Source organism: Melospiza melodia, unplaced genomic scaffold, assembly GCF_035770615.1.
Source record: "Melospiza melodia melodia isolate bMelMel2 unplaced genomic scaffold, bMelMel2.pri scaffold_145, whole genome shotgun sequence".
Taxonomy (NCBI): domain Eukaryota; kingdom Metazoa; phylum Chordata; class Aves; order Passeriformes; family Passerellidae; genus Melospiza; species Melospiza melodia.
Genome location: NW_026948511.1, coordinates 200,111 through 272,199, shown reverse-complemented (window position 1 = coordinate 272,199; position 72,089 = coordinate 200,111). Strand labels below are relative to the sequence as shown.

At 52.7% G+C, this 72,089-nt stretch overlaps 1 protein-coding gene and 2 long non-coding RNA genes across 3 annotated transcripts; 2 read left to right on the top strand and 1 right to left on the bottom strand.

Moving 5' to 3' along the window:
* Positions 1–24,015: 24,015 nt before the first annotated feature.
* Positions 24,016–24,621, top strand: LOC134433167 (uncharacterized). The gene is made up of 3 exons (XR_010031504.1): positions 24,016–24,109; positions 24,147–24,229; positions 24,298–24,621. It is a non-coding gene; the product is annotated as an uncharacterized LOC134433167 (long non-coding RNA).
* Positions 24,622–28,989: 4,368 nt separating this feature from the next.
* LOC134433168 (uncharacterized) lies at positions 28,990–37,190 on the top strand. Its single transcript, XR_010031505.1, has 2 exons — positions 28,990–29,051; positions 36,933–37,190. It is a non-coding gene; the product is annotated as an uncharacterized LOC134433168 (long non-coding RNA).
* Positions 37,191–48,325: 11,135 nt separating this feature from the next.
* Positions 48,326–62,170, bottom strand: LOC134433161 (butyrophilin-like protein 9; the record flags this gene model as incomplete). Its single annotated transcript, XM_063182041.1, has 6 exons — positions 61,888–62,170; positions 61,443–61,541; positions 59,761–59,787; positions 52,514–52,534; positions 50,907–50,933; positions 48,326–48,594 (listed from the first exon to the last, which is right to left on the bottom strand). Coding segments are annotated over exons 1-6 (726 nt in total), but the record flags the coding sequence as incomplete, so codon positions are not given.
* Positions 62,171–72,089: the final 9,919 nt, after the last annotated feature.

Below are 72,089 nucleotides of genomic sequence, written 5' to 3'. Positions count from 1 at the left end.
AAGGTGAGGGCATGGGGGGAAATGGGACAGGTGAGGGATGGACAGGTGAGGTGAGGGACAGGTGAGCACCTGGGACAGGTGAGGGACAGGTAAAGGGATGGACAGGTAAAGGGATGGACAGGTGAGTGATGGACAGGTGAGGGGAGGAAAAGGTGAGGGACAGACAGGTGAGCACCTGAGACAGGTGAGAGGGTGACAGGTGAGGGATGGACAGGTGTGGGAGAGGTGAGGGATGGACAGGTGAGGGATGGATGGCCGAGCACCTGCCCTCACCCGCCCTCACCTGCCCTCACCTGTCCCACCTGCCCTCACCTGCCCTCACCCACCCTCACCCGCCCCACCTGTCCGTACCCATCTCACCTGTGCGCTCCGGCTCACCTGCGCACTCGACGGCCGCGTCGCGCTCGTGCCCGCAGGTGCTGCTGCCCCAGGGCGGGGCCGGGCACTGCCCCAGGTGCCGCTCGCTGCCCGCGCAGGTGAGGTCGCTCAGCCACACCTGGCCGGAGCCACGCCCGAAGCGCGCCCCGCCCGGCGCCGAGAGAGCGCGGCCACAGCCCAGCTGGTGACAGACCACCTGCGACAGGTAACACAGGTGACAGTGAGCACACCTGGGGACAGGTAAACACAGGTGAGTGACATCAGATACACCTGGGACAGGTAAATACAGGTGAGTGACATTAGATACACCTGGGGACAGGTAAATACAGGTGAGTGACATTAGATACACCTGGGACAGGTAAATACAGGTGACAGTGAGCACACCTGGGGACAGGTAAATACAGGTGAGTGACATTAGATACACCTGGGACAGGTAAATACAGGTGACAGTGAGCACACCTGGGGACAGGTAAACACAGGTGACAGTGAGCACACCTGCGGACAGGTAAACACAGGTGAGTGACACTGAGCACACCTGGGACAGGTAACACAGGTGAGTGACATCAGATACACCTGGGGACAGGTAACACAGGTGACAGTGAGCACACCTGGGACAGGTAACACAGGTGAGTGACATTAGATACACCTGGGGGCAGGTAACACAGGTGAGTGACAGTGAGCACACCTGGGGACAGGTAACACAGGTGAGTGACACTGAGCACACCTGGGACAGGTAAATACAAGTGACATTAAATACACCTGGGTGACATTAGATACACCTGGGGACAGGTAAATACAGGTGACATTAGATACACCTGGGACAGGTGAACACAGGTGAGTGAGACTGAGCACACCTGGGGACAGGTAAACACAGGTGAGTGACACTGAGCACACCTGGGGACAGGTAAATACAGGTGACAGTGAGCACACCTGGGGACAGGTAAATACAGGTGACAGTGAGCACACCTGCGGACAGGTAAACACAGGTGAGTGACATTAGATACACCTGGGTGACCTTAAACACACCTGGGGGACAGGTAACACACCTGAGTGACCTTAAACACACCTGGGGACAGGTAAACACAGGTGACAGTGAGCACACCTGGGGACAGGTAAACACAGGTGAGTGACCTTAAACACACCTGTGAGACCTAAAATACACCTGTGAGACAGGTAAACACACCTGAGTCACCTTAAGTGCACATGTGTGACCTTAAACACACCTGGGGACAGGTAAACACAGGTGACAGTGAGCACACCTGGGGACAGGTAAACACCTGAGTGACCTCAAATACACCTGGGTAAGTGATACACACACCTGAGTGACATTATAATACACCTGGGAACAGGTAACACACCTGGGTGACCTCAAATACACCTGAGTGACCCCAGGCACACCTGAGCTCTGTCAGGGATACCCCTGAGCTCACCTGGGCATTCTCAGGGCTCACCTGCGCCTGCCCTCACCCTCACCTGTTCCCCCTGCCCTCACCTGTCCCGACCTGTCCCCTCACCCGTGCCACCTGCGCTCACCTGTCCCCTCACCTGTCCCACCTGTCCCCACCTGTGCTCACCTGTGCAACCCCTCAGGACCCACCCACTCGCACCTGAGCTCACCTGAGCCCACCTGTGCTCACCTGTGCCCCCCTTACCCTCACCTGTCTCACCTGTGCTCACCTGTGCCTCTATTTACCCTCACCTGTCTCACCTGTCCCCACCTGTGCTCACCTTTACCCTCACCTGTCCCACCTGTGCTCACCTGTCCCCCCCTTACCCTCACCTGTCGCCACCTGTGCTCACCTGTGCAACCCCTCAGGACCCACCCACCCGCATCTGAGCTCACCTGTCCCACCTGTCCCACCTGTCCCACCTGTCCCACCTGTGCTCACCTGTGCCCCTTTACCCTCACCTGTCCCCACCTGTCCCACCTGTGCTGACCTGTGCTCACCTGTCCCACCACCCTCACCTGTCCCCCCCTTTACCCTCACCTGTCCCACCTGCCCCACCTGTGCTCACCTGTGCCCCTTTACCCTCACCTGTCCCACCTGACCCCTCACCTGTCCCCACCTGTGCCCCTTTACCCTCACCTGTCCCACCTGACCCCTCACCTGTCCCACCTGTGCCCCTTTACCCTCACCTGTCCCCTCACCTGTCCCACCTGTGCCCCTTTACCCTCACCTGTCCCACCTGACCCCTCACCTGTCCCCACCTGTGCCCCTTTACCCTCACCTGTCCCACCTGACCCCTCACCTGTCCCACCTGACCCCTCACCTGTCCCACCTGTGCCCCTTTACCCTCACCTGTCCCCTCCCGTGCTCACCTGGGCGTCGCTCAGGTCCCACCCGCGGTCGCAGACGCTGCCCCAGCGCCCCTCGTGCAGCACCTCCACCCTACCTGCGCACAGGTGAGGCCCGCCCGCCAGCCGCACCGCACCTGAGCCCGGGTCACCTGCGGGACGCGGACAGGTGAGAGCCCGGCTACAGGGGAGGCTCACCTGGGAGCCCGGAGCCAGGTAAGGCTCACCTGAGAGCCCGGAGCCAGGTAAGGCTCACCTGAGAGCCCAGGGCCAGGTAAGGCTCACCTGAGAGCCCGGAGACAGGTGAGGCTCACCTGAGAGCCCAGCAACAGGTGAGGCTCACCTGGGAGCCCATGGACAGGTGAGGCTCACCTGGGAGCCCGGCAACAGGTGAGGCTCACCTGAGAGCCCAGCAACAGGTGAGGCTCACCTGAGAGCCCGGAGACAGGTGAGGCTCACCTGAGAGCCCGGAGACAGGTGAGGCTCACCTGAGAGCCCAGCAACAGGTGAGGCTCACCTGAGAGCCCAGGGACAGGTGAGGCTCACCTGAGAGCCCGGAGACAGGGGAGGCTCACCTGAGAGCCCGTGGACAGGTAAGGCTCACCTGAGAGCCCAGGGACAGGTGAGGCTCACCTGGGAGCCCAGGGACAGGTGAGGCTCACCTGAGAGCCCGGAGACAGGTGAGGCTCACCTGAGAGCCCATGGACAGGTGAGGCTCACCTGAGAGCCCGGAGACAGGTGAGGCTCACCTGAGAGCCCAGGGACAGGTGAGGCTCACCTGAGAGCCCAGCAACAGGTGAGGCTCACCTGGGAGCCCATGGACAGGTGAGGCTCACCTGAGAGCCCATGGACAGGTGAGGCTCACCTGAGAGCCCATGGACAGGTGAGGCTCACCTGAGAGCCCAGGGACAGGGGAGGCTCACCTGAGAGCCCGGAGACAGGTGAGGCTCACCTGAGAGCCCGGAGACAGGTGAGGCTCACCTGAGAGCCCAGGCTCACCTGAGAGCCCGGAGCCAGGTGAGGCTCACCTGAGAGCCCAGGCTCACCTGAGAGCCCGGAGCCAGGTGAGGCTCACCTGGACAGGTGATTCACACCTTATAGGAACCCCCGCCTCACCTGCACACACACCTGCACACACCTGTGCACACCACACCTGTCCATATCACACCTGCACACACCTGTGCACACCACACCTGTCCATATCACACCGGCCCACACCTGCACACACCTGTGCACATCTCAGCTGTCCTTGCTCACCTGCACACACCTGTGCACGTACCTGCACACACCACACCTGTGCACACCACACCTGCCCATGTCTCACCTGCGCACGCTCGCCCGTACCACTCCTGCACGCACCTGTGCACACCTGTGCACACCTGTCTCACCTGTCCATATCACACCTGTGCACACCTGTCTGTATCACACCTGTGCAGATGTCTCTCACCTGTCCCTGCTCACCTGTGCACACCTGTCCGCACTCACCTGCGCAGATCACACCTGCATCCTCCCCGTGGTGGCAGTCGTGCTCCCCCCACGCCCGGTGTCACACCTGTCCCTATCACACCTGTGCACACCTGTCCGTGTCTCACCTGTGCACACCCCCACGCTCGGTGTCACACCTGTCCCTGTTTTACCTGCACACACACCTGTCCCTATCACACCTGTCCGTGTCTCACCTGTTCCTATCACACCTGTCCCTATCACACCTGTCCGTGTCTCACCTGTCCACACTCACCTGCGCAGATCACACCTGCGTCCTCCCCGTGGTGGCAGTTGTGCTCCCCCCACGCCCGGTGCGCACACCTGTCTCACCTGTCCCTATCACACCTGCACACACACCTGTCCATATCACACCTGTGCACACCTGTCCGTGTCTGTCTCACCTGCGCAGATCACACCTGCGTCCTCGCCGTGGTGGCAGTTGTGCTCCCCCCAGGCGCAGTGTCACACCTGTCCCTGTTTTACCTGCACACACCTGCACACACACCTGCACACACACCTGTCCCTATCACACCTGTCCGCACTCACCTGCGCAGATCACACCTGCGTCCTCGCCGTGGTGGCAGTTGTGCTCCCCCCAGGCGCGGTGTCACACCTGTCCCTGTTTTACCTGCACACACCTGTCCATGTCACACCTGCACACACACCTGCACACACACCTGTCCCTATCACACCTGCACACACACCTGTGCACACCTGTCCCTATCACACCTGCACACACCTGTCCGTGTCTGTCTCACCTGCGCAGATCACACCTGCGTCCTCGCCGTGGTGGCAGTTGTGCTCCCCCCAGGTGCAGTGTCACACCTGTCCCTATCCCACCTGCACACACACCTGCACACACACCTGTCCCTATCACACCTGCACACACACCTGCACACACCTGTCCATATCACACCTGCACACACCTGTCCGTGTCTCACCTGTCCGTGTCTGTCTCACCTGCGCAGATCACACCTGCGTCCTCCCCGTGGTGGCAGTTGTGCTCCCCCCACGCCCGGTGCGCGCACCTGTCTCACCTGTCCCTATCACACCTGCACACACACCTGTCCCTGTCACACCTGTGCACACCTGTCCCTATCACACCTGCACACACACCTGTCCATATCACACCTGTCCCTATCACACCTGTGCACACCTGTCCGCACTCACCTGCGCAGACCACACCTGCGTCCTCGCCGTGGTGGCAGTTGTGCTCCCCCCAGGCGCGGTGTCACACCTGTCCCTATCACACCTGCACACACACCTGTCCCTATCACACCTGTCCGCACTCACCTGCGCAGACCACACCTGCGTCCTCGCCGTGGTGGCAGTTGTGCTCCCCCCAGGCCCGGTGTCTCACCTGTCCCTGTTTTACCTGCACACACCTGCACACACCTGTCCGTGTCTCACCTGTCCGTGTCTCACCTGTGCAGATCACACCTGCGTCCTCGCCGTGGTGGCAGTTGTGCTCCCCCCAGGTGCAGTGTCACACCTGTCCCTGTCACACCTGTCCCTATCACACCTGTCCGCACTCACCTGCGCAGACCACACCTGCGTCCTCGCCGTGGTGGCAGTTGTGCTCCCCCCACGCTCGGTGTCACACCTGTCCATATCACACCTGCACACACCTGTCCCTATCACACCTGTGCACACCTGTCCGTGTCTCACCTGTGCACACCCCCACGCTCGGTGTCACACCTGTCCCTGTTTTACCTGCACACACACCTGTCCCTATCACACCTGTCCGTGTCTCACCTGTTCCTATCACACCTGTCCATATCACACCTGTCCATGTCTCACCTGTGCACACCTGTCCGCACTCACCTGCGCAGACCACACCTGCGTCCTCCCTGTGGTAGCAGTTGTGCTCCCCCCACGCTCGGTGTCACACCTGTCCCTGTTTTACCTGCACACACCTGCACACACACCTGCACACACACCTGTCCATATCACACCTGTCCCTATCACACCTGTCCGTGTCTCACCTGTCCGTGTCTGTCTCACCTGCGCAGACCACACCTGCGTCCTCGCCGTGGTGGCAGTCGTGCTCCCCCCAGGTGCAGTGTCACACCTGTCCATATCACACCTGTCCCTATCACACCTGTCCCTATCACACCTGTCCGCACTCACCTGCGCAGACCACACCTGCGTCCTCGCCGTGGTGGCAGTTGTGCTCCCCCCAGGTGCAGCGTCACACCTGTCCCTGTTTTACCTGCACACACACCTGTCCGTGTCTCACCTGCGCAGATCACACCTGCGTCCTCGCCGTGGTGGCAGTTGTGCTCCCCCCAGGCGCAGTGTCACACCTGTCCATATCACACCTGCACACACCTGTCCATGTCACACCTGCACACACACCTGCACACACACCTGTCCGTGTCTCACCTGTCCGCACTCACCTGCGCAGACCACACCTGCGTCCTCGCCGTGGTGGCAGTTGTGCTCCCCCCAGGCGCGGTGCGCGCACCTGAAGAAGTCGCGCTCCTCCCCGGTGCAGGTGACGTCGTCGAGCCAGATGGGCCCCGCCCCGCGGCCGTACCTGGCCGCACCTGGCGCGGCGAGGGCGGGGCCGCAGCCCAGGTGCGCGCACAGCACCCGCGCCTGCCGCAGCCCCCAGGCGTCGTCGCAGACGGTGCCCCACAGGTGCGCCCGCAGCACCTCCACCCGCCCCGCGCACCTGTCGGGCGCACCTGAGAGGCGCACCTGGGGCGGGGCCGGCACCGCCGACACTGCGGGGGGGAGAGAGACAGGGAGGGAAGGAGGGGTTACCTGGGCACAGGTGAGGGGGCGGGGGCACCTGGGGGTTACCTGGGGCAGGTGTGGGGGGCGGGGTTACCTGGGCACTGGTGAGGGGGCGGGGTTACCTGGGGGTTACCTGGACACAGGTGTGGGGCAGGTGTGAGGGGTCAGGGTTACCTGGGGGTGTTACGTGGGGCAGGTGAGGGGGTCAGGGTTACCTGGGCACAGGTAAGGGGGTCAGGGTCACCTGGGGGCACCTGGGCACAGGTGAGAGGGTCAGGGTTACCTGGGGCAGGTGAGGGGGGCGGGGTTACCTGGGCACAGGTGTGAGGGGTCAGGGTTACCTGGGACAGGTGTGGGGCAGGTGAGGGGGTCGGGGTTACCTGGGGGCGTTACCTGGGCACAGGTGAGGGGGTCGGGGTTACCTGGGACAGGTGAGGGGGTTCAGGGTCACCTGGGGGTTACCTGGGCACAGGTGAGGGGTTCAGGGTTACCTGGGGGCGTTACCTGGGACAGGTGTGGGGGGCGGGGTTACCTGGGGGCGTTACCTGGGCACAGGTGTGGGGGGCGGGGTTATCTAGGGAACACCTGGGACAGGTGAGGGACAGGTGAGGGGTCAGGGTTACCTGGGGGCACCTGGGCACAGGTGAGGGGGTCAGGGTCACCTGGGGGCATTACCTGGGCACAGGTGTGAGGGGTCGGGGTTACCTGGGGGTTACCTGGGCACAGGTGAGGGGGGAGGGGTCACCTGGGGACAGGTGTGAGGGGTCGGGGTTACCTGGGGGCGTTACCTGGGCACAGGTGAGGGGGGAGGGGTCACCTGGGGGTGTTACCTGGGACAGGTGTGGGGGTCGGGGTTACCTGGGACAGGTGTGAGGGGTCGGGGTCACCTGGGGACACCTGGGCACAGGTGAGGGGGTCAGGGTTACCTGGGACAGGTGTGGGGGGTCAGGGTTACCTGGGACAGGTGAGGGGGGCGGGGTTACCTGGGCACAGGTGAGGGGGTCGGGGTTACCTGGGGGCACCTGGGGACAGCTGAGGGGCAGGGGCACCTTGGGGTTACCTGGGCACAGGTGAGGGGGGTGGGGTTACCTGGGGGCACCTGGGGACAGCTGAGGGGCAGGGGCACCTTGGGGTTACCTGGGCACAGGTGAGGGGGTCAGGGTTACCTGGGGGCACCTGGGGACAGGTGAGGGGGTCGGGGTCACCTGGGCACAGGTGGGAGGGGGTCGGGGTTATCTAGAGAACACCTGGGACAGGTGAGGGACAGGTGAGGGGTCAGAGTCACCTGGGGGTTACCTGGGATCAGGTGTGGGGGTCAGGGTCACTTGGGGGCGTTACCTGGGCACAGATGAGGGGGTCAGGGTTACCTGGGGACAGGTGTGGGGGTCGGGGTTACCTGGGTGTCACCTGGGGGTTACCTGGGACGGGCGTTGGACAGGTGTGGGGCAGGTGAGGGGGGGTTCAGGGTCACCTGGGGGTCACCTGGGGCAGGTGAGGGGGGGTCAGAGTCACCTGGGACAGGTGAGGGGGTCGGGGTTACCTGGGGGTTACCTGGGGCAGGTGAGGGGATCAGGGTCACCTGGGCACAGGTGAGAGGTTTAGGGTCACCTGGGACAGGTGTGGGGCAGGTGAGGGGGTCGGGGTTACCTGGGACAGGTGAGGGGTCAGGGTTACCTGGGGGTCACCTGGGATAGGTGAGGGGGTCAGGGTTACCTGGGACAAGTGTGGGGGGTCGGGGTTACCTGGGACAGGTGAGGGGGTCGGGGTTACCTGGGGGCACCTGGGGACAGCTGAGGGGCAGGGGCACCTTGGGGTTACCTGGGCACAGGTGAGGGGGTCAGGGTTACCTGGGGGCACCTGGGGACAGGTGAGGGGGTCGGGGTCACCTGGGAGTTACCTGGGACAGGTGAGGGGGTCGGGGTTACCTGGGACAGGTGTGAGGGGTCGGGGTTACCTGGGACAGGTGAGGGGTCAGGGTTACCTGGGACAGGTGAGGGGGTCAGGGTTACCTGGGACAGGTGAGGGGTCAGGGTTACCTGGGGGTCACCTGGGCACAGGTGAGGGGTTTAGGGTTACCTGGGACAGGTGAGGGGGGGTTCAGGGTCACCTGGCACAGGTGTGCGACAGCTCACCTGAGCTCACCCGCCCCTCCCCTTCCCACACCTGTGCACACCTGTGCACACCCGTGCACACCTGCCCCCCCCGCGCCTCACCTGCGCACGCGGCCCCGGCGTCCTCGGCGTGGCTGCACCTGTGCCCGCCCCAGGTGTGCCCGGGGCACTGCGCCAGGTGCTCCTCGCTGCCCGCGCACCTGAGCCCGTCCAGCCACACCGGCCCCGCCCCCTCGCCGAACCACGCCCCGCCCGGCGCCCACAGGGCGGGGCCGCAGCGCACCTGGCGGCAGGTGACGCGCGCGGCCGCCAGGTCCCAGGCGTCGTCGCACACCGAGCCCCACCTGCCCGCGTGGAACACCTCGACGCGCCCCGCGCACCTGTGCGGGCCCCCGGCCAGCCGCACCTGGCCCTCCACGGGCACACCTGGCGGGCACCAACGGGACAGGTGAGGGCACACCTGGGTATCAGGAGCGCACCTGGGCACCTCAGGAGCACACCTGGGCATGCCACAGGCACACCTGGGCACCTCAGGAGCGCACCTGGGTATCAGGAGCGCACCTGGGCACCTCAGGAGCGCACCTGGGCATCAGGAGCACACCTGGGCACCAGGAGCACACCTGGGCATCAGGAGCACACCTGGGCACGTCAGGAGCGCACCTGGGCATGCCACAGGCGCACCTGGGCACCTCAGGAGCGCACCTGGGCACCTCAGGAGCACATCTGGGCATCAGGAGCACACCTGGGCATGCCACAGGCGCACCTGGCAGGCACGAACGGGGCAGGTGAGGGCGCACCTGGGCACCTCAGGAGCACACCTGGGCACCTCAGGAGCGCACCTGGGCATCTCAGGAGCGCACCTGGGCATCAGGAGCGCACCTGGACATGCCACAGGCGCACCTGGGCACCTCAGGAGCGCACCTGGGCATGCCACAGGCGCACCTGGCGGGGACGAACGGGACAGGTGAGGGCTCACCTGGGCACCCCAGGAGCACACCTGGATGCACCAAGGGCTCACCTGAGCACCCAATGGGGACAGGTGAGCTCACCTGGGCACACCAGGGGCACACCTGGATGCACCAAGGGCTCACCCGGGCACCCAATGGGGACAGGTGAGCTCACCTGGGCACACCAGGGGCTCACCTGAGGGTGCCAGGATCTCACCTGTGCGCTCAACAGGGACAGGTGAGCTCACCTGGGCACCCGATGGGGAGAGATGAGCTCACCTGGGCACGCAGTGGGGCTCACCTGGGCACCCACCGGGGACAGGTGAGCTCACCTGGGCATGCCAGGGGCTCACCCGGGTGCCCAATAAGGACAGGTGAGCTCACCTGGAGGCACCGGGAGATCACCTGGGCACCCAATGGGGACAGGTGAGCGCACCTGGGCACCCAATGGAGCTCACCTGGGTGCCAGGGGCTCGCCTGGGCCACAGAACGCGGACAGGTGAGCTCACCTGGGTGTGCCAAGGGCTCACCTGGGCACCAGGAGCTCAGCTGAGGGTGCCACAGGTTCACCTGGGCACACAATGGGGACAGGTGAGCTCACCTGGGCACCCCAGGGACTCACCTGGGCACTACAGGAGCTCACCTGGGCGTGCCAGGGGCTCACCTGGGCACACAATGGGGACAGGTGAGCTCACCTGGGCGCACCAGGGACTCACCTGGGCACTACAGGAGCTCACCTGGGTGTGCCAGGGGCTCACCTGGGCCACGGAACATGGACAGGTGAGCTCACCTGGGCACTCCAAGGGCTCACCTGGGCACCCAGTGGGCACAGGTGAGCTCACCTGGGCACCTGGACACACCTGGGGCTCACCTGGACACGCCAGGGGCTCACCTGAGGGTGCCAGGGGCTCACCTGGGCACCGAGGACTCACCTGAGGGTTCCGGGGTCACACCTGGGGAACGCAGAACGGGGACAGGTGAGCTCACCTGGGCACCCAGTGGGGCTCACCTGGGCACCAGGAGCTCACCTGGGCACCCACTGGGGCTCACCCGGGCACCCGGAGCCCCAGGTGAGCTCACCTGAGGGTGCCACAGGCTCACCTGGGGGCGTCAGGCGCTCACCTGGGGGTGCCGGGGTCACACCTGCGGTCACACCTGGAACACAGAACGGGGACGGGTGAGCTCACCTGGGCACACCTGGGGCTCACCTGGGCACGCCAAGGGCAAACCTGGGCATCCAATGGGGACAGGTGAGCTCACCTGGGCACACCTGGGGCTCACCTGGGCACCCGGGACTCACCTGAGGGTTCCAGGGTCGCACCTGAGGGCGTCACGGCCGCACCTGGGGGCAGACCTGGAACACGGAACACGGACAGGTGAGCTCACCTGGGCACACCTGGGGCTCACCTGGGCACCCAATGGAGCTCACCTGGGCACGCCAAGGGCACACCTGGGCACCCAATGGAGCTCACCTGGGCACACCTGGGCTCACCTGGGCACCCAATGGAGCTCACCTGGGCACACCTGGGCTCACCTGGGCACCCAATGGAGCTCACCTGGGCACACCTGGGGCTCACCTGGGCACCCAATGGAGCTCACCTGGGCATGCCAAGGGCACACCTGGGCACCCAATGGGCACAGGTGAGCTCACCTGGGCACACCTGGGGCACACCTGGGTGTGGAGAGCTGGGAGGTCTCACCTGGCCCCTCCCCCCCCACCTGTCTGACCCCCCCTCACCTGTCTGACACCCCCACCTGGCCCCTCCCCCCCTCACCTGTCTGACCCCTCCCCCCTCACCTGTCTGACCCCCTCTCACCTGTCTGACCCCCCCTCCCCGCCCCTCCCCCCCTCACCTGTCCGACCCCTCCCCCCTCACCTGGCCCCTCCCCCTCCCCGCCCCTCCCCCACTCACCGCAGAGCCCCCACAGGTGCAGGAGCAGCGCCAGGTGAGCGCCCAGGTGAGGGGGGCCCCCAATCCTCATGGCAGCTGAGGGGCACAGGTGGGCACAGGTGGGTCCAGGTGGGTCCAGGTGGGCTCAGGTGAGTCCAGATCAGCTCAGGTGTGTCCAGGTGGGCTCAGGTGGGTCCAGGTGAGCTCAGGTGGGTCCAGGTGGGTTCAGGTGTGTCCAGGTGATTCCAGGTGAGTCCAGGTGGGCTCAGGTGGGTTCAGGTGAGTCCAGGTGAGTCCAGGTGGGTCTAGGCGGGTCCGGGTGGGTCCGGGTGGGCTCAGGTGGGTCCAGGTGGGCTCAGGTGGGTTCAGGTGAATCCAGGTGTGTCCAGGTGGGTCCAGGTGGGTCCAGGTGAGCTCAGGTGGGCTCAGGTGGGTCCAGGTGGGCTCAGGTGGGTTCAGGTGAATCCAGGTGTGTCCAGGTGGGTCCAGGTGGGTCCAGGTGAGCTCAGGTGGGCTCAGGTGAGTCCAGGTGAGCTCAGGTGAGTCCAGGTGTGTCCAGGTGTGTCCAGGTGGGCTCAGGTGGGCTCAGGTGAGTCCGGGTGAGCTCAGGTGGTCACCAGGGAGAGGGGCGGGGTCACCTGGAGGGGGAGGGGCGGGCTCAGGTGAGCTCAGGTGAGGCCTCGGGACAGGCTGAGCTGGGGCACAGGTGAGGGGGGGAGGGCACAGGTGAGTTTAAGATCCCCCCCCCCCAGCTGAACCAGGTGTCTGCTCCCAGGTGTGTCCCCATCCTCAGGGGTGCCCAGGTGACCCCAGAAGTCCCCCCAGGTGTGCCCAGGTGTGCCCCCCCCATGTCTCCACCTGCTGAGCGTTACCTGCCCCCTTCCCCAGGTGTGTCCCCATGTCCCTCCAGGTGAGCGCTGCCTGTCCCCAGGTGCCCCCAGGTGTGTCCCAGGTGCGCCCAGGTGTCCCCATGTCCCCCCAGGTGTTTGTTACCTGTCCCCAGGTGTGCCCAGGTGTGCCCAGGTGTGCCCAGGTGTCCCTTTGTCTGTCCCAGCTGCCCCCAGGTACCCGCAGGAACCCCCCGGGTGCCCCCAGGTGTGCCCAGGTGCCCCCAGGTGAGCGTCACCTGTCCCCAGGTGTGCCCAGGTGCCCCCTGTTCTGACCCAGCTGTCCCCAGGTGCCCCCCCAGGTGTGCCCCCTCCCCAGGTGAGCGTCACCTGTGCCCAGGTGCCCCCAGGTGTGTCCCAGGTGTGCCCCATGTGCCCCCAGGTGTGTCTGTCTGTCCCCAGGTGCCCCCAGGTGTGCCCAGGTGTCCCCAGGTGTCCCTCACCTGTCCCCAGGTGTGCCCAGCTGTCCCCAGGTGTCCCTCACCTGTCCCCAGGTGTGTCTGTCTGTCCCCAGCTGTCCCCAGGTGTCCCTCACCTGTCCCCAGGTGTGTCTGTCTGTCCCCAGGTGTCCCCAGGTGTGTCTGTGTGTCAGGTGTCTGTCCCCAGGTGTTTCTCACCTGTCCCCAGGTGTGTCTGTGTGTCTGTCTGTCCCCAGGTGTGTCAGGTGTCTGTCCCCAGGTGTCCCTCACCTGTCCCCAGGTGTGTCTGTCTGTCCCCCCCAGGTGTCCCTCACCTGTCCCCAGGTGTGTCTGTGTGTCCCCAGGTGTGTCTGTGTGTCTGTCTGTCCCCAGGTGTTTCTCACCTGTCCCCAGGTGTGTCTGTCTGTCCCCCCCAGGTGTGTCTGTGTGTCTGTCCCCAGGTGTTTCTCACCTGTCCCCCCAGGTGTCCCCGTTGTTCCGTTCCCGCAGCGGCTCCGAGCAAACCCCGCCCCTCCCCCCCCGTGACCCCTGAGGTGACCCCGGGGCGGGGCGGGGTCACCCGAGGGGGCGGGGTCAGCCGAGGGGGCGGGGTCACGGGGAAAGGGGTCACGTGGGAAAGGGGGCGGGGTCCGCTGGGGGTCGGGGCGCCATTGGAGAAGGGGCGGGGTCAGCCGGAGGAAGGGGCGGGGTTACGAGGGGGCGGGGCCACCCGGAGGGGCGGGGCGAGGTCAGCTGGGGTGGGCGGAGTTACGGGGGCAGCGGGCAAGGGGGAGGGGCCACGTGGGAAAAGGGGCGGGGTCAGCTGGAGTGAGGGGCGGGGTCACCGTGGGGGGCGGGGTCACATTGTAGAAAGGGCGGGGTCAGCTGGGGGGGAGGGGTTGCATTGAGGGGGCGGGGTCACGTGGGGGGCGGGGTCCCGGTATGGGGGAGGGGTCACATGAAGGGGGCGGGGTCACGGTGGGAAGGGGTCACGTGGGGGGCGGTGTCATGGGGGGAGGGGTCGCCGGGAGGGAAATGGGGGCGGGGTCCCGGTACGGGGGAGGGGCCACCGGAAGGGGGCGGGGTCTCGGGGGGGTGGGGGAGGGGCGGTGCCCGGGCCTCACCTGCGGCCATGGCGGCTCCAGGTGCGCTCACCTGGGGGGGGCTCCTGGGGCTGCTGCACCTGGCCGGTGAGTGACGTCATCGGGGCAAGGGGGTACCCCAAAACTGGGGGGTTTTATCCCAAAATTGGGGGGGGAGTTATCCAAAAATTGGGGGATTTTAGCCCAAAATATTCAGGGATTTTATCCCAAAATTGGGGGGGAGTTATCCAAAAATTGGGGGATTTTAGCCCAAAATTGGGGGGGGAGTTATCCAAAAATTGGGGGATTTTAGCCCAAAATATTCAGGGATTTTATCCCAAAATTCAGGGATTTTATACCAAAATTGGGGGGGAGTGATCCAAAAATTGGGGGATTTTAGCCCAAAATTGGGGGGGGAGTTATCCAAAAATTGGGGGATTTTAGCCCAAAATATTCGGGGATTTTGTCCCAAAATTCAGGAATTTCATACCAAAATTGGGGGGCAGTTATCCAAAAATTGGGGGATTTGAGCCCAAAATATTCGGGGGTTTTGTCCCAAAATTCACCCAAAATTGGGGGGAATTATCCCAAAATTGGGGGGCAGTTATCCCAAAATTGGGGGATTTTAGCCCAAAATATTCAGGGGTTTTGTCCCAAAATTCAGGGATTTCATACCAAAATTGGGGAGCAGTTATCCAAAAACTGGGGGATTTTAGCCCAAAATATTCGAGGATTTTGTCCCAAAATTCAGGGATTTTATACCAAAATTGGGGGGATTTATCCCAAAATTGGGGGGCAGTTATCCAAAAATTGGGGAATTTTAGCCCAAAATATTCGGGGTTTTTGTCCCAAAATTCAGGAATTTTATCCCCAAAAATTCAGGCATTTGAGGCCAAAACTGGGGCATTTAGACCCAAAATTTGGAGCATTTCCACCACAATATCATTGATTTTATTCCAAAAAATTTCAAGATTTTACACCAAAATTCAGGGATTTTATCCCAAAATTCAATGATTTGATCCTAAAACATCCTGGTGTTTTATCCCAAAATTCGGGGGGTTTATACCAAAAATTCGGGGATTTTATCCCAAACTTTCAGGGATTTTATAAAAAAATAATTTCAGGATTTGGGGAGAAAATTCCGGGATTTTATGCCCAAAAAATTCAGATTTTGGGGCAAAAATGCGGAGATTTCATCCCAAAAAATTGGGGGATTTCATCCTCAAATTGGAGGATTTTATGCCCAAAAAATTCAGGAATTTGGGGCCAAAATTTGGGAACTTTCCACCAAAATTTTGGAGATTTTTATCCCCAAAATTTCTGTGATTTGAGGCCAAAATTCAAGGATTTGATCCTAAAACACTCCAGGATCTTATCCCAAAAATTTGAGAGATTTTATCCCAGAAAATTCAGAGATTTTATCCAAAATTGGGGGATTGTATCCCAAAAACAAATCAAGGATTTTGGGCCAAAATTCAGGAATTTTATGAAAAAAAATGGGGATTTTTATCCCAAAACTGGGGGATTTGATCCCAAAAATCCGGAGATTTTATTCCCCCAAAAATTCAGGATTTGGGACCAAAATCCAGGGATTTTATCCCAAAAGAATTCAGGATTTGAGTCCAAAATTCGGAGATTTGAGCCTAAACAATTCTGGGATTTAATCCCGAAATTCCCAAATTGTATCCCCCCAAAATTTGGGGATTTCTCCTCAAAAAAAAAAATCAGGATTCAGGGCCAAACTTCAGGAATTTTATCCCAAAACTGGGAAATTTTACCCCAAAATTCAGGAATTTCATCCACAAAAAAATATCGAGGGATTTTATCCCAAAAATTCCCATTTTTAACCCCAAAATTCAGGACTTTTTTCCCAAAATTCCCATTTTTTCCCTCCCCCCCATTCCCCTCCCCCATTCCCAAATTCCGGGAATTTCCCTTTTCCCGCCCTTTTTTTCCCGGGAATTCCGCCCCGCCCCCGCCCTTGGGCCCCGATCGATTTTTGGGGGCAAATTCCGCGATTTTGGGGCCCCCGCGCGACCTTCGGCCCCTCCCGGATCCCGAATTCCCGAAATCCCGAATTTCCCAGAATTCCCAGAATTCCCAGAATTCCCCTCCTCCTTTCTCCCCTTTTCCCCCAAATTTTCCCGATTTTTTTCCCCAAATTTTCCCAATTTTTCCGCGATTTTTCTCCCCCTTTTCCCCCAATTTCCCAATTTTTCTCCTCATTTTCCCCACATTTCCCCCACGATTTTTCCCCAAAATTTTCCCATTATTTCCCCTTCTTTTACCCAACTTTTCACCAAATTTTCTAATTTTTTTCTTCAAAATTTTCCGGACTTTTCCTGATTTTTCCCCTCCTTTTCCCCAATTTTTTCTCTTTTCCTTCCCCTCTTTTCCCCCAATTTTCCCCCAATTTTTTTCCCAAATTTTATCCGATTTTTCCCAGTTTTTCTCCTCCCTTCCCCCACTTTTCCCCCCCTTTTTCCCTCAATTTTTTTCCCAAACTTTCCCCAATTTTCCCAAATTTCCCCTTCCCTTTTCCCGAATTTTTTTCTCAAATTTTTCACCTCCTTTTTCCCAGATTTTCCCACAATTTTTCCCACAATTTTTTCCCGATTTTTCCCAATTTTTCTCCTCCCTTCCCACTTTCCTCCCAGTTTTTCCCAAATTTTCTCCTCCTTTTCCCCAAATTTTCCCAATTTTCCCCCAGAATTCCGGGCTTTCCTCTCCCCCATTTCCCCCATTTTTTTCCCCATTTTTTCCCAATTTTACCCCAATTTTCCCCCCCTTTTTTCCCCAAATTTTCTCCTGTTTCCCAATTTTTTCCGATTTTCCCAAATTTTCCCAAATTTTCCCAAATTTTCCCCAGTTTCCCCCCAATTTTCCCCATTTTTTTCCACTTTTTCTCAATTACCTCGATTTTTACCAATTTTCCCAATTTTTCCCAAATTTTATTCTCCCTTTCCCCAATTTTCCCCTTTTCCCCTCTTTTTTCCCCATTTTCCTTCCCTTTTTCCATTCCCCCAACCCCCTCACCTGTCCATGCTCACCTGGGCACACCTGGGCACACCTGGGCACACCTGGGCACACCTGAGCACACCTGGGCACACCTGTCCATGCTCACCTGGGCACACCTGGGCACACCTGGGCACACCTGGGCACACCTGGGCACACCTGTCCGTCACCTGAACTCACCTGTCCTGTACCTGACCCTCCCCCAGCTCACCTGAGCTCACCTGTCCTTTCTCTTTCCCACAGGTGTGCTGTGCTCAGGTGAGTCTGAACAGGTGTGCACAGGTGTGCGCAGGTGAGCATGGACAGGTGTGCACAGGTGAGCATGGACAGGTGTGCACAGGTGAGTCTGAACAGGTGTGCACAGGTGAGCATGGACAGGTGTGCACAGGTGAACAGAGGTGTTCACGAACAGGTGAGCACAGGTGTGCACAGGTGAGCACAAGTGAGCATGGACAGGTGTGCTCAGGTGAGTCTGAACAGGTGAGCACAGACAGGTGTGCACGGGTGAGCATGGACAGGTGTGCACAGGTGTGCACGGGTGAGCATGGACAGGTGTGCACAGACAGGTGTGCACGGGTGAGCATGGACAGGTGTGCACAGGTGTGCACAGGTGTGCATGGGCAGGTGAGCACAGGTGAGCACAGACAGGTGTGCGCAGACAGGTGTGCACAGGTGAGCCCAGGTGTGCATGGACAGGTGTGCACAGATATGGAGAGGTGAGCACTGACAGGTGAGCACAAGTGTGCATGGACAGGTGTGCACAGGTGAGCATGGACAGGTGTGTGCACAGGTGAGCACGGACAGGTGTGAACAGGTGAGTCTGAACAGGTGTGCACAGGTGAGCATGGACAGGTGTGCACAGACAGGTGTGCACAGGTGAGCACAGGTGAGCATGGACAGGTGTGCACAGGTGAGCACAGACAGGTGTGCGCAGACAGGTGTGCACAGGTGAGCATGGACAGGTGTGCACAGACAGGGTGTGCACGGGTGAGCATGGACAGGTGTGCACAGGTGTGAACAGGTGTGCATGGACAGGTGAGCACAGGTGAGCACAGACAGGTGTGCGCAGACAGGTGTGCACAGGTGAGCCCAGGTGTGCATGGACAGATGTGCACAGGTGAGTCTGTACTGGTGTGCACAGGTGTGCATGGGCAGGTGTGCGCAGGTGTGCACAGGTGAGTCTGAACAGGTGAGCACAGACAGGTGTGCTCAGGTGAGCATGGACAGGTGAGCACAGGTGAGCACAGGTGAGCACAGACAGGTGTGCACGGGTGAGCATGGACAGGTGAGCACAGGTGAGCACAGGTGAGCACGGACAGGTGTGCACAGGTGTGCACAGGTGTGCTGTGTGCAGGTTGAGTGGGCATGTGAGACATGGACAGGTGTGAGGGTGTGGACAGGTGTGCTCAGGTGTGCATGTACAGGTGTGCTCAGGTGAGTCTGAACAGGCGAGCTCAGGTGAGCACTGATAGGTGTGCTCACGTACGGACAGGTGTGCACAGGTGAGCCAGGTAAGCACAGGTGAGCACAGGTGAGCATGGACAGGTGAGCACAGGTGAGCACAGGTGAGTCTGAACAGGTGTGCACAGGTGTGCATGGACAGGTGTGCTCAGGTGAGTCTGAACAGGCGAGCTCAGGTGAGCACTGATAGGTGTGCTCACGTACGGACAGGTGTGCACAGGTGAGCCCAGGTGTGCACAGGTGAGCCCAGGTGTGCACAGGTGAGCCCAGGTTAGCACAGGTGAGCACAGGTGAGCATGGACAGGTGAGCACAGGTGAGCACAGGTGAGTCCAGGTGAGCATGGAAAGTGTGCCCAGGTGTGCACAGGTGTGCCCAGGGTGCACAGGTGTGCACAGTTGAGTCCAGGTGAGTCCAGGTGTGCACAGGTGAGCATGGCCAGGTGTGTGCAGGTGAGACGTGGGCAGGTGTGAGCAGGGACAGGTATGACGGTGTGCTCAGGTGCGTGTGCGCACGGACAGGTGTGTGCAGGTGAGCACAGACAGGTGTGAGCAGGTGTCACTATGACAGGTGTGTGCTGGTATGGCCAGGTGTGCCCAGGTGTGCTCAGGGGTATCCAGGTGTGCTCAGGTGTGCTCAGGTGTGTGTCCAGGTGTGCTCAGGGGTATCCAGGTGTGCTCAGGTGTGCTCAGGTGTGACCAGGTGTGTCCAGGTGTGCACAGGTGTGCACAGGTGTGCTCAGGGGTGTGTCCAAGGTGTGTCCAGGTGTGCACAGGTGTGCACAGGGTGTGCTCAGGGGTGTGTCCAGGTGTGCCCAGGTGTGCTCAGGTGTGTCCAGGTGTGCCCAGGTGTGCCCAGGTGTGTCCAGGTGTGCCCAGGTGTGCCCAGGTGTGCTCACCTGTGCCCCTCCCCTCTTTCCTTGCCCCGCAGGTGCCGATGCCCGCTGCAGGTGCAGCCCCAGGTGCATCCACAGGGAATCTCCAGGTGAGGGCACAGGTGAGGGCACAGGTAACACCACAGGTGAGGGCACAGGTGAGGGCACAGGTGAGGGCACAGGTAACACCACAGGTGAGGGCACAGGTGAGGGTACAGAGGATCCCCAGGTGAATCCCCAGGTGTGTCCCCAGGTGTGTCCCAGGTGTGTCTGAAGGTGTGTCCCTGGTGTGTCCCCAGGTGAATCCCCAGGTGAGTCCCCAGGTGGATCCCCAGGTGTGTCCCCAGGTGGATCCCCAGGTGAGTCCCCAGGTGTGTGCCCAGGTGTGTCCCCAGGGTGTGTCCCCAGGTGTGTCCCCAGGTGAATCCCAGGTGTGTCCCAGGTGTGTCCCCAGGTGAATCCCCAGGTGTGTCCCCAGGTGGATGCCCAGGTGAATCCCCAGGTGTACCCAGGTGTGTCCCCAGGTGTGCCCCCATTGTCCCCAGGTGAATCCCCAGGTGTGTCCCCAGGTGAATCCCCAGGTGTGTCCCCAGGTGTGTCCCCAGTGGATCCCCAGGTGTCCCCAGGTGTCCCCAGGTGTGTCCCCAGGTGAATCCCCAGGTGTGTCCCCAGGTGTGTCCCCAGGTGTGTCCCCATTGTCCCAGGTGTCCCCAGGTGTGTCCCCAGGTGAATCCCCAGGTGTCCCCAGGTGTGTCCCCAGGTGAATCCCAGGTGTGTCCCAGGTGGATGCCCAGGTGTGTCCCCAGGTGAGTCCCCAGGTGTGTCCCCAGGTGTCCCCAGGTGTGTCCCCAGGTGGATGCCCAGGTACAGAGCCCGGTTACAGCCCAGGTGTGCCGCAGGTGCACCCCACGGGGAACGCCCAGGTGGAGCTGCAGGTGGAGCCTCAGGTGGACGGCTGGGATCGGTTGAAGGTAAGGCCCCAGGTGTGCCCAGGTGTGCCAGGTGTGCCCACAGGTTCTCCCAGTGCCCCCAGGTGTGCCCTTGATCCCAGGTGTCTCTACCTGCCCCCAGGTGTGCCCAGGTGTGCCTGTGGCTGTCCCCAGGTGTCCCCAGGTGTGTCCCAGGTGTCCCCAGGTGTGACCCCAGGTGTGTCCCCATCCCCAGGTGTGACCCCAGGTGTGCCCAGGTGTGTCCCCAGGTGTATCCCCATCCCCAGGTGTGACCCCAGGTGTCCCCATCCCCAGGTGTGTCCGAAATGTCCCCGGGTGTGTCCCCAGGTGTGTCCCCATCCCCAGGTGTGACCCCAGGTGTGCCCAGGTGTGTCCCCAGGTGTCCCCAGGTGTGTCCCCAGGTGTGTCCCAGGTGTCCCCAGGTGTGTCTGAAGGTGTGTCTCCAGGTGTGTCCCCAGGTCTGCCCAGGTGTGTCCCCAGGTGTGTCCCCATTGTCCCCAGGTGTGTCCCATGTCCCCAGGTGTCCCCAGGTGTGTCTGAAGGTGTGAGCCCAGGTGTGTCCCAGGTGTGTCCCAGGTGTCCCCCATGTCCCCAGGTGTGTCCCCCATGTCCCCAGGTGTGTCCCCATTGTCCCCAGGTGTGTCCCCAGGTGTGTCCCCAGGTGTCCCCATTGTCCCCAGGTGTGTCTGAAGGTGTGAGCCCAGGTGTGTCCCAGGTGTGTCCCAGGTGTCCCCATTGTCCCCAGGTGTGTCCCAGGTGTGTCCCCAGGTGTGTCCCCAGGTGTGTCCCAGGTGTGTCCCAGGTGTCCCCCATGTCCCCAGGTGTGTCCCCAATGTCCCCATTGTCCCCAGGTGTGCCCAGGTGTGTCCCAGGTGTGAGCCCAGGTGTCCCCGCAGGTGCGGTTGGTGAACGGCTCCTCCAGGTGCGTGGGCCGGGTGGAGGTGCTGCACAGGAACAGGTGGGGCTCGGTCTGCGACGACACCTGGGACATGGCGGACGCACAGGTGAGAACCTGGGGACAGACACACCTGGGACACACCTGGGACACACCTGGGGACACACCTGGGGCACACCTGGGGACATGGGGACACACCTGGGACACCTGGGATGGGCGTGGGTACCTGGGACTCACCTGGGGACACACCTGGGGATGGGGACACACCTTGGGTCACCTGGGGACACCTGTGACACACCTGGGCACACCTGAGACAGACCTGGGGCACACCTGGGCACACCTGAGACAGACCTGGGGCACACCTGGGACACACCTGGGACACACCTGAGACACACCTGGGCACACCTGGGGACACACCTGGGCACACCTGTGACACACCTGGTGGTGGGGACACACCTGGACACACCTGTGACACACCTGGTGGTGGGGACACACCTGGACACACCTGTGACACTCACCTGGGGACGCGTCTGGCGGTGGGGGCACACCTGGGCACACCTGGGGCTCACCTGGGGATATCCACAGACACACCTGGACACACCTGGAATACACCTGTGACACACCTGGGCACACCTGTGACACCCACCTGGACACACCTGGACACACACCTGGGCACACCTGGGCACACCTGGGCACACCTGGGCTACGCTTGGGGACACCTGGGGACACCTGTGACACACCTGGGGATACGTGGGCTCACCTGGGCTCACCAGGGGCCCTGGGCACACCTGTGACACACCTGGGGACGCGTCTGGCGGTGGGGGCACACCTGGGCACACCTGGAACACACCTGTGACACACCTGGTGACACCTGGGCACACCGGTGACACACCTGGACACACCTGGGGCTGCCTGGATCACACCTGGCCACACCTGTGACACACCTGGGCTCACCTGGGGCCCTGGGCACACCTGTGACACACCTGGGGACGCGTCTGGGCACACCTGGGCACACCTGTGACACACCTGTGACACACCTGGGCACACCTGTGACGCACCTGGACACACCTGGGGACACCTGAGGCACACCTGGTGGTGGGGACACACCCGGGCACACCTGGGGATACCCACAGACACACCTGGGCACACCTGGGGACAATGGGGACACACCTGGGCACACCTGTGACACACCTGGGCTCACCTGGGGACACACCTGGGGACGCGTCTGGCGCTGGGGACACACCTGGGCACACCTGAGACACACCTGTGACACACCTGGGCACACCTGGGGCTGCCTGGATCACACCTGGGGACAATGGGGACACACCTGGGCACACCTGGGCTCACCTGGGGCACACCTGTGGCACACCTGGGCACAGCTGGGGCTGCCTGGATCACACCTGGCCACACCTGTGACACACCTGGGCACACCTGGGGACACCTGGGGACAATGGGGACACACCTGGGCACACCTGGGGCTGCCTGGATCACACCTGTGACACACCTGGGTACACCTGGGCACACCTGGGCACACCTGGGGACAATGGGGACACACCTGGGCTCACCTGGGGACCTGGGCACACCTGTGACACTCACCTGTGACACACCTGGGCACACCTGGGGCTCACCTGGACACACCTGGGCTCACCTGGCGCTCACCCGTCCCCTCCCCCCACAGGTGATCTGCCGCTCCCTGGGCTGCGGCTCCGCCCTGGCCGCCCCCGGCCACGCCCACTTCGGGCAGGGGGCGGGGCCGATCTGGCTGGACGGGACGCACTGCTCAGGTGAGGAGCTCACCTTGGCCAGGTGCCGCCTGCACACCTGGGGACAGCACGACTGCGGGCACGGCGAGGACGCCGGCGCCGTGTGCTCAGGTGAGCGAGAGCCCGGACAGGTGAGGGGCAGGTGAGGGACAGGTGAGGGATGGACAGGTGAGGGACAGGTGAGGGACAGGTGAGGGGCAGGTGAGGGATGGACAGGTGAGCACCTGGACAGGTGAGGGACAGGTGAGAATGGGGGACAGGTGAGGGACAGGTGAGGGATGGACAGGTGAGGGACAGGTGAGGGACAGGTGAGGGGACAGGTGAGGGGACAGGTGAGGGACAGGTGAGGGGACAGGTGAGAGACAGGTGAGGGACAGGTGAGGGATGGACAGGTGAGCACCTGGACAGGTGAGGGACAGGTGAGGGACAGGTGAGGGATGGGCAGGTGAGCACCTGGACAGGTGAGCGATGGACAGGTGAGGGACAGGTGAGGGACAGGTGAGAATGGGGGACAGGTGAGGGACAGGTGAGGGACAGGTGAGGGACAGGTGAGGGGACAGCTCAGGTGAGCACCTGGACAGGTGAGAGACAGGTGAGGGACCGGTGAGGGACAGGTGAGGGGCAGGTGAGCACCTGGACAGGTGAGGGGACAGGTGAGGGACAGGTGTGCTCAGATGAGCACCTGGACAGGTGAGGGACAGCTCAGGTGAGGGACAGGTGAGGGACAGGTGAGAATGGGGGACAGGTGAGCACTGGGGACAGGTGAGGGACAGCTCAGGTGAGGGACAGGTGAGGAGAGGTGAGGGGGGGACAGGTGAGGGGCAGGTGGGCTCAGGTGAGCGAGCACCTGGACAGGTGAGGGACAGCTCAGGTGAGGGACAGGTGAGGGGACAGCTCAGGTGAGCACCTGGACAGGTGAGGGACAGGTGAGACAGGTGAGGGGACAGGTGAGCACCTGGACAGGTGAGACAGATGGGGACAGGTGAGCACCTGGACAGGTGAAGGGCAGGTGAGGGGCAGGTGAGACAGGTGGGCTCAGGTGAGCATCTGGACAGGTGAGGGACAGGTGTGCTCAGGTGGGGCTGGTGGGGCTCAGGTGAGGCTCAGGTGAGCACCTGGACAGGTGAGGGCAGGTGAGAGACAGGTGAGACAGGTGAGACAGGTGGGGACAGGTGAGCACCAGGACAGGTGAGGAAAGGTGGGGATCAGGTGAGGAACAGGTGAGGGACAGGTGAGAATGGGGGACAGGTGAGCTCAGGTGAGCACAGGTGGGACAGGTGAGAACAAGGGGGACAGGTGAAGGACAGGTGGGACAGGTGAGCACAGGTGAACAATGGGGGATAGGTGGGACAGGTGAGGGGACAGCTCAGGTGGGCTCAGGTGAGCACCTGGACAGGTGGGGGCAGGTGGGGACAGGTGGGGACAGGTGAGGACAGGTGAGCACCAGGACAGGTGAGGAAAGGTGGGGATCAGGTGAGGGACAGGTGAGAATGGGGGACAGGTGAGGTGGGAGGGACAGGTGAGCACCAGGACAGGTGAGCTCAGGTGGGACAGGTGAGCACAAGGGGGGCAGGTGAAGGACAGGTGGGACAGGTGAGGGGACAGCTCAGGTGGGCTCAGGTGAGCACCTGGACAGGTGAGGGGACAGGTGGGACAGGGACAGGTGAGGCTCAGGTGAGCACAGGTGAGGGACAGGTGAGACAAAAGTGAGCTCAGGTGGGCTCAGGTGAGGCTCAGGTGAGGGGACAGGTGTGCTCAGGTGGGGCTGGTGGAGCTCAGGTGAGGCTCAGGTGGGACAGGTGCGCTCAGGTGGGACAAATGTGAGCTCAGGTGGGCTCAGGTGAGGGGACAGGTGGGCTCAGGTGGGGCTGGTGGGGCTCAGGTGAGGCTCAGGTGGGACAGGTGCGCTCAGGTGGGGCTGGTGGGGCTCAGGTGAGCTCGGATCGGCGCAGGTGAGAACAGGGGGAAAGCCGCGGCGGTTGGTGGGACAGGTGAGCTCAGGTGAGACCCAGGCGGGTTCAGGTGTGCCCAGGTGCCCCCAGGTGAGCTCAGGTGTGCCCAGGTGAGCATTGGAGAACTCGGGTGCGCTCAGGTGGGTTCAGGGGAGCTCAGGTGCACCCAGGTGCGCTCAGGTGGGTTCAGGTGTGCCCAGGTGTGCTCAGATGAGCTCAGGTGCCCCCAGGTGCCCCCCAGGTACCCCCAGGTGCGCTCAGGTGATCTCAGGTGCCCTCAGGTGTGCTCAGATTAGCTCAGGTGGGTTCAGGTGTGCCCAGGTGTGCTCAGGTGCCCCCAGGTGCCCCCCAGGTGTCCCCAGGTACACCCAAATGATCTCAGGTGCCCCCAGGTGCTCTCAGGTGTGCTCAGGTGCCCCCAGGTGCCCCCAGGTGCCCCCAGGTGCCCCCAGGTGAGCTCAGGTGCGCTCACCTGTCCCCACCTGTCCCCGCCCCCCTGACCCCGCGTCCCCTCCCCCCCCGTGCAGGTGCGGATCCCCCCCAGGTGCGGCTGCGGGGCGGGGCCGGGCCCTGCTCGGGGCAGGTGCAGGTGCTGCTGAACCGCACCTGGCTGCAGGTGTGCGGCCTCACCTGGGGGCTGCCCGAGGCGCAGGTGCTGTGCCGGCAGCTGGGCTGCGGCCCCGCCCTCAGCGCACCTGCGGGGCCGCACCTGCCGGAGCCTCACCTGGCCCAGACTCACCTGTCGGAGCCGGGCTCTCACCTGTCGGAGCCGGGCTCTCACCTGTCGGAGCCGCCTCACCTGCTGGAGCTCACCTGCCGGGGCTCGGAGCAGCTGCTGATCGAGTGCCCGAGGCTCCGCCCAGGTACCTGCGGCACAGGTGCGGTGGCCAACGTGGCGTGCGAGGAGCCGCCAGGTGAGGGGGGAAGGAGGGAGGGCGGGGTTACCTGGTCACACCTGTGTCTCTCACCTGTCCTGCACCTGTCCGTGTCTCACCTGTGTCTCTCACCTGTCCCTCACCTGTCCATGTCTCACCTGTCCTTCACCTGTGTCTCACCTGTCCCCTCACCTGTCCATCCCTCACCCGTCTCACCTGTCTCCTCACCTGTCCATCTCTCACCTGTCTGTTGGTCTCACCTGTCCACATCTCATCTGTCGGTCTCACCTGTCCATCCCTCACCTGTCACTCACCTGTCTCACCTGTCTCACCTGTATCTCACCTGTCCATCCCTCACCTGTCGCTCACCTGTGTCTCACCTGTATCTCACCTGTGTCTCACCTGTCTCACCTGTCTCTCACCTGTCTCACCTGTCCATCCCTTGCCCCCCCGTATCTCACCTGTCCCTCACCTGTCTCTCACCTGTCTCACCTGTCTGTGTCTCACCTGTCCATCCCTCACCTGTGTCTCACCTGTCCCTCACCTGTGTCTCACCTGTCTCACCTGTCCGTATCTCACCTGTCCCTCACCTGTGTCTCACCTGTCTCCTCTACTGGTCCCACCCGCCTGTGTCTCACCTGTCTCTCTCTCACCTGTTTGTATCTCACCTCTCCGTCTCTCACCTGTCTCTCACCTGTCTCACCTGTCCCTCACCTGTCTCTCACCTGTCTCACCTGTCTCTCACCTGTCTCACCTGTGTCTCACCTGTCTCTCACCTGTGTCTCACATGTCTCACCTGTCTCTCACCTGTCTCTCACCTGTGTCTCACCTGTGTCTCACCTGTCCATGTCTCACCTGTCTCTCACCTGTGCCTCACCTGTCTCTCTAACCTGTCCATGTCTCACCTTTATCTCACCTGTCCATCTCACCTGCCCTCACCTGTCTCACCTGTATCTCACCCACATCTCACCTGTGTCCCTTCCCTGTCCGCGTCTCACCTGTGTCTCTGTCTCACCTGTCTCACCTACCTGTGTCTCACTCGTCTCTCTCTCAGCCATCCATCCCCCACCTGTCTCACCTGTCTCACCTGCTTGTGTCTCACCTGCCCCTCACCTGTCTCACCTGAATCTCACCCACACCTCACCTGTGTCCCTTACCTGTCTGTGTCTCACCTGTGGCTCTGTCTCACCTGTCCCACCTGTGTCTCACCTGTGTCTCACCTGTCTCACCTGTCCGTGTCTCACCTGTATCTCACCTTCTGTCTCACTCACCTGTCCCTCACCTGTCTCACCTCTCTCTCACCTGTCCCTCACCTGTGACCTCCTGTCCCCACCTGTCCTCACCTGAGTCTCTCCTGTCTCTCACCCGTATCTCACCTGTCCATATCTCACCTGTCCATATCTCACCTGTCTCACCTGTCTCTCACTCACCTGTGCATATCTCACCTGTCTCTCACTCACCTGTCCATATCTCACCTGTCCATATCTCACCCGTATCTCACCTGTCTCTCTCTCTCACCTGTCCATATCTCACCCATATCTCACCTGTCTCTCACTCACCTGTGCATATCTCACCTGTCTCACCTGTCTCACCTGTCTCTCACCTGTCCATGTCCCACCTGTCCCTCACCTGTCTCTCGCTCACCTGTCCATATCTCACCTGTGTCTCACCTGTGTCTCACCTGTCCATATCTCACCCGTCTCTCACCTGTCCCTCACCTGTGTCTCACCTGTCTCCTCTACTGGTCCCACCCGCCTGTGTCTCACCTGTCTCTCTCTCACCTGTTCGTATCTCACCTCTCCGTGTCTCACCTGTCTATCACCTGCGTCTCACCTGTATCTCTCTCTCACCTGTCTCACCTGTATCTCACCTGTCCATCTCTCACCTGTCCATGTCTCACCTGTCTCTCACCTGTGTCTCTCACCTGTCCATCTCTCACCTGTCCATGTCGCACCTGTCTCTCACCTCACCTGTCTATATCTCACCTGTATCTCACCTGTCCCTCACCTGTCCATATCTCACCTGTCTCTCACCTGTGTCTCACCTGTCCCTCACCTGTCTATATCTCACCTGTATCTCACCTGTCCATCTCTCACCTGTCCATGTCTCACCTTTGTCTCACCTGTCTCTCACCTGTGTCTCACCTGTCCCTCACCTGTCCATGTCTCACCTGTCTATATCTCACCTGTGTCTCACCTATCACCTGTCTCTCTCTCACCTGTATCTCACCTGTCCATGTCTCACCTGTATCTCACTTGGCCCTCACCTGTCTATATCTCATCTGTCTCTCACCTGTATCTCACCTGTCTCACCTGTGTCTCACCTGTCTCTCACCTGTGTCTCACCTACATCTCACCTGTCTCTCACCTGTCCCACCTGTGTCTCACCTGTCTCTCTCTCTCTCACCTGTCTCTCACCTGTCCCTCACCTGTCTCTCACCTGTGTCTCACCTCTCACCTGTCCATCCCTCACCTGTCTCTCACCTGTCTCTCTCTCTCTCTCACCTGTGTCTCACCTGTCTCTCACCGGTCCATGTCTCACCTGTCTCTCTCTCTCACCTGTCCATGTCTCACCTGTCCGTGTCTCACCTGTATCTCTCTCTCTCTCACCTGTCTCTCTCCTGTCTCTCACCTGTGTCTCACCTGTCTATATCTCACCTGTGTCTCACCTGTCCATGTCTCACCTGTCCATGTCTCACCTGTCTCTCACTCACCTGTGTCTCACCTGTATCTCACCCATATCTCACCTGTCCATGTCTCACCTGTCCCTCATCTGTCTATATCTCACCTGTCTCTCACCTGTCTCTCACCTGTATCTCACCTGTATCTCACCCGTCTCTCACCTGTCCATGTCTCACCTGTCCATGTCTCACCTGTGTCTCACCTGTCTCTGTCTCACCTGTGCAGCCCCGCCCGATCCGTGCCCTCTGCTGGGGGCGCTGCTGGGGGTGGGGGCGGGGCTCTGCGGGGCCCTGCTGGGCCTTTACCTGTGCGCCAGGTGCGCCAGGTGCGCCAGGGCTCCCCCCCACCCACGGGGACGGACACGGCCAGGTACGGCTGGGGAACCCAAAAATCCCCCAAATCCCCCCAAAATTCCCCCCAAAATCCACTCCAAAATCCACCCCAAAATCCCCAAAATCCACCCCAAAATCCCCAAAATTCCCCCAAAATCCACCCCAAAATCCCCCAAAATCCACCCCAAAATTCCCCCAAAATTCCCCCAAAATCCACCCCAAAATTCCCCCAAAATCCACCCCAAAATCCCCCCAAAATCCACCCCAAAATTCCCCCAAAATTCCCCCAAAATCCACCCCAAAATCCCCCCCAAAATTCCCCCCAAATCCACCCCAAAATCCCAAAATCCACCCCAAAATTCCCCCAAAATTCCCCCCAAAATCCACCCCAAAATCCACCCCAAAATCCCCAAAATCCACCCCAAAATTCCCCCAAAATTCCCCCAAAAATTCCCCCAAAATTCCCCCAAAACTCCCCCCCAAAATTCCCCCCAAAATCCCCAAAATCCACCCCAAAATTCCCCCAAAACTCCCCCCCAAAATTCCCCCCAAAATCCACCCCAAAATCCCCCCAAATTCCCCAAAAATTCCCCCCAAAACCCCCCCAAAATCCCCAAAATCCACCACAAAATTCCCCCAAAATTCCCCCCAAAATCCCCCCAAAATCCCCAAAATCCACCCCAAAATCCACCCCAAAATCACCCCAAAATTCCCCCCCAAAATTCCCCCCAAAATCCACCCCAAAATTCCCCAAAAATTCCCCCAAAGTTCCCCCAAAACTCCCCCCCAAAATCCCCCCAAAATTTCCCCCAAAATCCACCCCAAAATTCCCCCAAACCCCCCCCCCCAAAATCCCCCAAATCCACCCCAAAATCCTCTCCCAAATCCCCAAAAATTCCCCCCCAAATCCACCCCAGAATCCCTAAAATCCACCCCCAAAAAGCCATCAAGGGAACCCAAAATTCCCCAAAATTCCCCAAAATCCCCCAAAATCCCCCAAATCCTCCTCAAAATCCCCAAAATCCACCCCAAAATTCCCCCAAAATTCCCCCAAAATCCACCCCAAAATTCCCCCAAAATTCCCAAATCCACCCCAAAATTCCCCCCAAAATTCCCCCAAAATCCACCCCAAAACTCCCCCCAAAAATCCCCCCAAAATCCCCCCAAAATTCCCCCAAAATTCCCCCAAAATCCACCCCAAAATTCCCCCCAAAATTCCCAAAATCCACCCCAAAATTCCCCCAAAATTCCCCCAAAATCCACCCCAAAATTCCCCCAAAATTCCCAAAATCCACCCCAAAATTCCCCCCAAAATTCCCAAAATCCACCCCAAAATTCCCCCAAAATTCCCCCAAAATCCACCCCAAAATCCACCCCAAAATCCCCAAAATCCACCCCAAAATTCCCCCAAAATCCCCAAAATTCCCCCCAAATCCACCCCAAAATTCCCCCAAAACTCCCCCCCAAAATCCCCAAAATCCCCCCCAAATTCCCCCCAAAATTGCCCCAAAATCCACCCCAAAACTCCCCCAAAAATCCCCCCAAAATCCCCCCAAAATTCCCCCCAAAATCCCCCCAAAATCCACCCGAAAATTCCCCCAAAATTCCCAAAATCCACCCCAAAATTCCCCCCCAAAATTCCCCCCAAAATCCACCCCAAAATTCCCCAAAAATTCCCCCAAAGTTCCCCCCAAAATCCACCCCAAAATCCCCAAAATCCACCCCAAAATTCCCCCAAAATCCCCCCCAAAATCCCCAAAATTCCCCCAAAATCCACCACAAAATTCCCCCAAAATTCCCCCAAAATTCCCCCAAAATCCACCCCAAAATTCCCCCAAAATCCACCCCAAAATTCCCCCAAAATCCACCCCAAAATCCACCCCAAAATTCCCCCAAAATCCACCCCAAAATCCCCCAAATCCACCCCAAAATTCCCCCAAAATTCCCCCAAAATCCACCCCAAAATTCCCCCCAAAATTCCCAAAATCCACCCCAAAATTCCCCCAAAATTCCCCCAAAATCCACCCCAAAATTCCCCCCAAAATTCCCCCAAAATCCACCCCAAAATTCCCCCAAAATTCCCAAAATCCACCCCAAAATTCCCCCCAAAATTCCCCCAAAATCCACCCCAAAATTCCCCCAAAATCCACCCCAAAATCCCCAAAATCCACCCCAAAATTCCCCCCAAAATTCCCCCAAAATACACCCCAAAATACACCCAAAAATACACCCCAAAATACACCCCAAAATCCCCCAAATCCCCCCAAAATTCCCCCCAAATCCACCCCAAAACTCCCCCAAAAATCCCCCCAAAATCCCCCCAAAATTCCACCCCAAAATTCCCCCAAAATCCACCACAAAATTCCCCCAAAATTCCCCCCAAAATTTCCCCAAAATCCACCCCAAAATCCACCCCAAAATCCACCCCAAAATTCCCCCCCAAAATTCCCCCCAAAATCCACCCCAAAATTCCCCAAAAATTCCCCCAAAGTTCCCCCCAAAACTCTCCCCCAAAATCCCCAAAATCCCCACAAAATTTCCCCCAAAATCCCCAAAATTCCCCCCAAAATCCCCAAAATTCCCCCAAAATTCCCCCAAAATCCACCCCAAAGTTCCCCCAAAACTCCCCCCCAAAATCCCCCAAATCCACCCCAAAATCCTCTCCCAAATCCCCAAAAATTCCCCCCCAAATCCACCCCAGAATCCCTAAAATCCACCCCCAAAAAGCCATCAAGGGAACCCAAAATTCCCCAAAATTCCCCAAAATCCCCCAAAATCCCCCAAATCCTCCTCCAAATCCCCAAAATCCACCCCAAAATTCCCCCCAAAACTGCCCCCAAAATCCCCTCAAAATCCCCAAAATTTCCCCCAAAATGCACCCCAAATTCCCCCAAAATCCCCCCCAAAATTCCCCCCCCAAATTCCCCCCAAAATCCCCAAAATCCACCCCAAAATTCCCCCAAAATCCCCCCCAAAATCCCCAAAATTTCCCCCAAAATTCCCTCCAAAATCCCCAAATTCCAACCCCTAAATCCTCTCCCAAATCCCCAAAAATTCCCACCAAAATCCCCTCAAAATCCCCAAAATCCACCCCAAAATCCCCGAAATTCCACGGGACCCCCCAAAATCCCCCAAATTTCCCCCAGGACCTCCAAAATCCCCCAAATTTCCCCCAAAATCCCCCCAAATTCTCCTCAATCCACCCCAAAATCCCCCTCAGGACCCCCCGAATCCCCCCCGAATTACCGCGGGGGTCTCTGGGGGGGGGTCCCGGGATATTTGGGGTGAATTTGGGGGGGGTCCTGAGGGGTCTTTAGGAGATTTTGGGGGGTCCTGGGGGGATTTTGGGAAGATTTTGGGGGGGTCCTGGGGGGATTTGGGGAATCCCGGGGGATTTTGGGGGGTCTTGGGGGGGGAATTGGGGTGGATTTGGGGGTCCTGGGGGGATTTGGGGGGATTTTGAGGGGATTTTGGGGGTCCTGGAGGGATTTTGGGGGGATTTGGGGGGGTCCTGGGGGGGATTTGGGGAATCCCGGGGGATTTTGGGGGGATTTGGGGGGTCCTGGGGGGATTTTTGGGGGGATTTTGAGGGGTCGTGAAGGGTTTTGGGGTGTCCTGGGGGGGTCTTGGGGGGGGGGGAATTTGGGAGATTTTGGGGGGTCCTTGGGAAATTTGGGGAATTTGGGGGGTCCTGGGGGGGGATTTGGGGGGGATCCCGGGGGGATTTTGGGGGGGGGGATTTGAGGGGCCCTGAGGGACTTTTGGGATAATTTTGGGGTGGATTTGGGGGGTCCTGGGGGGATTTGGGGGAAATTTGGGGGGTCCTGAAGGGATTTGGGGGGTCCTGGGGGGGGTCCAGAGGAATTTGGGGGGGATTTGAGGGGGTCCTGAGGGGGATTTGGGGAGAATTTGGGAGATTTTGGGGGGTCCTGGGGGGGAATTTGGGAGATTTGGGGGGTCCTGGGGGGATTTGGGGTGAATTTGGGGGGTCCTGGGGGGAATTTGGGGAAACTGGGGAATCCCGGGGGATTTTGGGGGGTCTTGGGGCGGGAATTGGGGTGAATTTGGGGGTCCTGGGGGGATTTGGGGGGAATTTGGGGGGGATTTTGGGGGTCCTGGAGGGATTTGGGGGGGATTTGGGGGGTCCTGGGGGGATTTTTGGGGGGATTTTGAGGGGTCGTGAAGGGTTTTGGGGTGTCCTGGGGGGGGTCTTGGGGGGGGGGGGGAATTTGGGAGATTTTGGGGGTCCTTGGGAAATTTGGGGAATTTGGGGGGTCCTGGGGGGGGATTTGGGGGGGATCCCGGGGGGATTTTGGGGGGGGGGGGGATTTGAGGGGCCCTGAGGGACTTTTGGGATAATTTTGGGGTGGATTTGGGGGGTCCTGGGGGGATTTGGGGGAAATTTGGGGGGTCCTGAAGGGATTTGGGGGGTCCTGGGGGGGGTCCAGAGGAATTTGGGGGGGATTTGAGGGGGTCCTGAGGGGGATTTGGGGGGAATTTGGGAGATTTTGGGGGGTCCTGGAGGGATTTGGGGTGAATTTGGGGGGTCCTGGGGGGAATTTGGGAGATTTGGGGGGTCCTGGAGGGATTTGGGGTGAATTTGGGGGGTCCTGGGGGATTTTGGGGGGTCTTGGGGCGGGAATTGGGGTGAATTTGGGGGGTCCTGGGGGGAATTTGGGAGATTTTGGGGGGTCCTGGGGGGGAATTTGGGAGATTTTGGGGGGTCCTGGGGGGGAATTTGGGAGATTTGGGGGGTCCTGGAGGGATTTGGGGTGAATTTGGGGGGTCCTGGGGGATTTTGGGGGGTCTTGGGGGGGGGAATTGGGGTGAATTTGGGGGGTCCTGGGGGGATTTGGGGTGGATTTGGGGGGTCCTGAGGGGGATTTGGGGGGAATTTGGGGGGGATTTTGGGGGGGCCTGGGGGGTTTTGGGGGGGGGATTTTGGGAATTTGGGGGTCCCTGGGGGGGGTCCAGAGGAATTTGGGGGATTTTGGGGGGTCCTGAGGGGGATTTGGGGGGAATTTGGGGGGGTCCTGGGGGATTTTGGGGGGTCCTGGGGGGTTTTGGGGAGGATTTTGGGAATTTGGGGGTCCCTGGGGGGGTCTTTGGGGGGAATTTGGGGGAGATTTTGGGGGGTCCTGGGAAATTCGGGGGGTCCCTGGGGAATTTGGGGGGGGTCTTGAGGGGATTTTGGGGGGTCCTGGGGGGGTCCTGGAGGGATCTGGGGGGGATTTGAGGGGGTCCTGAGGGGGATTTGGGGGGGGGATTTTGGGGGGTCCTGGGGGATTTTGGGGGGTCCTGAGGGGAATTTGGGGGGAATTTTGGGGGGTCCTGGGGGGTTTTGGGGAGGATTTTGGGAATTTGGGGGTCCCTGGGGGGGATTTGGGGGAGATTTTGGGGAGTTCTGGGAAATTCGGGATTTTGGGGGGAGATTTGTGGAATTTGGGAAATTTTGGGGGTCATGGGGGGGGGGGGGTCCTAAGGGGAATTTGGGGAGTTTTGGGGGGGTCCCGGAGAGGTTTTGGGGCTGGATTTGGGAGATTTTGGGGTCCCGGGAAGATTCTGGGGGTCCCTGAGGGGGTCTCGGGAAGGTTTTGGGGGGGGGGAATTGGGGATTTTGGGGGGTCCTTGGGGGTCTTTGGGGAGATTTTGGGAGATTTTGGGGGGTCCTGGGGGGAATTGGGGTGGATTTGGGGGGTCCTGGGGGGGGGTTTGGGGGGTCCTGGGGGGATTTGGGGAATTTGGGGAATCCCGGGGGATTTTGGGGGGTCTTGGGGGGAATTTGGGGAATTTGGGGGGATTTTGGGGGGTCCTGGGGGGGAATTGGGGTGGATTTGGGGGGTCCTGGGGGGATCTGGGGGGGGATTTGTAGAATTTGGGGTCCCGGGGAGGTTTTGGGATTTTGGGGGTCCCTGGGGAGGTTTTGGGGTGGATTTTGGGGATTTTGGGGTTTGGGGGGGGGGGTTCCCGCAGATTTTGGGGTGGATTTGGGGGGTCCTGAGGGGAATTTGGGGGGATTCCGGGGAGGTTTTGGGGATTTTGGGGTTGGATTTGGAGATTTTGGGGGTCCCTGAGGAGTTTTTGGGGTGGATTTGGGGATTTTGGGGGATTTTGGGGGTCCCTGGGGAGGTTTTGGGAGAATTTGGGGGAATTTCGGGGGATTTTGGGGGATCTGGGAGATTTGGGTTTGGATTTGGGGATTTTGGGGGTCCCTGGGGAGGTTTTGGGGTGGATTTGGGGGATTTTGGGGATTTTGGGGGGGGTTCCCGAAGATTTTGGGGTGGATTTGGGGGGTCCTGGGGGGGATTTGTGGAATTTGGGGATTCTGGGTTGGATTTGGGGATTTTGGGGGTCCCTGGGGGTGTTCCTGAGGGGTTTTGGGGTGAATTTGGGGATTTTGGGGATTTTGGGGATCCCTGAGGAGTTTTTGGGGTGGATTTGGAGATTTTGGGGGTCTTGGTGGGGGGATTTGGGGGTCCGGGAGATTTGGGTTTGAATTTTGGGATTTTGGGGGTCCCGGGGAGGTTTTGGGTGGATTTGGAGATTTTGGGGTCCCTGAGGGATTTTGGGGGTCTCTGGGGGGTTTGGGGGAATTTTGGGGGGATTTTGAGGGTCCCTGGGGAGATTTTGGGGGAATTTTGCTAAATTTTGGGGGTGCTTCGGGTGGATTTGGGGATTTTGAGGAATTTGGGGGTCCCTGGGGAGATTTTGGGGCGGATTTGGGGGGAATTTCGGGGGATTTTGGGGGGTCCGGGAGATTTGGGTTTGGATTTTGGGATTTTGGGGTTCCTGAGAAGTTTTGGGGTGCCGGGGAGGTTTTGGGGTGGATTTGGGGGTATTTTGGGGGTCCCGGGAAGGTTTTGGGGAATTTTGTGGAATTTGGGGGTCCCTGGGGAGGTTTTGGGGAATTTTGGGGGATTTTGGGGGGTCCTTGGGGGAATTTTGATGAATTTTGGGCGTCCCTGGGGAGGTTTTGGGGTGGATTTGGGGGAATTTTGGGGGATTTTGGGGGGTCCGGGAGATTTGGGGTTGGATTTTGGGATTTTGAGGGTCCCTGGGGAGGTTTTGGGGTGGATTTGGGGATTTTGGGGATTTTGGGGATTTTGGGGGATTTGGGGGATTTTGGGGATTTTGGGGGATTTTGGGGATTTTGGGGTGGAATTGGGGATTTTGGGGATTTTGGGGATTTTGGGGATTTTGGGGATTTTGGGGGATTTTGGGGGATTTGGGGGATTTGGGGAATTTTAGGGATTTTGGGGGATTTTAGGGGATATTGGGGATTTTGGGGATTTTGGGGATTTTGGTGGATTTGGGGGATTTTGGGGGATTTTGGGGATTTTGGGGATTTTGGGGATTTTGGGGATTTTGGGGGATATTGGGGGATTTTGGGGGATTTTGGGGGATTTTGGGAGATTTTGGGGATTTTGGGGATTTTGGGGATTTTGGGGATTTTGGGGTGGATTTGGGGATTTTGGGGATTTGGGGATTTTGGGGGATTTTGGGGGATTTTGGGGATTTGGGGGATTTTGGGGATTTGGGGGATTTTGGGGTGGATTTGGGGATTTTGGGGATTTGGGGATTTTGGGGGATTTTGGGGATTTTGGGGGATTTTGGGGGATTTTGGGGTGGATTTGGGGATTTTGGGGATTTTGGGGATTTTGGGGATTTTGGGGGATTTGGGGGATTTGGGGGATTTTGGAGATTTTGGGGGATTTTGGGGATTTTGGGGGATTTTGGGGGATTTTGGGGGATTTTGGGGATTTTGGAGATTTTGGGGATTTTGGGGATTTTGGGGTGGATTTGGGGATTTGGGGGATTTTGGGGATTTTGGGGGATTTTGGGGATTTTGGGGATTTTGGGGGTCCCGGGGAGGTTTTGGGGTCCCCCCAAAATCCCCCCCGACCCCTCCCCCGCCCAGGTGAGCCCCTGCTGCCCCCGGAACAGCCGGGAACGGCCGGAGAGAGCAGCGCGGACCAGCACGGACCAGTATAGACCAGTATGGACCAGTACGGACCAGTACAGACCAGTACGGACCAGTATAGACCAGTATAGACCAGTATGGACCAGTATGGACCAGTAAAAACATAATAAAACCAGTATAAATCAGTGTGGACCAGTATGGACCAGTACGGACCAGTACGGAGCACAATAAACTCAATAAAACCAGTATAAACCAGTACAGACCAGTATGGACCAGTATAGACCAGTATGGACCAGTATGGAGCACAATAAACTCAATAAAACCAGTATAAACCAGTACAGACCAGCACGGACCAGCACGGACCAGTACGGACCAGTACGGAGCACAATAAACTCAATAAAACCAGTATAAACCAGTGTGGACCAGTATGGACCAGTATAGACCAGTATGGACCAGTAAAGACCAGTGTGGACCAGTATGGATCAGTGTGGACTAGTATAGACCAGAAAAAATCAAAAAAACCAGTATAAACCAGTACAGACCAGTACAGACCAGTACGGACCAGTAAAATCTCAATAAAACCAGTATAAATCAGTGTGGACCAGTATGGACCAGTACAAACCAGTATGGACCAGTACAGACCAGTATGGGGCACAATAAATTCAATAAAACCAGTATAAACCAGTACGGACCAGTATGGACCAGTACGGACCAGTACGGACCTCACAGGGGCCCATCAGCCACGGTCCCACCACCCATTGGGATACCTGGGAGCAGGGAACGGGATCATGGAGCCACCAGGCCATGGGGGACATCCCACCACCCATGGTGGAACTCTGAACGGGATCATGGAGCCACCAGGTCATGGGGGACATCCCACCACCCATGGTGGAACTCTGAATGGGATCATGGAGCCACCAGGTCATGGGGGACATCCCACCACCCATGGTGGAACTCTGAATGGAATCATGGAGCCACCAGGTCATGGGGGACATCCCACCACCCGTGGTGGAACTCTGAATGCAATCATGGAGCCACCAGGTCATGGGGGACATCCCACCACCCATGGTGGAACTCTGAATGCAATCATGGAGCCACCAGGTCATGGGGGACATCCCACCACCCATGGTGGAACTCTGGATGGGATCATGGAGCCACCAGGGGATGGGAGACACCAAACACCAGCTCAGGTCCATCCTCATCCACGTCTGAGCCACCTCAGGGCAGTCCTGAGGCCACCGGCTCCTGGGGGACATCAACCCAGCCAAGGTGGACATCTGGGAGCTGGGGTAGGATCATGGAGACACCAGGGCATGGAGGTGCCAATGGTCATGGTCCCACCACCCATGTTGGACATCTGGGAGCACAGAATGGAATCATGGAGCCACCAGGTCATGAGAGACATCCCACCAGCCATGGTGGAACTCTGAATGGAATCATGGAGCCACCAGGTCATGAGGGACATCCCACCACCTTTGCTGGAACTCTGAATGGAATCATGGAGTCACCAGGTCATGAGGGACATCCCACCACCTGTGGTGGAACTCTGAATGGGATCATGGAGCCACCAGGGCATGAGGGACATCCCACCACCCATGGTGGAACTCTGGATGGGATCATGGAGCCACCAGGGCATGGGGGACATCCCACCACCCATGGTGGAACTCTGAATGGGATCATGGAGCCATCAAGTCATGGAGGTGTCAATGGTCATGGTCCCCACCACCCAATCCGGATCTCGGGGAGCAGAGAATGGGATTGTGGAGCCACCAGGTCATGGGGGACATCCCACCACTCCTGTGGGATATCTTTAAGCAGGGAATCAGATCACAGAGCCACCAGGACATGGGTGTGTCAATGGTCATGGTCCCAGGAGCACAGAGTGAGATCATGGAGCCACCAGGTCATGGGGGACATCCCACCACCCGTGGTGGAACTCTGAATGGGATCATGGAGCCACCAGGGCATGAGGGTGTCAATGGTCATGGTCCCACCACCCAATCTGGATCTCGGGGAGCAGAGAATGGGATCATGAGGTCACCAGGCCATGGGGGGACATCCCACCACCCGTGGTGGAACTCTGAATGGGATCATGGAGCCACCAGGTCACGGGGGTGTCCTGGCACCGCTTTTGGACCTCTGGGAGCACAGAACGGGATCATGGAGCCATCAGGTCATGGTTTCATCAATGGCCGTGGTCCCACCACCCATGTGGGATGTCTGTGAGCAGGGAATGGGATTGTGGAGCCACCAGGTCATGGAGGATGTCCCACCACCCATCCTGGATCACCAGGAGCAGAAAATGGGATCATGGAGCCACCAGGGGATGGGAGACACCAAACCCCAGCTCAGGTCCATCCTCATCCACGTCCTGAGCCCCCTCAGGGCAGTCCTGGGGCCACCGGCTCCTGGGGGACATCAACCCAACCAAGGTGGACATCTGGGAGCTGGGGTGGGATCATGGAGACACCAGGGCATGGGGGTGTCAATGGTCATGGTCCCACCACCCATGTTGGACATCTGTGAGCAGAGAATGGAATCATGGAGCCACCAGGTCATGGGGAACATCCCACCACCCATGGTGGAACTCTGAACGGGATCATGGAGCCACCAGGTCATGAGGGACATCCCACCACCCGTGGTGGAACTCTGAATGGGATCATGGAGCCACCAGGCCATGGGGGACATCCCACCACCTGTGGTGGAACTCTGAATGCAATCATGGAGCCACCAGGTCATGAGGGACATCCCACCACCCGTGGTGGAACTCTGAATGGGATCATGGAGCCACCAGGTCATGGGGGACATCCCACCACCTTTGCTGGAACTCTGAATGGGATCATGGAGCCACCAGGGCATGGGGGTGTCAATGGTCATGGTCCCACCACCCATGTTGGACATCTGTGAGCAGAAAATGGGATCATGGAGCCACCAGGGCATGGGGAACATCCCACCACCTTTGCTGGAACTCTGAATGGGATCATGGAGCCACCAGGTCATGGGGGTGTCCTGGCACCACTTTTGGACCTCTGGGAGCACAGAACGGGATCATGGAGCCATCAGGTCATGGTTTCATCAATGGCCGTGGTCCCACCACCCATGTGGGATGTCTGTGAGCAGGGAATGGGATTGTGGAGCCACCAGGTCATGGAGGATGTCCCACCACCCATCCTGGATCACCAGGAGCAGAAAATGGGATCATGGAGCCACCAGGGGATGGGAGACACCAAACCCCAGCTCAGGTCCATCCTCATCCACGTCTGAGCCACCTCAGGGCAGTCCTGGGGCCACCGGCTCCTGGGGGACATCAACCCAGCCAAGGTGGACATCTGGGAGCTGGGGTGGGATCATGGAGACACCAGGGCATGGAGGTGCCAATGGTCATGGTCCCACCACCCATTGGGATATCTGTGAGCAGAGAATGGGATCATGAGGTCACCAGGCCATGGGGGACATCCCACCACCCATGGTGGAACTCTGAATGGAATCATGGAGCCACCAGGGCATGAGGGACATCCCACCACCCATGGTGGAACTCTGAATGGGATCATGGAGCCACCAGGCCATGGGGGACATCCCACCACCCATGGTGGAACTCTGAATGGGATCATGGAGCCACCAGGCCATGGGGGACATCCCACCACCCATGGTGGAACTCTGAATGCAATCATGGAGCCACCAGGGCATGGGGGTGTCCTGGCACCGCTTTTGGACCTCTGGGAGCACAGAACGGGATGATGGAGCCATCAAGTCATGGGGGTGTCAATGGTCATGGTCCCACCACCCAATCCGGATCTCGGGGAGCAGAGAATGGGATTGTGGAGCCACCAGGTCATGGGGGACATCCCACCACTCCTGTGGGATATCTTTAAGCAGGGAATCAGATCACAGAGCCACCAGGACATGGGTGTGTCAATGGTCATGGTCCCAGGAGCACAGAGTGAGATCATGGAGCCACCAGGTCATGGGGGACATCCCAACACCCATGGTGGAACTCTGAATGGAATCATGCAGCCACCAGGTCATGGGGGTGTCAATGGTCATGGTCCCACCACCCAATCTGGATCTCGGGGAGCAGAGAATGGGATTGTGGAGCCACCAGGTCATGGAGGATGTCCCACCACCCATCCTGGATCACCAGGAGCAGAAAATGGGATCATGGAGCCACCAGGGGATGGGAGACACCAAACCCCAGCTCAGGTCCATCCTCATCCACGTCTGAGCCACCTCAGGGCAGTCCTGGGGCCACCGGCTCCTGGGGGACATCAACCCAACCAAGGTGGACATCTGGGAGCTGGGGTGGGATCATGGAGACACCAGGGCATGGAGGTGTCAATGGTCATGGTCCCACCACCCAATCGGGATCTCGGGGAGCAGGGAATGGAATCATGGAGCCACCAGCTCATGGGAGACACCAAACACCAGCTCAGGTCCATCCTCATCCATGTCTGAGCACAGTCCTGGGGCCACCAGCTCCTGGGGGACATCAACCCAACCAAGGTGGACATCTGGGAGCTGGGATGGGATCATGGAGACACCAGGGCATGGAGGACATCCCAACACCTGTGGTGGAACTCTGTGAATGCAATCATGGAGCCACCAGCTCATGGGAGACACCAAACCCCAGCTCAGGTCCATCCTCATCCACGTCTGAGCCCCCTCAGGGCAGTCCTGGGGCCACCGGCTCCTGGGGGACATCAACCCAGCCAAGGTGGACATCTGGGAGCTGGGGTGGGATCATGGAGACACCAGGGCATGGGGGTGTCAATGGTCATGGTCCCACCACCCATTGGGATATCTGTGAGCAGAGAATGGGATCATGGAGCCACCAGGTCACGGGGGAGTCATTGGCAATGGGCCCATCACCCGTGTGGGATCTCTGGGAGCTGGGATGGGATCACAGACCCACCAAGTCATGGGAGACATCGAACACCAGCCCAGGTCCACCCTCATCCACGTTTGCCCAACGCTCCTGGCGCCACCACGCCGCTGCCATCTCCAGCAGCACAGCTCAGCGCCGCTGTTGGGACGCGGCTCCCGGGGTGAGCGGGCCGATGGCGCCGGGCCCGTGCGCCCCTCGCTGCCGGGCCGGAGGCGGCGGCCGTGCCGCGTCACCCAGAGACGCCTCGGGCCGGCCGGGGGCTGCAGCCGGCGCCGAGCAAGTCCCGGCTTGTAGGAACTCGGTGTGCCTCAGGTGGGAAGGCTTCAGGTGGGATCTCAGCGCCTCAGGACTGATGTGCAGAGTGGCCGAGACCACGCTTGGGGGGCTCGGGAGTCCTGGAATGTTGCCAGAAGTGTCTGGTGGCTGGACTTTGATCCTGCACGGGAGACGACACCTGTATGAGGATGGGAGGATTTCACTGGGGTGAATGGTGAAGGGATAAGTTAATTAGAGTGAAACACAGGGTTTAGGATTTCGGTACAGGGGGGTCTGGAGAAGTAAGATGGAGGAATTGGGGCGTGTCCTGTTCTTCTTCTTCTTCTTCTTCTTCTTGGCCTCCATCTTCTGTGGTGATGTTGGCACTTTGGGATTGGTTATTACTAAAAGTGCACTGGTTAATAAGGGTGAAAGGTATTGGGGAAAAATGATAAATATTGTATACGTAATTTCGAGTATAAAGACAGGTGACCACCCCGGGGGCTCTCAGTGTGCTCATGGCTGGCTGCTGTGCAGACTCTGTCGGGCCGAGAGAAAATCTTTTAGATAAACAATTAATAAACACCGAGACCGAGAAAAGATCTGAAGCCTCTTCTCGTCCTTTGGAGGGCGGGCTGCCCAAGGCCACCCCGGGCCTTTCCAGGCCACCTAAACAGCCGAGAAACCGACAGCTTCAGGCGGCGGTGGGGAGGGAAAGGGAGCGCGTTCTGCCGGAGGGTCGATATCCAGAGGTTATTCCACGGTCACCGAGCTCCGAATCTCAGGAAACAGCTTCAACAGAGTCCCGAGCTGTGGGATCTCAGCACCTCAGGACTGATGTGCAGAGTGACCGAGACCACCCTTGGGGGGCTCGGGAGTCCTGGAATGTTGCCAGAAGTGTCTGGTGGTTGGACTTTGATCCTACACAGGAGATGACACCTGTATGAGGATGGGAGGATCTCACTGGGGTGAATGGTGAAGGGATAGGTTAATTAGAGTGTGAAACACAGGGTTTGGGATTTCTGTACAGGGGGGTCTAAAGAAGTAAGATGCAGGAATTGGGGCGTGTCCTGTTCTTCTTCTTCTTCTTGGCCTCCATCTTCTGTGGTGATGGTGGCACTTTGGGATTGGTTATTACTAAAAGTGCACTGGTTAAAAAGGGTGAAAGTATTGGGGAGTAATGATAAATATTGTATACATAATTTCGAGCATAAAGACAGGTGACCACCCCGGGGGCTCTCAGTGTGCTCATGGCTGGCTGCTGTGCAGTCTCTGTCGGGCCGAGAGAAAATCTTTTAGATAAACAATTAATAAACACCGAGACCGAGAAAAGACCTGAAGCCTCTCCTCGTCCTTTGAATCGCGGGCTGCCCAAGGCCACCCCGGGCCTTTCCAGGCCACCCAAACAGCCGGGAAACCGACAGCTTCAGGCGGCGGTGGGGAGGGAAAGGGAGCGCGTTCTGCCGGAGGGTCGATATCCAGAGGTTATTGGAATACGGCTCCCAATATTCCCAGTTAGATTGTGCCTGGTCCAGTCTGACCCTCGCTGCCGGGCCAAAGGCAGCAACTGCGGTGTGTCACCCCAGAGATACCTTGGCTTGCTGGTGGTTGCAGCTGGGCACTGAACAAGTCCAGGCTTGTAAGGGACCCCGTTACCTCAGGAGGAATGGCTTCAGGCGATGGTGAAGAGAAAAAGGAGAGGATTCTGCTGGAGGGTTTAATGTCCAGAGGTTTATTCCATGGTTACAGAGGTCTGAACGTGAGGAGCTGCTCCAACAGAATCCCCCCGCATGGTCTGATCACCTTTTTAAGCTCAGGGACAGGGGGAGGGGAGGTACAGGTGAGCACCAACCAGGTGAGAGGGGCAGGGTCTCAGGGGAAGATGACACCCAGACAGGCCAATGACCTCTGGGCACAGGGGCATCCTTTGAACTTGACCAACCACACGACGCCTTGCTGGAATGTTCAGCCTGATTGACAGGACTCACTCAGCATGGGGGCAAGGGGGAAGGGAGAGAGGCACAGGCACACCTGGGGGGATGACCTGGAAGGCCAAAATGGGACATTGCAGCACACCACAACACCCCCTCACCCCCATATCCAATCCTGGGGGTCCCCAGATCCCCCCTCACCCCAATATCCAATCCCGGGGGTCCCCAGCCCCCCCTCACCCCCATATCCAATCCCGGGGGTCCCCAGATTCCCCCTCACCCCAATATCCCAACCCGGGGGTCCCCAGATTCCCCCTCACCCCAATATCCAAACCCGAGGGTCCCCAGATCCCCCCTCACCCCAATATCCAAACCTGGGGGTCCCCAGATTCCCCCTCACCCCCCAATATCCAATCCCGGGGGTCCCCAGATTCCCCCTCACCCCAATATCCAATCCCGGGGGTCCCCAGATCCCCCCTCACCCCAATATCCAATCCCGGGGGTCCCCAGATCCCCCCTCACCCCAATATCCAATCCCGGGGGTCCCCAGATCCCCCCACACCCCCCATATCCAAACCCGGGGGTCCCCAGATCCCCCCTCACCCCAATATCCAATCCCGGGAGTCCCGGGGGGTCCCGGGGACCCCAAATTTCTCCCCCCTCCCCAAATTCTCCCCCCCGGGACCCGCCGTACGTGAGGGAGGCGGCGAGGCTCCGCCCCTCATTGGGTGAGGGAGCTGTCAATTACGGGGAGGCCACGCCCACAAGGCGGGGTGGGGGCGGGAGCCCTGGGGCCAGATTGACAGGACGAGCAGCCAATAGAAAAACGGGATGAGGGGAAAGAGGCGGGACAAGGGCGGGAGGGCTCGCCCCAACACGGCGTGGCGGTGGGGAATGATTGACAGCGCCGACAGCCAATAGGAGAGCAAGGAGGGCGAGGAGGCGGGGCCTGAAGGAGAGGCTCAAAAATCGGGGTTTTTTTCAGGAAAATCGGTGAAAATATTTTCTTTTTCCTGAAAACTGATGAAAATTGGGCTTTATCCAGGAGAATTTGGTGCAAATTGGTTTTTTTTTTTTTGGTCAGGCAAATCACTGAAAATTGAGGGTTTTTTTTCTCGGAAAATTGGTAAAAACTGGGGGTTTTTTCCAGGAAATTCAGTAAATTTTTTTTCAGAAAAATCGGTAAAAATTGGGGGTTTTTTAATCCAGGAAAATAGGTGAAAATTAGGATTGTTTTCCTAGAAAAATTGGTGAATTTTTTCCTCAGGAAAATTAGTGAAAATTATCTTTTATGCAGGAAAATCATAAAACCCAAAAATTAGTGGGTTTTTTCCAGAAAAAATGGTACAATTTTTTTTTCCCCACGAAAATCGGTGAAAATTGAGACTTTTCTCCAGAAAAATCAGTGAAAATTAGGGTTTTTTTTTCTCTAGAAAATTGGTGAAAATTGTTTTCTGTTTTTTTTTTTTTCAGGAAAATTGGTGAAAATTGCATTCTTTTCCCAGGCAAATCAGTGAAAACTAGGATTTTTTTCCAGAAAAATTGGTGAAAATTTGGTTTTTTTTCCAGGAAAATCAGTGAAAAACTTTTCTTTTCTGTGAAAATTGGTGAAAATTGGCACTTTTTTCATGAAAATCGGTGAAATTTCCTTTTTTTCTTTTCCTTTTCTTTTCCTTTCCCCCTCTTTAACCATTTTTCCTTTTCCCTTCTTTTTTCCCTTTTGTCTTCTTTTCTTTTTTTTTTTTTTTAGTTTTTATTCCTGATTTATTTCACTCCCGTTCCAGGCGCCGCTCCCGGTCCCGGGGGTTCAGGGCGGCTCCGGGATTGACCCCGGGAGCGGCACCGGCACCGGGAGCGGCACCGAGAGCGGCGCTGGGAGTGTTGCCCGATTGATGGATGGCACAAAACTCGGATAAGTTTTGTGGGTGCTTTATTAAGGGCCCGGGGAACTGGGGGACTCACGTCCCAAAGTCCGAGCCCCCAAATTCACGTATGGGTGCTTCCCTCTTATACATGCGATTCACAACAAAGTCTCCAAGAAACAGTTCCCCGTTCCCCTTGCCTGGTCACAGACCCCTTGTGAGACATTCCTTGGTTCACAAACAAGATCATTAATCTTCTGCTTATCTTATTCTAAGAGCATTGTATACTGCCTCCAGACAGGTTAGCATTCTTACTTTCCTGCACTAGTTTAATTATTTATTAAATCCCTAAGACTACCTGCTAGGTTACACACAAAACCCAGCACACACTTTCAACGGCTACAAAACTACTTTTTAACAAACCAGTTCACACAATTCACTATAATTAAATATTTTGCTAAATTTCATTTCTTTTCCAACAGGAGCGGCTCCGGCACCGGGATCGACCCTGGGAGCGGCACCGAGAGCGGCTCCGGCACCGAGAGCGGCTCCGGCGCCGAGAGCGGCACCGGGAGCGGCTCCGGTACCGGCACTGGAAGCGGCACCGAGAGCGGCTCCGGGATCGACCCTGGGAGCGGCACCGGGAGCGGCTCCGGCACCGGCACCGAGAGCGGCTCCGGGATCGACCCTGGAAGCGGCACCGGAAGCGGCTCCGGCACCGGGAGCGGCTCCGGTACCGGCACTGGAAGCGGCACCGAGAGCGGCTCCGGGATCGACCCTGGGAGCGGCACCGGGAGCGGCTCCGACACCGGCACCGGGAGCGGCTCCGGGATCGACCCTGGGAGCGGCACCGAGAGCGGCCCCGGTACCGGCACCGAGAGCGGCTCCGGCACCGAGAGCGGCAGCGGGAGCGGCTCCAGCACCGGGAGCTGCTCCGGGATCGACCCCGGGAGCGGCTCCGGCACCGGCACCGGGAGCGGCACTGGGTGCGGCACCGAGAGAGGCTCTGGGATCGACCCCGGGAGCGGCACCGAGAGCGGCTCCGGCACCGGCACCGGGCGGATCCGGAGCGCCCCCCTCCTCCCCTCGGGACACGAACGGGAAAAACTTTCCCGGGGAAATCCCGGCCAGCGGATCCCGGTGCCCCGGGGGATCCCGCCGGGAATTCCCGGTCAGAGGATCCCGGTGCCCCGGGGGATCCCGGAGCGAGATCCCGGCCAGGAGCTGCCTCCGCTCCGCGTCGTAGAATTCCAGCCGCGCCTTCTCCCGGTCCAGGAGCACCCCGAGCACCGAGAGATGCCCGGGATCGTTGGGGAGCACCGAGAGATGCCCGGGATCGTTGGGGAGCACCGAGAGATGCCCGGGATCGTTGGGGAGCACCGAGAAATGCCCGGGATCGTTGGGGAGCGCCGAGAGATGCCCGGGATCGTTGGGGAGAACCGAGAGATCCCGGGAATGCTCAGAGAACACCGAGAGATCCCGGGGATGATTGGGGAGCACCGAGAGATCCCGGATCACCGAGAGGTTCCCGGGATGATTCCCGAGAACTGAGAGATCCCCGGTGAGCACCGAGAGATCCCGGGGATGATTCTCGAGATCCTCGGGATGATTCCCGAGATCCCCAGAATGATTCCCGAGGTCCCGGGGATGATTCCCGAGATCCCCAGAATGATTCCCGAGGTCCCCAGGATGATTCCCGAGGTCCCGGGGATGATTCCCGAGGTCCCGGGGATGATTCCCGAGGTCCCGGGGATGATTCCCGATATCCCGGGGATGATTCCCGAGATCCCCAGAATGATTCCCGAGGTCCCGGGGATGATTCCCGAGGTCCCGGGGATGATTCCCGATATCCCGGGGATGATTCCCGAGATCCCCAGAATGATTCCCGAGATCCCGGGGATGATTCCCGAGATCCCCGGGATGATTCCCGAGGTCCCGGGGATGATTCCCGAGATCCCGGGGATGATTCCCGAGATCCCCAGGATGATTCCCGTGGTCCCCAGAATGATTCCCGAGGTCCCGGGGATGATTCCCGAGATCCCCAGGATGATTCCCGAGATCCCCAGGATGATTCCCGAGGTCCCGGGGATGATTCCCGAGATCCCCAGGATGATTCCCGAGGTCCCGGGGATGATTCCCGAGATCCCCAGGATGATTCCCGAGGTCCCGGGGATGATTCCCGAGGTCCCGCGGATGATTCCCGAGGTCCCCAGGATGACTCCCGAGGTCCCGGGGATGATTCCCGAGGTCCCGCGGATGATTCCCGAGGTCCCCAGGATGACTCCCGAGATCCCCAGGATGATTCCCGAGGTCCCCGGGATGATTCCCGAGGTCCCGCGGATGATTCCCGAGGTCCCCAGGATGACTCCCGAGGTCCCGGGGATGATTCCCGATATCCCGGGGATGATTCCCGAGATCCCGGGGGTGATTCCCGAGGTCCCGGGGGTGATTCCCGAGAGCGCGGCTGGCGGAGAAGAGGCGGCCCTGGGACGCGCAGAGAGCCCAGAGCCACGGGGGCTCCCGGGAATTTTGGGGCTCCCGGGAATTTTGGGGCTCCCGGGGCTCCCGGAGCACGCCCAGGGCCCAGCCCCGCTCCCGGCCCAGCTCCACCTCCCAGTAGGCGCTCCCGGCTCCCAGCGCGTCCCGCGCCACCAGCGCCGCCCGCGGGAGCGGAGCCCGCGCGTCCCCGAGGGGCAGCAGCCGCGGCTCGGCACCCAGCGCCACCGGAGCTGCGGGGACATTCCCGGGAGAGGGGATTCGCAGGAGCCCCGAGTCCCCAAAATCACAGAAACCCCAATCCTGTAATCCCCAAATCCCCAAATCCTCAAATCCCAGAAACCCCAAATCCTGGAATCCCAGAATCCCCAAATCCCAGAAACCCTGAATCCCCAAATCCTGTAATCCCAGAATCCCCAAATCCTCAAATCCCAGAAACCCCAAATCCCCAAATCCCGGAATCCCAGAATCCCCAAATCCACAAATCCCAGAAGCCCTGAATCCCCAAATTGCGGAATCCCGGACTCCCCAAATCTCCAAATCCCAGAAACCCTAAATCCCCAAATTCCGGAATCCCCAAATCCCCAAATCCCAGAAACCCCAAATCCCCAAATCCTGTAATCCCAAAATCCCCAAATCCCCAAATCCCAGAAACCCCAAATCCCCAAATCCTGTAATCCCAGAATCCCCAAATCCTCAAATCCCAGAAACCCCAAATCCCCAAATTCCGGAATCCCGGACTCCCCAAATCTCCAAATCACAGAAACCCTGAATCCCCAAATTCCAGAATCCCAGAATCCCCAAATCCTCAAATCACAGAAACCCCAAATCCCCAAATCCCGGAATCCCAGAATCCCCAAATCCTCAAATCCCAGAAAGCCCAGAAACCCCAAATTCCCCAAATCCCTGAACCCCCAAATTCCTGAATCCCTGAATCCCCAAGTTACCAAATCCCTGAATTCCCCAAATCCCCAAATTCCTGAATCCCTGAGTCCCTGAATCCCCAAAACTCTGAACCCCCAAATCCCCAAATTCCTAAATCCCTGAATTCCCCAAATCCCTGAATCCCAGAACTCCCGAATCCTTGAATCCCCAAATTCCCAAATCCCCAAAATTCCTGGACCCTTGAATCCCCAAATCCCCAAATCCCCCAATCCCCAAATTCCTGAACCCTCAAATTCCTGGACCCTTGGATCTCCAAATCCCAAAATCCCTGAACCCCAAATTCCCAAATCCCCAAATTCCCAAATCCTCCAATCCCTGAATCCGCAAAATCCCAAATCCCCGAATCCCCAAATTTTTGAACCCCTGCACCCCCAAATCCCCCAAATTCCTGAATCCCTGGATCCCTGAATCTCCAAATCCTGGAATCTCCGAATTCCCAAATTCCTGAATCCCCAAATCCCCGAATCCACAAATTCCTGAATCCTTAAATCCCCAAGTTCCTAAATCCCTGAGTTCACCAAATCCCTGAATCACCAAACTCCCAAATCCTTGAATTCCCAAATCCCCAAAATTCCTGGACCCTTGAATCCCCAAATCCCCAAATCCTGAATCCCTGACCCCTCAAATGCCCGAATCCCCAAATTCCTGAACCCCCAAATCCCCAAATCCCCCAAATTCCTCAATCCCTGAATCCCTGGATCTCCAAATCCTGGAATCCCCGAATTCCCAAGTTCCTGAACCCTTGAATCCTCAAATTCCCAATCCTGGAATCCCCGAACCCCCAAATCCCCCAATCCCCAAATCCCTGAACCCCCAAATCCCCAAATCCCCAAATCCCCGAATCCCTGAATCTCCAAATCCTGGAATCCCCGAACCCCCAAATCCCTGAATCCCCAAATCCCTCCACCCCCAAATCCCCGAACCCCCAAATCCCTGAATCCCCAAATCCCTGAATCCCCAAATTCCTGAACCCCCAAATTCCTGAACCCCCAAATCCCTGAATCCCCAAATTCCTGAATACTCAAATCCCCAGATCCCCAAATTCCTGAATCCCTGAATCTCCAAATCCTGGAACCCCCGAATCCCCAAATTCCTGAAATCCCAAATTCCTGAACTCCCAAATCCCCAAATCCCCAAATCCCCGAATTCCCAAATTCCTGGAACCCCCGAATCCCCAAATTCCTGAACCCCCAAATCCCCAAATCCCCAAATCCCCAAATTCCTGAATCCCTGAATCCCTGAATCTCCAAATCCTGGAATCCCTGAACCCCCAAATCCCTGAATCCCCAAATCCCCAAATATCTGAATCCCCAAATTCCTGAACCCCCAAATCCCCAAATCCCCAAATTCCTGAATCCCCAAATTCCCAAATCCCCAAATCCCTGAATCCCCAAATCCCCAAATCCCCAAATTCCTGAATCCCTGAATCTCCAAATCCTGGAATCCCCGAATCCCCCAATCCCTGAAATCCCAAATTCCTGACCCCCCAAATCCCTGACCCCCCCAAATCCCCGAATTCCCAAATTCCTGAATTCCCAAATCCCCGAATCCCCAAATCCCAGAATCCCCAAATCCCCGAATTCCCGAATTTCCCACTCACCCGCGTGGCTCCGCGCTTCCCAGAAATCTGCGAGGAGAAGGAAAAAAATGGCAATTGTGATTTTCATGGAGGAATTCCGATTTTTCTGGGGGAATTCCATCCTTTTCTCCCCCAGAATTCCCAATTAATTTCCCCCAAATCCCAGGAATTTGGGCATTCCCGAGGTTTTCCCGGGAATTTGGGCATTCCCGAGGTTTTCCCGGGAATTTGATTTTTCCAGGAATTTGGGCATTCCTGGGCATTTGGGGATTCAGGGATTCAGGAATTTGGGGATTTGAGGTTTCTGGGATTCGGGGATTCAGAAATTTGGGATTTTAGGAATTTGGGAATTTGGGGATTCAGGAATTTGGGGATTCAGGAATTTGGGGATTCAGGAATTTGGGGATTTGGGGATTTGAGGTTTCTGGGATTCGGGGATGGGGAAATTCAGGGATTCAGAAATTTGGGATTTCAGGAATTTGGGAATTTGGGGATTCAGGAATTTGGGGATTTGGGGGTTCGGGGATTTGGGAATTCGGCCCTTCAGGAATTCAGGGATTCAGGAATTTGGGAATTTGGGGATTCAGGAATTTGGGGATTCAGGCATTTGGGGATTTGGGGGTTCGGGGATTTGGGAAATTCAGGGATTCAGGGATTCAGAAATTTGGGATTTTAGGAATTTGGGAATTTGGGGATTCAGGAATTTGGGGATTTGGGGGTTCGGGGATTTGGGAATTCGGCCCTTCAGGAATTCCGGGATTCAGGAATTTGGAGATTTTGGTGTTCCCGAGGTTTTCCCTGGAATTTGGGGATTCCCAAGGATTTCCTGGGGATTTGGGGATTTGAGGTTTCAGGGATTCGGGGATGGGGAAATTCGGGGATTTGGGATTTCAGGAATTTGTGAATTTTGGGATTCAGGGATTCAGGAATTTGGGGGGGGGGGATTAGGGAGTTCAGGAATTCAGGGATTTGGGGGTTCCTGAGGTTTCCCAGATATTTGGGTATTCCCAAGATTTCCCCAGGAATTTGGGCATTCCCAAGGTTTCCCTGGGAATTTGGGGATTTGAGGATTTGAGGTTTCTGGGATTCGGGGATGGGGAAATTCAGGGATTCAGAAATTTGGGATTTCAGGAATTCGGGAATTTGAGGATTCGGGGATGGGGAAATTCAGGGATTCGGGAATTTGAGGATTCAGGGGTTCAGGAATTCAGGGATTCAGGAATTTGGGATTTCAGGAATTCGGGAATTTGAGGGTTCGGGAATTTGAGGATTCGGGGGTTCAGGAATTCAGGGATTCAGGAATTTGGGATTTCAGGAATTCGGGAATTTGAGGATTCAGGAATTTGAGGATTCGGGGGTTCAGGAATTCAGGGATTCAGGAATTTGGGATTTCAGGAATTCGAGAATTTGAGGGTTCGGGAATTTGAGGATTCGGGGGTTCAGGAATTCAGGGATTCAGGAATTTGGGATTTCAGGAATTCGAGAATTTGAGGATTCGGGAATTTGAGGATTCAGGGGTTCAGGAATTCAGGGATTCAGGAATTTGGAGATTTGGCTGTTCCCGAGGTTTTCCCAGGAATTTGATTTTTCCCAGGAATTTTTGCCCTTCCCGAGTTTCCCGCACTCACCCAGCTCGGCTTTCAGCTGACCTGGAAGGAAAAGTTTTTCCGTCCTTTTTTGGGATTTTCCCGTTTTCTCCCCCATTTTCCCCATCCAAACCAACCCTGAGTTTGGAATTGCGGGAAATTCCCATCCCTGGCTGAATGAACCCCAAATTCCAGGGGAAATGTGGAAAATCAGCAGAATTCCGGGGTTATTTTGAACCAGTTTCGGGGGAAATGTGGATTTGTGGGATTTGAGGTTTCTCACCCAAGCGTTCCTTGAATTGGATTTTTGCTGGAAAGGAAAAAAGGGAAATGAGCGATGGGAAAATTCCATGGAAAAATGGGAATATCAGCAGGAAAGGCATGGGAAAATTGGGGAAAAAATGGGAAAAGGAGAAGAAAGGGGATAAAAGAAAGAAAAATGGGAAAAAAAGGGAGGAAATGGGATTTTAAATGGGATATAAAATGGGATTTAAAATGGGACTTAAAATGGGATTTCAAATGGGATTTCAAATGGGAGTTAAAATGGGAGTTAAAATGGGATTTCAAATGGGATTTAAATGGGATTTCAAATGGGATTTCAAATGTGATTTTAAATGGGATTTAAAATGGGATTTAAATAGGAGTTAAAATGGGATTTAATAATGGGATTTGAAATGGGATTTAAAATGGGAGTTAAAATGGGATTTAATAATGGGATTTCAAATGGGATTTCAAATGGGATTTCAAATGGGAGTTAAATGGGATTTAAAATGGGATTTAAATGGGACTTAAAATGGGATTTAAAATGGGATTTGAAATGGGATTTAAAATGGGATTTTAAATGGGATTTCAAATGGGATTTTAAATGGGATTTTAAATGGGATTTCAAATGGAATTTTAAATGTGAGTTAAAACGGGATTTAAAATGGGATTTAAATGGGATTTAATAATGGGATTTCAAATGGGATTTCAAATGGGATTTAAACTGGGATTTAAAATGGGATTTAAAATGGGATTTAATAATGGGATTTCAAATGGGAGTTAAAATGGGATTTAAAATGGGATTTCAATGGGATTTAAAATGGGATTTAAAATGGGAGTTAAAATGGGATTTCAAATGGGATTTAAATGGGATTTAAAATGGGATTTAAAATGGGAGTTAAATGGGATTTAAAATGGGATTTAAATGGGATTTAAAATGGGATTTAAAATGGGATTTGAAATGGGATTTAAAATGGGATTTTAAATGGGATTTCAAATGGGATTTTAAATGGGATTTTAAATGGGATTTCAGATGGGATTTAAATGGGATTTTAAATGGGATTTCAAATGGGATTTTAAATGTGAGTTAAAACGGGATTTAAAATGGGATTTAAATGGAATTTAAAATGGGGTTTCAAATGGGATTTCAAATGGGATTTAAACTGGGATTTAAACTGGGATTTAAAATGGGAGATAAAATGGGATTTAAATGGGAGTTAAAATGGGATTTATAATGGGATTTAAAATGGGAGTTAAATGGGATTTAAAATGGGATTTAAATGGGATTTAAAATGGGATTTAAAATGGGATTTTAAATGGGATTTCAAATGGGATTTTTAAATAGGATTTTAAATGGGATTTCAAATGGGATTTAAATGGGATTTTAAATGGGATTTCAAATGGGATTTTAAATGTGAGTTAAAACGGGATTTAAAATGGGATTTAAATGGAATTTAAAATGGGGTTTCAAATGGGATTTCAAATGGGATTTAAACTGGGATTTAAACTGGGATTTAAAATGGGAGTTAAAATGGGATTTAAAATGGGGAGTTAAAATGGGATTTATAATGGGATTTAATAATGGGATTTCAAATGGGAGTTAAAATGGGATTTAAAATGGGATTTCAATGGGATTTAAAATGGGATTTCAATGGGATTTAAAATGGGATTTCAATGGGATTTAAAATGGAGTTAAAATGGGATTTCAAATGGGAGTTAAATGGGAGTTAAAATGGGATTTCAAATAGGATTTACCTTCTCGTTTCTTGGCTTTTTCTCCATCTGGGAATTCCGGGTGTGGAATCAAAGGAATGACAGGGAGAAATATTAATTTAATAATGATTAATAGTATTGAATAGTAGTTAATAATAGTTAATTATATCAGGTTTGTAAGTGTTTGTTATTGGTGGTGTTGGTAGAGGGAAGGGGAAAGGGGAAAAACAGGGAAAAGGAAAAAAGGGGGAAAAAAGGAAAAATGGGAGAAAAAGGGGGAAAGAAAGGAAAAAAGTGGGGAAGGGGGAAAAAGGGAAAAGGAGAAAAAACCAGGAAAAATGGGAGAAAAAGGGGTACAAAAAGGAAAAAAAGGAAAAGGGAAAAAAAAGGGGGAAGGAGAAAAAGGGGGAAAAGGAAAAAAGGGGAAAGAGAGAAAAAAGTGGAAAAGGAAAAAAATGGGGGAGAAAAAAAAGGGGGAAAATGGAAAAAGGCCGGGGGGAAGAGAAAAAAGGGAAAAAGTGGAAAAAAGGGAAAAAGGGAAAAAGGGAAAAAGAAAAGGAGGAAGGAAGGGGAAAAGGGGAAACCCAGGGAGAGAAAGGGGAAAAAAGAGGAAAAAGGGCAAAAAGTGGGGGAGGGAAAAAAGGAGAAAAAACATGAAAAAAGGAAAAGGGAAAGAAAGAGGAGAAAATGAGAAAAAAGGGGGAAAATTGGGATAAGAGAAAAAGTGGAAAAAAGGGGGGGGAAGGGGAAAAAGGGGAAAAGGAGGAAAAGGGGAAGGAAAGGGGAAAAAGGGGAAATGAGAAAAGAGGAAAAAAGGGGGAAAAATGGAAAAAATGGGAAAATGGGGAAAATTGGGAAAATGGAAAAAATGGGAAAAAAGAGGAAAAAATGGGACAAAATGGGAAAAATGGGGGGAAATGGGAAAAATGGGGAAAAATGGGAAAAATGGGAAAAATGGGAAAATGGGGAAAATGGGAAAAAGGGGAAAAATGGGAAAAAAGAGGAAAAATGGGGAAAAAGGGGAAAAATGGGGAAAAAGAGGAAAAATTGGGAAAAATGGGAAAATGGGGAAAATGGGAAAAATGGGAAAAATGGGGAAAAATGGGAAAAATGGGAAAAAAGAGGAAAAAATGGGAAAAAAATGGGAAAAAAAAGGGAAAACGGGAAAATTCCGCACGGGCAGCTCTCACCCAGCAGCGCCTTCACTTTCTTCCTGTCTGGAACAGAAGGAATGATATTATTAGATAATAATAATTAATAATTATTAATAATTCAATAATTATTTAATTATTAAAATGAAATAATTTTAATAATAATTATTAGAAATTCAGCCCAAGGCCCCGGAAAATCAATTTCGGGTTTGGGATCGATCGTTTCAGCCACGGAATCCACAAAATTCGTTTGCATTAATAGGCGAGGGTAAATGGAAATTAATTAATAGTTAATTTATGATTCATACATGAAATAATTGAAAAATTATAATTTAAATAAGTAGGCGAGGTTAAATGAAAATTAATTAATAGTTAATTTATTATTAATGCATTAAATAATTCAAAAATTAATATAATTGTTGTATTTAATAGGCGAGGTTAAATTAAAATAAAATAATAGTTAATTTATGATTAGTGCATTAATAATTCCAAAATGATAATTTAAATAAGTAGGCGAGGTTAAATGAAAATTAATTGATAGTTAATTTATGATTAACTATTAATTATGGTTAACTATTAATTATTTATGATTAACTATATGCATTAAATAATTCAAAAATTAATACGTGACAATTGATTTAATAATTAATATATTTATTAATTTAATCATTATTATATTTTATCATAAGTATATATGGCATATTTAATAATTAATATATTTTATAATGATCATGTTTACAATTTAATATATTTGTAATGAATCTATTTAATAATAATGTAAATATTTTTAATATTTTGATTTTTTTTCCATTTTCACTTCAGCCAAAAGAAACCGAACCCAGATTTGATCCATTGGAAATGGGAAATATTGAATTAAAAATTAAAAATTAAACATTAAACGTTAAAAGTTAAAAATTAAAAATTTTGCAGGTCAAGAAAAATTATAATTGGGAAATATTGAATTAAAAATTAAAAATTAAACATTAAAAGCTAAAAATTAAAATTTTTGCGAGTAAAGAAAAATCAGAATTGGGAAATATTGAATTCAAAATTAAACATTAAACATTAAAAATTAAAAATTAAAAATTAAAAATTTTGCAAATCATGAAAAATTATAATTGGGAAATATTGAATTAAAAATTAAACATTAAACATTAAAAGCTAAAAATTAAAAATTTTGCAAGTAAAGCAAAATCAGAATTGGGAAATATTGAATTAAAAATTAAAAATTTAACATTAAACATTAAATTTAAAAATTAAAAATTTTGCAAGTAAAGCAAAATCAGAATTGGGAAATGTTGAATTAAAAATTAAAAATCAATTTGAAATATGAACATTTTTGAAATTTGAATTTTCTTTCATTTGGGCATTTTGAAGTTGTAAGAGTTCAATTGATTAAAAAATTCAATTCAATTAAAGAAATTGGCGGCTCAATCAAAAATCTCAATGTGAGAGAAATGAGGGAATTTTTGGATTGGGAATTTTCAATGGTAAGGAAGTTAAAACGACAAACGTCATTCATTAAAACTGACATTTCATTGATATCAAACTTCAAACGACAAATGTCATTCATTGAAACAAAGACATTTCATTGATGTCAAACTTCAAAGGACAAATGTCATTCATTGAAACAAAGACATTTCATTGATGTCAAACACAGACAGTTTCACCTTCCTCCCTGAGCAGCTTCGCCCGGCCTGGGAAAAAGAGAAACTTTAATGAGTAAATGGGGAATGATTTACAAATATTTATATTTATATTTATATTTATATTTATATTTATATTTATATTTATATTTATATTTATATTTATATTTATATTCAGAAAACATTTATTGAGTTTATTTGGAACAATTTACAAAATACCTATATTTATATTTGTATTTGTATTTATATTTATATTTAGAAACATTTAATGAGTTCATGGGGAACAATTTATAATATATTTATATTTATATTTATATTTATATTTATATTTATATTTATATTTATATTTATATTTATATTTATATTTATATTTATATTTATATTTATATTTATATTTATATTTATATTTATATTTATATTTATATTTATATTATATTTATATTTAGAAACATTTAATGAGTTCATTGGGAACAATTCACAGTACATTTACATTTATATTTATATTTATATTTATAAACATTTAATGAGTTCACTGGGAACAATTTACAGTATATTTATATTTATACTTATACTTATACTTATACTTATACTTATACTTATACTTATACTTATATTTATATTTATATTTATATTTATATTTATATTTATATTCATTTAATGAATTAATTTGGAACCATTTACAATATATTTATATTTATATTTATATTTATATTTCTAAACATTTAATGAGTTCATTGGGAACAATCTCCAATATATTTATATTTATATTTATATTTATATTTATATTTATATTTATATTTATATTTATATTTATATTTATATTTATATTTATAAACATTTAATGAGTTCATTGGGAACAATCTACAGTATATTTATATTTATATTTCTAAACATTTAATGCGTTAATTTGGAACAATTTACAATATATTTATATTTATATTTATATTTATATTTATATTTATATTCGTAATTATACACATATTTATAGACATATTTACATTTACATTTACATTTACATCTATATTTATATTTATATTTATATTTACATTCGTAATTATACACATATTTATAGACATATTTATATTCACATTCACATTCGCATTTGCATTTACATTTACATTTACATTTACATCTATATTTATATTTATATTTATATTTATATTTATATTTATATTTATATTTATATTTATATTTATATTTATATTTATATTTATATTTATATTTATATTTATATTTATATTTATATTTACATTTACATTTACATTTACATTTCTATTTCTACTATTTGAGTTACTCATGTAGTCAATCCATACCTAATTACCTGTTAAATATGAACATATCCGATATCTTTAATTAATTACCTTTAATTTGAATTAATTGGGAAGTAAATCTATTGAATATTTGTACGATTTTGTTGTAACGATATCTCTGTATATTTATATTTCAATAATATTTAATAAAAGCTACATTTGTTATTTTATATTGAATAATTTCAGGATTTTATCAGATTTTCTATGTCTACATCTGGTTTAGCAATATTCTATAAAATCCCGATTAAAAAAAAAAAAAGTATTATTATTATTATTATTATTATTATTATTATTATTATTATTATTATTATTATTATTATTATTATTATTATTATTATTATATTTTATGCTGTTATAATTATATTAAAATAACTATAACTAAAATAATAAGTAGTAAATAATTTATTAAATAATAATAAATAATGTTTTTCTTATTTACTGATGTATTATCTTGCATTCTTCTTTCGACGTTAATGATTTGCTTTTATTCATTACAATTAAATATTAATATAATTTTAACAATAATTATTAGAAATTAATAATTACAAATAAATCATTAATAAATGTTATTATAATATTTTAATGGTCACAATTGAAAGTAATAAGTAAAATTCTCTGTAATATAATTTTATTTAATATTATTTTATAAAAACAAAGTATTAAATATTTTATGTAATAAAATATTAATATTTTATAAAAATAAAATATTTTTATAAATATAAACATAAAATATTTTCTGGTAAATATTTGATGAAATTTTATTTTAATGAGTTCATTTTATTTCGTTTTTAAGAAATAGAAATGAAAGATTATTTTAAAAAGAATTATTTGTAATAAATATTTTATGATGATGATGATGATAATAATAATAATAAAGTAATTATGATAATATAATATAATATAATATAATATAATATAATATAATATAATATAATATAATATAATATAATATAATATAATATAATATAATATAATATAATATAATATAATATAATATAATAATATCTTAATATTTATAATTAATTCGGATAATTTTTGGTATTGTAATATTTAATTGTAAAAAATACAAGTAAGAAATAATTAAAGTAAAACCAAAAATTAAATTATGAAAATCCTTGGCAAAAAACGCCATTAGCGATCATTAATTAATGACATCATTATTATGATTAACAATTAATTACTAATTAATTACTAATTAATTCCCCTACCTGCCTTCAGAGTTCTCTTGTGGCTCCCTGGGGGAAAACAAAAAAAGAAGAAAAATTCAAAAATTTCATTTTTCCCCCATTGGATTTGGGATTTTCTGAGATTCCTGCGGGATTTGGGATTTTGGGGTTCATCGGATTTGGGATTTTGGGGTTTCATTGCATTTGGGATTTTGGGGTTTCATCGGATTTGGGATTTTCTGAGATTCCTGCGGGATTTGGGATTTTTGGGGTTCCATCGGATTTGGGATTTTCTGAGATTCCTGAGGGATTTGGGATTTTGGGGTTTCATTGGATTTGGGGTTTTCTGAGATTCCTGCGGGATTTGGGATTTTTCCCCCACTTCTGGCAGATTTGGGATTTTCCCCCCTGATGCCATCAGGATTTGGGATTTCTGTCCCCGATCCCATCAGGATTTGGGGTTTTGGTGTCCCTGATCCCAGCAGCATTTGGGATTTCTGTCCCTGATTCCATCAGGATTTGGGATTTCTGTCCCCAATCCCAGCAGGATTTGGGGTTTTGGTGTCCCTGTTCCAGCAGGATTTGGGATTTCTCCCCCTGATTCCAGCAGGATTTGGGGTTTTTCTGGATCCCAGCAGGATTTGGGATTTCTGTCCCTGATCCCAGCAGGATTTGGGATTTTGGTGTCCGCGATCCCATCAGGATTTGGGATTTCTGTCCCTGATCCCAGCAGGATTTGGGGTTTCTGTCCCCAATTCCAGCAGCATTTGGGATTTCTGTCCCCGATCCCATCAGGATTTGGGGTTTTGGTGTCCCTGATCCCAGCAGGATTTGGGGTTTTGGTGTCCCTGATCCCAGCAGGATTTGGGATTTCTGTCCCTGATTCCATCAGGATTTGGGATTTCTGTCCCCAATCCCAGCAGGATTTGGGGTTTTGGTGTCCCTGTTCCAGCAGGATTTGGGATTTCTCCCCCTGATTCCAGCAGGATTTGGGGTTTTTCTGGATCCCAGCAGGATTTGGGATTTCTGTCCCTGATCCCAGCAGGATTTGGGGTTTTGGTGTCCGCGATCCCAGCAGGATTTGGGATTTCTGTCCCTGATCCCATCAGCATTTGGGATTTTTGTCCCTGATCCCATCAGGATTTGGGGTTTTGGTGTCCCTGATCCCAGCAGCATTTGGGATTTTTCTGGATCCCAGCAGGATTTGGGATTTCTGTCCCTGATCCCAGCAGCATTTGGGATTTCTGTCCCCGATCCCATCAGGATTTGGGATTTCTGTCCCCGATCCCATCAGGATTTGGGGTTTTGGTGTCCCTGATCCCAGCAGGATTTGGGGTTTTGGTGTCCCCGATCCCATCAGGATTTGGGATTTTTGTTTCCCCGATCCCATCAGGATTTGGGGTTTTCGTGTCCCTGATCCCAGCAGGATTTGGGGTTTTGGTGTCCCTGATCCCAGCAGGATTTGGGATTTCTGTCCCTGATCCCAGCAGGATTTGGGGTTTCTGTCCCCAATTCCAGCAGCATTTGGGATTTCTGTCCCTGCTCCCATCAGGATTTGGGATTTTTGTTTCCCCGATCCCATCAGGATTTGGGGTTTCTGTCCCTGATCCCAGCAGGATTTGGGGTTTTGGTGTCCCTGATTCCAGCAGCATTTGGGGTTTTTGTCCCCGATCCCATCAGGATTTGGGGTTTCTGTCCCTGATTTTGGCATTTCCCGGACTCACTCTGGAGCAGACAGAAAATGCCAGAAATCAGCGCCAGGGTCAGGAACAAAAGCGCCAGGAAAATCTGCAGCCAGAGCGAGATGGACGGCAGGAACGCCTCTGGGAAAACAAAGAATGAACAATTTACGATTAACAATTAACAATTAACAGTTAACAATTAATAATTAATAATTAATAATTGATAATTAATAATTAACATTAACATTAACTAATAGCTAATAATCTACAATTAATAATTAAAATTTATTATTTTATTTATAAAACAATTTACTATTTATATTTATAAATATTTTATATTTATTATATTTATTATTTTATATTTACATATTTATTATTATATTAATTTATAAATTATTTCTATTTATAAAATTTATTATTTATATTTATTATAATTAAAATGAAAAGAATTAATAACAAATTGGGAGTTTGCCGTGCCCGCGCCCACCGTGCAGGCGCAGGCGGGCGCCGCGGGAGCCGTTCAGCCGCGGGTTGAGCACCAGGCAGGAAATCTCCGGCTCCGCTCCCGGCGGGACGCGCACGGAGCCCTCGACGCTGAAGAGCCCCCCGGGGGTCGCGGTGGCCGCGGTCAGCGAGGGCTCCGGGCGGACGCGGCCGCGCCCGTCCAGCCAGAGCAGCTGCGGCCGCGGGAACCAGCCCGAGGAGCGGCACGACAGGCCCAGGGCGCGGCCGGCGCGGCCACGCAGGATCAGCGACGGAGATTTGCCCATGGCTGGGGAGAAACAGGAATTTGGGATTAAATTCTGGTAAATTTGGGGTTTGGGAGTCAAGGATTCCGTTCATGGTGGAGGTGTCACCATGGATGGAGCTTTGCCCATGGCTGGGGAGAAACAGGAATTTGGGATTAAATTCTGGTAAATTTGGGGTTTGGGGACTCAAGGATTCCGTTCATCAAGGAGGTGACACCACAGGATCATGGATGGAGATTCGCCGATGGCTGGGGAGAAAGAGGAATTTGGGATTGAATTCTGGTAAATTCGGGGTTTGGGGAGTCAAGGATTCCGTTCATGGTGGAGGTGTCACCACAGGATCACCGACGGAGATTCGCCGATGGCTGGGGAGAAACAGGAATTTGTGATTAAATTCTGGTAAATTCGGGGTTTGGGAGTCAAGGATTGCATTCATCAAGGAGGTGTCACCACAGGATCACCGATGGAGATTCACCCATGGCTGGGGAGAAACAGGAAATTCTGTTTGAATCCCATTGAATTTGGGGTTTGGGAGTCAAGGATTCCGTTCATCAAGGAGGTGACACCACAGGATCACAGATGGAGATTCACCCATGGCTGGGCAGAAACAGAGGGATTTTCATTGAAATCCCGTTAAATTTGGGGTTTTCGGGAGTCAAGGATTCCGTTCATTTAGGAGGTGTCACCATGGATGGAGCTTCGCCCATGGCAGGGGAGAAAGAGGAATTGCCAATTAAATTCTGGTAAATTTGGGGTTTGGGAGTCAAGGATTCCGTTCATGGTGGAGGTGTCACCACACGATCACCAATGGAGATTCACCCATGGCTGGGGAGAAACAGGAATTTCTGTTTGAATCCCGTTAAATTTGGGGTTTGGGGAGTCAAGGACTTGTTCATTGAGGAGGTGTCACCATGGATGGAGATTCACCCATGGCAGGGGAGAAACAGGAATTTGTGATTGAATTCTGGTAAATTTGGGGTTTGGGAGTCAAGGATTCCGTTCATGATGGAGATGTCACCATGGGTGGAACCTCGGTGGAGAAACAGGAATTTGTGATTAAATTCTGGTAAATTTGGGGTTTCGGAGTCAAGGATTCCGTTCATTGAGGAGTGTCACCATGGATGGAACCTCGGTGGAGAAACAGGGATTTCTGTTTAAATACTGTTAAATTTCGGGTTTTCGGGAGTCAAAGATTCCGTTCATCAAGGAGGTGTCACCACAGGATCACCAATGGAGATTCACCCATGGCTGGGGAGAAAAAGGAAATTCTGTTTGAATCCCATTGAATTTGGGGTTTGGGAGTCAAGGATTCCGTTCATCAAGGAGGTGACACCACAGGATCACAGATGGAGATTCACCCATGGCTGGGCAGAAACAGAGGGATTTTCATTGAAATCCCGTTAAATTTGGGGTTTTCGGGAGTCAAGGATTCCGTTCATTTAGGAGGTGTCACCATGGATGGAGCTTCGCCCATGGCAGGGGAGAAAGAGGAATTGCCAATTAAATTCTGGTAAATTTGGGGTTTGGGAGTCAAGGATTCCGTTCATGGTGGAGGTGTCACCACACGATCACCAATGGAGATTCACCCATGGCTGGGGAGAAACAGGAATTTCTGTTTGAATCCCGTTAAATTTGGGGTTTGGGGAGTCAAGGACTTGTTCATTGAGGAGGTGTCACCATGGATGGAGATTCACCCATGGCAGGGGAGAAACAGGGATTTGTGATTGAATTCTGGTAAATTTGGGGTTTGGGAGTCAAGGATTCCGTTCATGATGGAGATGTCACCATGGATGGAACCTCGGTGGAGAAACAGGAATTTGGGATTAAATTCTGGTAAATTCGGGGTTTGGGAGTCAAGGATTCCGTTCATGGTGGAGATGTCACCACAGGATCACCGATGGAGATTCACCGATGGCTGGGGAGAAACAGGAATTTCTGTTTGAATCCCGTTAAATTTGGGGTTTGGGAGTCAAGGATTGCATTCATCAAGGAGATGACACCACAGGATCACGGATGGAGATTCACCCATGGCTGGGGAGAAACAGGAAATTCTGTTTGAATCCCATTGAATTTGGGGTTTGGGAGTCAAGGATTCCGTTCATCAAGGAGGTGACACCACAGGATCACAGATGGAGATTCACCCATGGCTGGGCAGAAACAGAGGGATTTTCATTGAAATCCCGTTAAATTTGGGGTTTTCGGGAGTCAAGGATTCCGTTCATTGAGGAGGTGTCACCATGGATGGAGCTTCGCCCATGGCAGGGGAGAAAGAGGAATTGCCAATTAAATTCTGGTAAATTTGGGGTTTGGGAGTCAAGGATTCGGTTCATGGTGGAGGTGTCACCACACGATCACCAATGGAGATTCACCCATGGCTGGGGAGAAACAGGAATTTCTGTTTGAATCCCGTTAAATTTGGGGTTTGGGAGTCAAAGATTGCATTCATCAAGGAGGTGACACCACAGGATCACGGATGGAGATTCGCCGATGGCTGGGGAGAAACAGGAATTTCTGTTTAAATCACGTTAAATTTGGGGTTTGGGGAGTCAAGGACTCCGTTCATTGAGGAGGTGTCACCATGGATGGAGCTTCGCCCATGGCAGGGGAGAAACAGGAATTTGTGATTAAATTCTGGTAAATTTGGTGTTTGGGAGTCAAGGACTCCGTTCATGGTGGAGGTGTCACCATAGGATCATGGATGGAGCTTCACCGATGGCTGGGGAGAAACAGGAATTTCTGTTGAAATCACGTTAAATTTGGGGTTTGGGAGTCAAGGATTGCATTCATCAAGGAGGTGACACCACAGGATCACGGATGGAGATTGACTGATGGCTGGGGAGAAACAGGAATTTCTGTTTGAATCACGTTAAATTTGGGGTTTGGGGAGTCAAGGACTTGTTCATTGAGGAGGTGTCACCATGGATGGAGCTTCGCCCATGGCAGGGGAGAAACAGGAATTTGTGATTAAATTCTGTTAAATTTGGGTTCTGGGAGTCAAGGATTCCGTTCATGATGGAGATGTCACCATGGGATCACGGATGGAGCTTCGCCGATGGCTGGGGAGAAACAGGAATTGCCAATTAAATCCCGCTAAATTTGGGGTTTGGGAGTCAAGGATTCCATTCATGATGGAGATGTCACCAGGGGATCACGGATGGAGATTCACCGATGGCTGGGGAGAAACAGGGATTTCTGTTGAAATCACGTTAAATTTGGGATTTTGGGAGTCAAGGACTCCATTCATTGAGGAGTGGTCACCACGGATGGAACCTCGGTGGAGAAACAGGAATTTCTGTTTAAATCCTGTTAAATTTGGGGTTTTCAGGAATCAAAGATTCCCTTCAAGGAGGAGTTGTCACCATGGATGGAACAATAGAAATCCTGTTAAATTTAGGGTTTTGAGAGTCAAGAATTCTGTTCATCGAGGAGGTGTCACCACAGGATCCCAGATGGAGCTTCACCCGTGGCTGCGGAGAAACAGGAATTTCCAATTAAATTCCGTTAAATTTGGGGGTTTGGGGAGTCAAAGACTCCGTTCATTGAGGAGTCACTGCCACAGGATCATGGATGGAACCTCTGTGGAGAAACGGGAATTTCCAATAAATCCTGTTAAATTTGGGGTTTTTGGGACTCGAGGATTCCGTTCGTCGAGGAGGTGTCGCCATGGATGGAACTTCTGCGGAGAAACAGGAATTCCCATTTCAATCCCGTTAAATTTGCGGTTTTTTGGGAGTCAAGAATTCATGGAGGAGGCGTCACCACAGGATCAGAGATGGAACCTCCGTGGAACAACAGAGGAATTTCCATTTAAATCCCATTAAATTTGGGTATTTGGGAATCAAAGATTCTGTTTATCGAGGAGTTGATGCCGCAGGATCAGAGATGGAACTTCTGCGGATAAACGAATATTTCCATTCCAATCCCATTAAAGTTGGGTTTTTGGAGTCAAAGATTCCGCTCATGGAGGAGTTGTCACCACAGGATCGCGGATGGGTAACCTCTATGGAAAAAACACAGGAATTTCCCATTTTAATCCCTCTAAATTTGGGTTTTTTGGGAGTCAACAATCCCGTCCATTGAGGAGTTGCTGCTGTGGGATCAAGGATGGAGCTTCTCCAACAGCTGTAGAAAAATAGAGGAATTTTTCATTTTAATCCCGTTAAATTTGGGTTTTTGGGAGTCAAAGATTCTGCTCATCAAGGAGTTGCCACCACAGCATCACTGATGGAGCCTTTGTGGAAAAACAGGAATTTCCATTCCAATCCCACTAAATTTGGGTTTTTTGGGAGTCAAAGATTCCGCTCATTGAGGAGTTGTCACCAGAGGATCAAGGATGGATCCTCTGTGGAAAAACACAGGAATTTTCGATTTTAATCCTGTTAGATTTTTGGTTTTTGGAAGTCAACAATCCCGTTCATTGAGGAGTTGATGCCGCTGTGGGATCAAGGATGGAGCCTCTCCCACAGCTGTGGAGAAATAGAGGAATTTTCCATTTAAATCCCAATAAATTGGAGTTTTTTGGAAGTCAATGATCCCATGCATTGAGGAATTGCTGGCACAGGATGGTGGATGGAATCTCAGTTGGAAAAACAGAGGAATTTTCAGTTAAATCCCATTAAATTTGGGTTTTCTGGAAACCAACAGGAGGTGCTGCCACAGGATCATGGATGGAGTTTCTCCAACAGCAGTGGAAAACCAGGAATTTCCCATTTCAATCCCATTAAATTTGGGGTTTTGGGAGTCAAGGATCCCATTCATTGAGGAGCTGTCACCACAGGATCATGGATGGAACAACAGAGAAATTTTCCATTTCAAACCCATCGAATTTGGGGTTTTAGGAGTCAAAGATTCCGTTCCTCGAGGAGTTGTCACCACAGGCTGATGGATAGAACTTCTCTGGATAAACATGAATTTCCATTTCAATCCCATTAAATTAGGGGTTTTGGGAGTCAAGGATCCCATTCATTGAGGAGCTGTCACCACAGGATCATGGATGGAACATCAGTGGAACAACAGAGAAATTTTCCATTTCAAACCCATTGAATTTGGGGTTTTAGGAGTCAAAGATTCCGTTCCTCGAGGAGTTGTCACCACAGGCTGATGGATAGAACTTCTCTGGATGAACTTGAATTTCCATTTCAATCCCATTAAATTTGGGGTTTTGGGAGTCAAGGATCCCATTCACTGGGGAGGTGTCACCACGGGACCATGGATGGAACAACAGAGAAATTTTCCATTTCAAACCCATCGAATTTAGGTTTTTAGGAGTCAAAGATTCTGTTCCTGGAGGAGTTGTCACCACAGGCTGATGGATAGAACTTCTCTGGATAAACGTGAATTTCCATTTCAATCCCATTAAATTTGGGTTTTTGGGAGTCAAGGCTCCCATTCATTGGGGAGTTGTCACCACAGGACCATGGATGGAACATCAGTGGAACAACAGAGAAATTTTCCATTTCAAACCCATTGAATTTGGGGTTTTAGGAGTCAAAGATTCCGTTCCTCGAGGAGTTGTCGCCACAGGATGATGGATAGAACTTCTCTGGATGAACTTGAATTTCCATTTCAATCCCATTAAATTTGGGGTTTTGGGAGTCAAGGATCCCATTCACTGGGGAGGTGTCACCACGGGACCATGGATGGAGTTTCTCCAACAGCAGTGGAAAACCAGGAATTTTCCATTTCAGTCCCATTAAATTTGGGTTTTTGGGAGTCAAGGATCCCATTCATTGAGGAGTTGTCACCACCATGGTGACAACTGGATGGGACCATGGATGGAGTTTCTCCAACAGCAGTGGAAAACCAGGAATTTTCCATTTCAGTCCCATTAAATTTGGGTTTTTTGGAACTCATTTTTTTGCCCAGGAGCTGGAAAGTCTTGGAGGATTTTCCGGGATTTGATCCATGGGGTTGGAGGTTCTCAGTGGTCGATGGATCCGAGAATGTCCTTGGGAATGAGGGATTTAATGGAGAATCTGGAAAGGGATGGAGGGGTGGGGGCGGTTCTGGGATGGATTTGGGAGTGGAATTTGCCAGGATTTTGTGGAATGCTTGAAATATAAAAGTTGTAGTAACAAATACATAAAATATATAGAATTATCTTTTATCTTTTATATAGTTATATCTATATAAATATATAGAATTATCTTTTATTAAAACTATAAAATATAAAAATATAAACTATATGATTTAGAACTGTAAACAGATAAATATGAATATAAGTGTAAATGTAAAAAAATGTATCACTCATATGTATTTCCTTATATATTATATATATTATAGCATGTATTGTAATAGATCTATAATTGTATTAATAATACATTAGAAATATACTGTAATATAATATAATATAATATAATATAATATAATATAATATAATATAATATAATATAATATAATAATGTCATGATATAGCAATTATTATATTGATATAATTAATTATAGCAATTATTATATTGGTATAATGATATCACATTATAATAGCAATATCATATAAGATATAAGATATAAATTAATAATATATTAATATATTTAATATATTAATGATTATAAGTAACGTAATATATGTAATATAAAAAGCAAACAATATCTAATTACAGAGTTGTATAATATATAAAAAATTATTCCATTGAATTGAAGATAATTTATATCCTATAGTATTATACATAATGTAATATATATAATATATATATTATTGTGTATATGTATATACATATATGTATTTATATCTTTCTATAATGTAATATTTATATTATATAACACATAAGATGTTATACATGTTACATTTTACAACGTATAAGAAGTCAAATATAAAAAATGAAAGTATAAAAATAGAAATTAAAGATGCAAACATATAAATTGTCAAATGTCAAACAATTAGACATGAATATTAAAAACATTATTTAATTATTTAATGATTAGAAAATGCGAAAATATTAAAATAAAAACTGAATTAATTTTAATAAAATGAAAAATAAATGAAAAACAAAATGAAAAATAAAATGTAAAAGGGGGAACGGCACCGACCTGCCACTTGGAGCTCCACCAGCACTTCCCAAGCCTCATCCTGGAAGGAGACCTGGCAGCCGTAGGAGCCCTGGTCGGAGCTGCGCACGTCGCTCAGGAGCAGGGACGCGTTCCCGGCTCGGAACTCCCGGTGGAACAGCTCGGCGCGGCCCCGGTACCGCCGGTCCGGCTCCTCCCCGCCGCCCTTCCCGCCGTAGCTGCACACGGGGACGCGCTGGGCCCGGCCGGCGTGGAAGGTCCAGCGGACGGAGAAATCCTGGGCAGCGAGAGCGGCTCCCACCTGGCAGGGCAGCAGCACCGGCTCGCCGATGATCCCGAGGACGGGCGCGGAGGGAGCGCTGAGCAATCCGCCTGGTTTGGGGTAAAACGGGACACTTCTGCGTTTCCCCATCGTGTTCCCCAGCGACTTTCATCGGGATCCATTCCATCCTCGGCAGGAGAGGGATCCAGAGGAAAACCAAAAAAAAAAAATGGGAACGCGGCGCTCGTGGATTTATCGTTTGATGTTTTGAACAACAACTCAATTTCTCGGCTGGTAAAACATTGGGAAATCCTGGGAAAAGGGATGGAAACGGCAAATTCCTTCCAAAAGAGAATTCTCGAAGCTGGGATTTACATCCATAAGATTCCAGGTGGGAATTGCCCGCCCCCACAGCGGTTCCCAGGAAGGTTGGGAATGTCCCAGGGCCTGGAATTCATCCCTAAAGCGCCGGGAGATGTGGGAACGTCCCCAAGGATACACGAGGTGTTCCTTGGATGTCCCTGAGGGTCTCCCAGGGCGGGATTGGGATGTGGGTGATAAAATCATGGAATTCCCTGAGCTGGAAGCAGTAAAATCATGGAATTCCCTGAGCTGGAAGCAGTAAAATCATGGAATTGCCTGAGCTGGAAGCTGTAAAATCATGGAATTCCCTCAGCTGGAAGCAGTAAAATCATGGAATTCCCTGAGCCGGAAGCAGTAAAATCATGGAATTCCCTGAGCTGGAAGTGGTAAAATCATGGAATTCCCTGAGCTGGAAGTGGTAAAATCATGGAATTCCCTGAGCTGGAAGTGGTAAAATCATGGAATTCCCTGAGCTGGAAGCAGTAAAATCATGGAATTCTCTTATCTGGAAGTGGTAAAATCATGGAATTCCCTGAGCTGGAAGTGGTAAAATCATGGAATTCCCTGAGCTGGAAGCAGTAAAATCATGGAATTCCCTGAGCTGGAAGTGGTAAAATCATGGAATTCTCTTATCTGGAAGTGGTAAAATCATGGAATTCCCTGAGCTGGAAGTGGTAAAATCATGGAATTCCCTGAGCTGGAAGCAGTAAAATCATGGAATTCCCTGAGCTGGAAGCAGTAAAATCATGGAATTCCCTGAGCTGGAAGCTGTAAAATCATGGAATTCCCTGAGCTGGAAGCGGTAAAATCATGGAATTCCCTGAGCTGGAAGTGGTAAAATCATGGAATTCTCTGAGCTGGAAGCAGTAAAATCATGGAATTCCCTGAGCTGGAAGTGGTAAAATCATGGAATTCCCTGAGCTGGAAGCGGTAAAATAATGGAATTCCCTGAGCTGGAAGCGGTAAAATCATGGAATTCCCTGAGCTGGAAGTGGTAAAATCATGGAATTCCCTGAGCTGGAAGTGGTAAAATCATGGAATTCCCTCAGCTGGAAGCTGTAAAATCATGGAATTCCCTGAGCTGGAAGCGGTAAAATCATGGAATTCCCTGAGCTGGAAGCGGTAAAATCATGGAATTCCCTGAGCTGGAAGCGGTAAAATCATGGAATTCCCTGAGCTGGAAGCTGTAAAATCATGGAATTCCCTCAGCTGGAAGCGGTAAAATCATGGAATTCCCTGAGCTGGAAGAGGATCAGAGCCCAACCCCTGGCCCTGCACAGGAGAATCCCGACAATCCCGACAGTCGCAGCAATCCTGAAAATTTTGACAATCCCCACAATCCTGACAATCTCAACAATCCCCACAATCCAAACAATCCCAGCAGTTCCAACACTACAATCTCAATAATCCTGACAGTCCCGACAACCCCGACATTCCCGACAATCTCGACATTCCCAACAATCTCAACAATCCCAACAGTCCCAACAATCCCAACAACCCTGACAATTCTGACAATCCCAACAATCCAAAAAATCCCAACAATCCTGACAATCCCAACAATCCAAACAGTCCAACAATCCCAACGATCCAAACCATCCCAACAGTCCCGACAACCCCAATAATCCCAACAACCCTGACCATCCCAACAGTCCCAACAGTCCCAAAATCCAAACCCAAAAATTGCAACAATCCCGACAATCCCGACAATCCCGACAATCCCAACAGTCCCGACGGTCCCAACAACCCTGACAACTCTGACAATCCCAACAGTCCCAACAATCCAAAAAATCCCGACAATCCTGACAATCCTGACAATCCCAACAATCCAAAAAATCCAAACAATCCTGACAGTCCCAACAACCCCAACAATCCCAACAATCCTGACAATCCAAACCTGACAATCTTGACAATCCCAACAGTCCCAACAATCCAAACCCAACAATCCCAACAGTCCCAACAACCCTGACAACTCTGACAATCCCAACAGTCCCAACAATCCAAAAAATCCCGACAATCCTGACAATCCCCACAATCCAAACAGTCCAACAATCCCAACAATCCAAACCATCCCAGAAGTCCTGAATATCCTGACAACCCCAACAATCCCAGCAGTCCTGACAATCCAAACAATCCCAACAACCCTGACCATCCCAACAGTCCCAACAGTCCCAAAATCCAAACCCAAAAATCCCGACAATCCTGACAATCCCGACAATCCCAACTACCCCGACAGTCCCAACAATCCCAACAACCCCAACAATCCTGACAATCCAAACCTAACAATCTTGACAATCCCAACAGTTCCAACAA